This window comes from Chiloscyllium punctatum, chromosome 15, assembly GCF_047496795.1.
Source record: "Chiloscyllium punctatum isolate Juve2018m chromosome 15, sChiPun1.3, whole genome shotgun sequence".
Classification (NCBI taxonomy): Eukaryota; Metazoa; Chordata; class Chondrichthyes; order Orectolobiformes; family Hemiscylliidae; genus Chiloscyllium; species Chiloscyllium punctatum.
In genome coordinates this window covers 7,593,445-7,665,533 of record NC_092753.1, presented here as the reverse complement: position 1 = coordinate 7,665,533, position 72,089 = coordinate 7,593,445, and the positions used below count along the sequence as shown (strand labels likewise).

The following is a 72,089-nucleotide window of genomic DNA, read 5'->3' as shown; positions in this document are numbered from 1 at the left end:
ATCAACCCTGCAGTCTCCATTTTCATTCACATATCTTGCAAGGATATCATAACTGTTGGTCAATTGCAAGGGCTGATGCTCCATGAACAGTACTCCCAGGTCTTCACATTTGCCTCACCTGCAGTCACACTTTTCTTCCCCAATCATATATCAAATTTGAATTTGAATTACCTAGTCTGACAAGTGTGACTGCATCATGGAATGTCCATTTAACATGTCTTTGATGTATGAGTCAGTGTCTACAGCTCCAACTCCACCTCCATAACTCTGATCCTAAATCCCTTAAACTTAAAATACTTATTACATTGATCCCCTTGGTGTACAGCAGCTCCCACATTCTGCAGGAGCAACACCTCAGTCCTGTATTTAATTTAATTTATTTATGAATTACTCTAGTGTTTGCTACTCTTTACCTTAGTTCAATTTTAAAAATAGTTCTTTGAAAGGAAACACCATAACCAATCTTATATTTGTCAAGTTCTTTTTATTCACTTGTGGGACATGGACAGCATTTTTATTGCCCTGAGAAGGCAGCCATAAGCTGCATTATTGACCCAATGGCAGTGAAAGAACGGTGATATATTTTCAAGTCAGGATGGTGAGGGGCTTAGAGAGGAACATGCAGATGGTGGTGCTCCTATGTATCTGCTGCCCTTTTCCTTCTAGATGGAAGTGATCATGAATTTGGAGGGTGCTTTCTAAGGATTTTTTGTGAATTTCTGCAATGCATTTTGTAGATTGTACATATTTAACGGAATAAAAAGATTACAAACTGAAGACCTTCCTGAAAAAACTCCACAGAGGCTGGTATTGCATCACCAAGTCACCCCTTATTTACATGTGGGAAGTCCTTTACACTGTTCCAGCTCCCTCCAAACCAGCTCTCAGACTGTCAGGATATCTGTCCCTGCTGTTCTTACCTAGACAGGCAGGAGGCTGAAAGAACACACCAAGCCAGGCAGCATTGGGAGGTGGAGAGATTGACGTTTCGCATGTAACCCTTCTTCAGGACCCGAAACGTCAACTGACTCGCTTGAAGTCACCACTCACATCAACTGTGTGGTGTAAACACTTTTGGAGCTGCTCTGAGTCACTTCTTAGCTACAGTGATCACCACTTCATTTAGACAAGGCATTTCAGGTGACGACCACAATCAGGGTGCTTTTTTTTAAAATAGGCTATTTTAACTCAAAGGCTACTGTCTGAATTTGACTTTAACTTTAAAATTGAACTGTGAAAACATATACCAGTTGAATTTCCACTTTGATCCATATTTCCAGATATACTCACTCGATGTTATCAGGCTATCAAGTTGCTGCATGTTAGATGCATAGCTAATATTTCAATTGGAGTGATGCTGAGAGCCTCTCCAGAACTACTGAGTGGGGACTATCGCAAGGCTGAACTCGTAGCTGAGGTGACATCAACCCTCTCAAAATCCCCAGGCCAGTTGAGCATCAATGTTGCTAAACCATTGTATTGATATAAGAAAGGAGATTGGACATCTCCTCAAGGATAATCCTGCTCAGGTTCTTGCTGCATTTACTGTGTTTGGTGCCTCAGCCAAACATAAATTTCAAGGGCTTCTTCAATGGAAAAGATCCAGTTAAATCTGGTCACTTGGTTGCTGCATCTTGGCAAAGAAAGCCAGCACGTTCATAGGGGCTATTTTTCTCACAACTTGCTCTATTGTCCAAAATATGGGCCTGCAGAGTGGTGATTGGAATATTTCCAAGAAAAAAAACCCGAAGTACGAGCAGTTTTTGAGAACTCAGTTTCTTTACATATTTTCAAAGAAATTACCAAAGTTATTGGTTCTTATATAAAGTGTTGCACGTCCTTCTAAGTCATGAGGATATAACTGTGAGGAATGTAACCTTTGTACAGAAATCTTCCATGGAGAATATAATTAGAGAAATTCTGCTGTTTTAGGATGTTGTGCTGATGACCTAACTAAGAGCAATCCTTTTGCCCAGGTTTGTTATTGCACTGTAAAATGATGCATTGTGGTAACTTTTCTGTTTTACTTCAATGAAATTTTAAATGAAATAAATATTGATCCTGTTGTAACATTATGGCTCAGATCTTCTGATTACCACCAGAACAGATCCAGTTGACAGCAATCCTATTAAACATTACCCATTTACCTGTCAATGATTTTTCACAGCCAGTATTCCAAGTCTCATTCATTCCAACGCAGCCCAATTAGAAGTCCACTCAGTACAGAATCAGCATTGGATGCCAAGACACACCCCTGTTATATTGCTATCAGTTGCTATCAAATGGAGTTTAAGAGTCCCAAAGGCACTTTGACAAGATATTGAAATGAAGGAAATTATGTACAGTAAATGGATGAGGAAGTAAAGTGGTAGATAATTGGGTGATAAGGTAAGGTAAGTTGAAGGGATAGTATGGTATGCAGGAGGGTGGGTGATGAAGGGTGACAGTTGGACAAGGTTAGCAAGTGGGTGAGGGCATTAAGTCAGTTAGTCAGGGTAATATTGGTCTGGGGATTTGTCATGTTGGTTTGGTTAAGGGAGTGGAGGAGGCAGTCAGGTCAAATCAGGTTGTGGAGATGTTGGGACAATGCGTTAGGTCAGATGCAGTTTGAGTCATATTGGGTGTCTGTGGGAGGAAATTGGGGTCAGACCAGGAGGTCAGTGTTACTAATTAAGCATCCAGTTTTATAGTTACCCAGCAGTTAGAGTAGGTTTTAATCACTTTTTCAGGGTAATTATCAGGTAAGTCAACTTGATCTATCTTAGTTTTCGGCTCTTATTTAGAATTTTATAGAGTACCAGATGTTGGGTAATTACCCATCAAAACATCCAACTCCCCGGGCAATTCCTGCAGTCAGCTGGTGATGCTCAATTCCTGTCTCCATTTCAGCAACAATGGTCTTCCAGTTGGAAAGTCTGGACCATGGGGCTTCCAGTAAACAGATTTGATACTGTACATATGACTATTCAAGAATCGGCTAGGATTGTATTCAGTCTAACTTGTTTGTATTGTGTCACAGAGTCAACATCACAGAAACAGACTCTTTGGTCCAGCTACTCCATGCTGAACATAATCCCAAACTAAACTAGTCTCACCTGCCTGCTCCTGGCCCATATCTATCCAAACCTTTCCTATTCATGTACTTATCCAAATGTCTTTTAAATGTTGTAATTGTGCCTCAACCACCACTTCCTTGGGGAATTCATTCCATACATGAACCACACACTCTATAAAACATTTTTCCCTCATGTCTTTTTTAAATCTCTCTCCTCTCATCTTAAAAATGTGTTCCCAGTCTTAAAATCACCCAACCTGTGGAAAAGACATCGACCATTAACTCTATCTATATCCCTCAAGGTTTTATAAACTTCTATAAGCTCACCTCTCAACCTCCTACCCTCCAGTGGAAAAGTCAGTCTACCCAGCCTTTCTTTATAACTGGTAACATACTGGTAAATCTCTTCTGAGCCCTCTCACTCATTACTCCTATTAGCAGTTTTACATGGAACAACGGAGTTGGGCTGGCATTAAACTGTAGTCTGTTGTTAAATGCAAGCTAGGGTAATCAATGTTAGGCCTCTTGCTGAGATATTTATATCATCATTAGTCAGAGGTGAGGTGCCAGAAGACTGGAGGTTGGCTAACATGGTGCCTCTATTTAAGAAGGGTGGTAAGGACAAGACAGGGAACTATAGAGCAGTGAGCCTGACCTCAGTGGTGGGCAAGTTGTTGGAGGGAATCCTGAGGATTATGTACATATATTTGGAAAGGCAAGGACTGATTAGGGATAATCAACATGGCTTTGTGCGTTGGAAATCATGTCTCACAAACTTGATTGAGTTTTTTGAGGAAGTAACAAAGAGGATTGATTAGGGCAGAGTGCTCGACGTGATCTATGTGGACTTCAATAAGGCGTTCGATAAGGTTCCCCATGGGAGACTGGTTAGCAGGGTTAGATCTAATGAATACAGAGAGAACTAGCCATTTGGATATAGAACTGGCTCAAAGATAGAAGACAGAGGGTGGTGGTGAAGGGTTGTTTTTCAGACTGGAGGCCTGTGACCAGTGGAGTGCCACAAGGATCGATGCTGGGTCCATTACTTTTCATCATTTATATAAATGATTTGGATGTGAGCATAAGAGGTATAGTTAGTAAGTTTGCAGATGACACCAAAATTGGAGGTGTAGTGGACAGCGAAGAAGGTTACCTCAGATTACAACAGGATCTTGATCAAATGGGCCAATGGGCTGAGAATTCACAGATGGAGTTTAATTTAGAATAATGCGAGGTGCTGCATTTTGGGAAAGCAAATCTTAGCAGGACTTATACATTTAAGGTAAGGTCCTGGGGAGTTTTGCTGAACAAAGCGATCTTGGAGTGCAGGTTCATAGCTCCTTGAAAGTGGAGTCGCAGGTCGATAGGATAGTGAAGAAGACATCGGTATGCTTTCCTTTATTGGTCAGATTATTGAGTACAGGAGTTAGGAGGTCATGTTGTGGCTGTACAGGACATTGGTTAGGCTATTTTTGGAATATTGCTTGCAATTCTGGATGTCGTCAAACTTGAAATTGTTCAGAAAAGATTTACAAGGATGTTACCAGGGTTGGAGGATTTGAGCTATAGGGAGAGGTTGAATAGGCTGGGGCTGTTTTCCCTGGAGCATCAGAGGCTGAGGGATGGCCTTATAAAGATTTATAAAATCATGAGGTGCATGGATAGGATAAATAGACAAAGTATTTTCCCTGGAGTGGGGGAGTCCAGAACCAGATGGCATAGGTTTAGGGTGGGAGGGGAAAGATAGAAAAGAGACCTAAGGGGTAACCTTTTCATGCAGAGGGTGTACGTGTATGGAATGAGCTGCCAAAAGAAGTGGTGGAGGCTGGTACAACTGCAATATTTAAAAGGCATCTGGATGGGTATATGAATAGGAAGGGTTTGGAGGGATATGGGGTGGATGCTGGCAGGTGAGACTAAATTGTGTTGGGATATCTGGTCAGCATGGATCAGTTGGACCAAAGGGTCTGCTTCTGTGCTGTACATTTCTATGACTCTATGGCAGGGTCCAAAACTTAAAATTGCCCATGTCAGTATTTGTTACCATGGTTGTAACAACATTTTATTGCAGGTATTTAATTAATAGTACGTTTAACAGTAATGCACAGGATTTGATTAATTGTAGTCACACGTACCTAAAGTAGAGTGAAAAGTTTCTGTTTGCAAGCAGTACAGGCAGATCACAGTAAGCAAGGACATACAGATCATAGGGTGCTTATACAGGGTGAAGCATACATTGCACAGGAGGTTCGCAAAGCAAGGTCAACATTAACAACATTATTTGAAGTTAGAGTCTCTACTCATCAGTCTAATAACTGCAGGGATGAAGCTGTTCTTGAACCTGTCGGTGCATGTGTTCAAGCTTCTGTATCTTCTGACTGAGGTCTGAGGTTGTAGGGGATCATTGCCAGGCTGAGAGGTGCAGACAAACCATTCACATCCACTTCCTTCAACTCCAATATCACCTTCATTTGTGATCTTCCAGAACTGGATGCACTGCATTTTTCTACAATTTGTGACATTAATAGTTTGCTTCCTGCCAGCTGTGAGAAGATATTACTAATCTTATCATCTTACGAATTTCCTTTCTTGAAGCAAAAGTACCTTTCAATAAAAGACTGAAGAATTTGTTTGGTGCTTCTGAGAAAGATGCTTTCAATTCTAGGCAGCTAGATGGAGAGAGAGTGTGAGTGGCACATCAGGGAGGAAACATTGTTCATGTCCACCTCACTCTTGTACTCATGCAAAATGTATTAGTGGATCAGCAAACATCAGAATCTTTCCACCACCCCAACCTCCCCCAGGCAGATCATAACAAGCAAGGACATACAGAATAGTGGTTTAACTCTCAATAACTTGCCTCCTCCCTTATGTGTGGATTCATACCCTACTTTAAGTTAAAGTAATGCATCCAGTTTAATGTGTAGAGTTGGAGGAACTTCCTCCCACAGTTTGATACTGGAAGACAATTCAGCTCTGAAATGTGTGAGGCTATGCAGAAATCAAATATTGTACATTAGGCATAGTCATCAAATGCTTGAGCTTGTTTCTTGGTGCAGACGGTTTTATACATGTATTGGACTCCTTGTACAGGCTCCACGTATGTGTAATCTTTTTAATCTTTGTGAGATATTAACTCACTCACCAGCTTGCTATATTCATTAATACCAGGTTCCTGTTCATCCATTCATAACCCTTTACTGACCCGCTATTTACTGTAACACAGTTTCATTCATTCATTCTTAAAAGTGCAATTTTGTACTATATTTTACTGTCATAGGATAGACCAAATTAAAACAACCCTTTCTAATTAAAACAACTCTTTCAATCATTACTGCTTTTTCACACCTTCAATTCTTCTCAGCCTTTGCTACAAGCAGTGTTTAGGCCTAGCTACCTGTGCATAGCTATCAGTATCAAAAACAACATAATCGCCATCAAGTCTCCATGAAATATTATAATATTAATCAGCCCTTACCAACCATCTCCTGGACCTGAATAGATTACAGAACACTAAACAGCTTCCCCAATTAGTAATTGGGCCCTTATTCCTTTAAATGGAGACTAACTAATGAAACAGCGCTTCCACGAAATTGAGTGAATGAAAGAAACTCACATCGGCAAATAGTAACCAAATCTCACAGCCCAGCCACGGTAATCAGTTTAATACCCTTTATTCTTTTATTAAGTACAGGTACAATTTCTAACTTATTTAGAGCACATAAGCCTAGTATTTTTTACTAACATTTACTAACTTAAAAGACAAAAGGACTAATACCTCTTAATTGCAAACTGACCGGACACTTAATCCCATCAGAAGTAACAGCCAGCACTTCGCACATGTTTTAAACCATCTCCTGTCTCCCAGGACAGAAGCCCCTCAAACTTTTGTGTACTATAGATAAAAATGTAACACCATAGTAATGGAATTATAACGTATGTAAGAACTGTGTATAAAGGGGCTCTTGTAAGGATTGTATTTCAGGATTCTATTGCTGCCTCGAACTTGCACTGTGATTTCTAAATAAAAGAGGCAATTTTCACCACTTACCAATTCTGATTGTTATTTGAACACAATCCCACACCTTTCATTTATAAACATAGCAGGTAATGATTTAATCTTCTTCTTATGGAATAATTCCAACTTGCCTGGATGGGTGCAGCTCCAAGTATACTCAAGAAGTTTGACCCCACTGAGGACAAAGCAGCCCGCTTGATTGTCACCACACCCATAAGCATCCACCATCACCAATGCTTAGTAGTGGCAGTGTGTACTATCTACAAGATGCACTGCAGAAATTCACCAAAAATCCTTAGATAATATCTTCCAAAACCACACTTCCATCTAGAAGGACAAGGGCAGCAGATACATGGAAACACAACAACTTTCAAATTCCCCTCCAAGACAGTCATCGTATTAACTTGGAAGCATATCACTGTTCTTCATTGTCATGGGTCAAAATCCTGGATTTCCCTCTGCAACATCATGTGGGCTGATGGACAGCACGTGGACTGCCAATGGTTCAAGAAGGCAGCTCACCATCACCTTCTCAAGGGCAACTAGGGACGGGAAATAAAAATACTGGCCAGCTAGTGATGCCCATGTTCCACAAATGAACAACAAGAAATGGCAGTTTGGCTGACAATTTAAAGAGGATATTAAATAACTAGCAGACTTTGATGTGGGGTCTTAATAAAAGTTTGTTTTTTACAAGAGGTTAACCACTTGAGACTTGAAAGCTTTGAATGGGAGTATTCATTACTAAGCTGGATGGGAGCTGTAGAGGTTTTTGTTTTGTTATCTCCACATGGCCTCTGAGATAATGACCATGGTGGATATTGGGTAATGGCAATGGAGTTGGCATGGAGAGTATGAGGAGCCATGGCCGGAGGAGGGTTGATGGAAGGTGAGGATGTATTAAGAGTGAGGACCAGGGGGTCTAACAACTTGGACAAAGTCTAAGAGAACGGAAGAAGGTTTTCCAGCCTGCTCAACTTGCCACTTTCTTGCCATCATGGCTGCCTAGCTTCATCTCCTGGGTCTACAAACACATCCTACGCCTGGTCACTTGGAATAGGAGAAGTATTGCTAGATAATGACAACTAATAATTCAATTACATTTCTGGGAAGAATGGCTCTCATTGTATGCCAGATCTGCAGCTTAGTCCTTGTTCCTGAGAAGAGCTCATATCTCTTGTGACCCAGTGATTGGCATGTAACCCATTGTTTGAAATGAAAGTATCAAAAAGGACTTGTTCAGGATAGATGAGTCATTACTGTTTCCAGAATATGCTGCTTAGATCTGCAGGATGTATTGCCCGCAGTCACAAACCAGCTAACAGAATGGAAAACCTTGGTAAATAAAGATGTCACATAGTTCACATGGAGACACAAAGCAATGTCACCTTCCAGCTTGAAAAAAAACTAACAGGAAGGAGCTGAGGCCAAAACAGTGTATGATTTTAAGAAGGAGTTGGATATTAGCACTTGGGGCTAAAAGGATCAAAGGATATGTGGGAAAAAGTATCAAGCCATTGAGTTAATGATAAGTTTTGATCATAATGAATGGTGAAACAGGCTTGAAGGCCTGCACAGCCTAATCTTGTTCTTATTTGCTATACAAAGGTACACTCTGAACTGTGATATGTCACTCATGTTACTTGCTGCAGCCCTAAATGTACCCACAGAGTAACACTAAGGATTGGATAAATGCAAGGTTTTGCATTCTGGTAAAACAAACAAGGGCAGGACTTATACAATTAATGGTAAGTCCCTGGGGTAGTGCTGTAGAAAGAAGAGTCCTTGGGGCTTCAGGTACATAATTCTTAGAACTTTACATCATAGATAATTAGAACTTTACATCACAGATAGTCAGGGTGATTAAGGAGGCATTTAGCACACTTGCCTTAATTGCTCAGATCTTAGAGTATTGGAGCTGGGACATCACGTTGAGGTTGTGTAGGATTTTGATGAGGCCTCTTCTGGAGTACTGTATGCAGTTCTAGCTGCCCCTGTTATAGAGAGGATATTATTAAACTGGAGAAGGTTGAGAAAAGATTTACCACGATGTTTCCAGAAATTATGAGTTTGAATTATACAAATAGGCTGGGACATTTTTTACTGGGGTATAGGAGGTTGAAGGGTGAGCTTATAGCATTTCATAAAATCATGATGGGCATAGTTAAGATGAACAGCAAAAGTTTTTTCTCTAAGGTGGGGCATATTTTTGAGGTGACAGGAAATAGATTTAAAATGGACACAGAGTGTGGTTCATGTGTGGAGTGAACTGCCAAAGGAAGTGGTGGATGCAGGTACAGTTACAACGTTTAAAAGACATTTGGATAAGTACATGAATAGGAAAGGTTTGAAGGGATATGGGCCAATGCAGGCAGGTGGAAATGTGGTAGGTGTGACCTAGTTGGACCAAAGGGTCTGTGCCCATGTTGTATGACTCTGTTAGTCTAAGGCTCTATGGTGGTGGTGACATTGATAGCCTTGGGAATGTTGTCAATTTGCTATTGCAATGTTTGGGTTGTGGCTGCAGCACGTAACCCATGGCCCAATGATAAGCTTCTCAGTGAAGCACAAAAGCCACTAACGTAGCACCTCTTGGATACTGAGGGATGAGAATTGCTTCATAAGATTGGGACTGGGCCTGGCCTCATCCTCTTCTCTTGTTCTCATCTTTTTCTAATCTCTCCTCAATGCTCAGACAGTTCTACCAGAACACTTCTATTGTGAAAGCAATCCTAAACAATGCAATACCAGCAAAACAATATTCTCAACAATCATAAGTAAATTTTCCCAGTCAGAAAACAGGTCAAGGGAAGGTTAACCAGCACTATTAAGTGAAAAACCAGCAACCAGCTTTTCGCAAGCAAGCTGGAATCTTTCCACTACTGAATGGAATGTCTCACAGAAGTACACCAGCGAAATAAAGTTTTCTCATGGTTTCACATTAACCAAACATTAATGGGATAAAATCTCCCAGGATTTTGTAAACATTGCCCATTTTACTCAGGCTCTCACTTGTTGCAGCTGATGACCTCCTTGGTCTATGGGGATCCAACAGAGAGGAGAATCTGAGAGCCTGTTTATTGTGGCTATTGTCATAAAGGAGAAATGTAGATAATTCACTGCCTGACCAAAAATCAGGCCAAACACCTGCCTTATGCATTCATGTGTAGCTGACTGTGAGGATCCAAAATTTGAATTTGAATATGTAGATTTTTATTATAACAAAATGGTTTCTCGATTTAAAATACTACAAAATGGCCTGTGAATCATACTGCTGATTTGCAGAATTAAGTTGCAGTTCAAAGATAAGAGGACAATAGAGTTTTCAGAAGCTGAACACTGACACATTAATTGACCATTTGAACGAACCTTGAACCAGTACATGGCATAACAATTTACATAAATAAGATATCTTTTAGCATAGAATACCATTGGATTAGCCTGTCTTCAATCATGTCACCTTATTACAGTTGATTGGACCTTCCTTGTAATCAAGAACCCTTTCCTAGGAAATATCATTGGATTAACTTGCTGTAAATCATGTCACCTTATTATGTGATTGGTCTTTCTTGTATTTAAGGCTGTACTATTTCTTAAAAAAATATATAACTAATGTGTAATTTTCAAGTGTGATTGCACAACTGCATCACGGAACACAGAAGCTTCAATCTCTGTGTTGCTGGATAGAATTGCGTCAAGGTACCTTAATTCAATAAATTAATGACCCTTCTTTTTAAATAGACTACATTTGTTGATTCTTTTGACTGATCTCGAACCAAGAGGCCCCTCTAGAGTGGACGCAGATCTTCAACTGCAAGACACTTACTATATCTCCAGCCAAAAACCTGGGGGTGGGAATGAACTTCACAGCCACAGGCTGCCAAGATGGAGATTTTCTTCTACAAGGTTATAGATTTCCATAATTACCTGATGTGAAACTTCTGCCAGTAGAAGCATTGCAGTTCTGAGCAGTGTTCTGAACTGTTATATGTATACCCTGCTCATAAGACATTTCATGTTTAAGGACTCCACATGTGCTGTGTCTACGATGTTATGACCCTGCCTGTTAGTTGGTCTGCTACAGAATTGCAGGCTGAACACACAGAAATCGTTTGGTTGCTGCAATATTGGCTTCATAATTTGCCGAGTGGTTTGCTGCTTCAAATAAACTGAATTAACCCACAGAGTTAATTAATCCCAGAAAGATGTTTGATAATTATCATGAGTGGTACAGTGCCAGAACCCAGTTAGAGTCATAGTACAGCACAGAAACAGACCCTTCGGTCCAACTCGTCCATGCCGACCAGATATCCCAACCCTAACTAGTCCCACCTGCCAGCTCTGACCCTATATCTATATCTCTCCGATCCTTCCTCTTCATATATCCATCCAGATGCCTTTTAAATGTTGTTAAATTGTTGTAGTAGCTTCCACGACTTCCTCTGGCAGCTTATTCCATACACATACCACCCTCTGTGTGAAAAGGTTGCCCCTTAAGTCTCTTTTATACCTTTCCCCACTAAACCTACGCCCTCTAGTTCTGGACCCCCCACCCCAGGGAAAAGACCTTGTATATTTATCCTATCCATGCCCCTCATGAAACCCCTATAAGATCACCCCTCAGCCTCCAACGATCCAGGGAAAACAGCTCCAGCCTGTTCAGCCTCTCCCTATAGCTCAAATCCTCCAACCCTGGCAATATCCTTGCAAATCTTTTCTGAACCCTTTCAAGTTTCACAACATCCTTCTGATAGGAAAGAGACCAGAACTACACGCGATGTTTCAGCAGTGGCCCAAACAAAGTCCTGTACAGCCACAACATGACCTCTCAACTCCTGTACTCAGTACTCTGAAAGCATACCAAACGCCTTCTTTACTATCCTAACTACCTGCGACTCCACTTTCAAGGAGCTATGAACCAGCACTCCAAGGTCTCTTTGTTCAGCAACACTCCCTAGGATCTTATCATTAAGTGTATAAGTTCTGCTAAGATTTGCTTTCCCAAAATGCAGCACCTCACGTTTATTTAAATTAAACTTCATCTGCCAGCTCTCAGCCCATTGACCCAGCTGGTCAATATCCTGTTGTAATCTGAGGTAACCTTCTTCACTGTCCACTACACCTCCAATTTTGGTGTCATCTGCAAACTTACTAACTGTACTTCTTATGCTCGCATCCAAATCATTTATGTAAATGACAAAAAGTAGAGGACCCAGCACCGATCCTTGTGGTACTCCAATGGTCACAGGCCTCCAGTGTGAAAAACAACTCTCCACCAGCACCCACTCTATCTTCTACATTTGAGCCAGTTCTGTATCCAAATGGCTAGTTCTCCCTGTATTCCATGAGATCTAACCCTGCTAACCAGTCTCCCATGGGGAACTTTGTTGAACGCCTTACTGAAGTCCATATAGATCACATCTACGGTTCTGCCTTCATCAATCTTCTTTGTTACTTCCTCAAGAAATTTAATCAAGTTTGTGAGACATGATTTCCCACGCACAAAGCCATGTTGACTATCCCTAATCAGTCCTTGTCTTTCCAAATACATGGACATCTTGTCCCTCAGGATTCCCTCCAACAACTTGCCCACCGAGGTCAGGCTCACTGGTCTATAGTTCCCTGGCTTTTCCTTACCAGCATTCTTAAACAGTGGCACCACGTTAGCCAACCTCCAGTCTTCTGGCCTCTCACCTGTGACTATCGATGATACAAATATCTCAGCAAGAGGCCCAGCAATCACTTCTCGAGCTTCCCACAGACTTCTATGGTACATCTGATCAGGTCCTGGGGATTTATCCACCTTTACCCATATCAAGACATCCAGCACTTCCACCTCTGTAATCAGGACATTTTGCAAGATGTCACCATCTATTTCCCTACAGTCTATACCTTCCATATCCTTTTCCACAGTAAATACTAATGCAAAATACTCATTTAGTCTCTCCCCTATTTTCTGCAGCTCCACACAAAGGCTGCCTTGCTGATCTTTGAGGGGCCCTATTCTCTCCCTAGTTACCCTTTTGTCCTTAATGTATTTGTAAAAACTCTTTTATATCTCCTTAATTCTATTTGCCAAATAACTGAGATCTCCTTACAAATTTGTTTCTCAATTTCCCTCTGACTATTAGGGGGTCTAATATACGATCCCATTAAGGTGATCATCCCTTTCTCATTTTTCCATTCCACCCAAATAAGGCTAGCCGTTATTAGAACCCCCTCCTCTCTTGCCTCCCTTTCTCTCTTTCCTGTAACATTTGTATCCTGGAACATTAAGCTGCCAGTCCTGTCAATCCCTGAGCCACATTTCTGTAGTTGCTATGATATCCCAGTCGCATGTTCCTAACCATGCCCTGAGTTCATCTGCCTTCCCTGTTAGGCCCCTTGCATTGAAATAAATGCAGTTTAATTTATCAGTCCTACCTTGTTCTCTGCTTTATCCCTGCCTGCCCTGACTGTTTGACTTGCCTTTGTTCTCAACTGTACTAGTCTAAGATTGATCTCTTTTCTCACTATCTCCCTGGGATCTTCAGCATCTGCAGTCCTCACTTCCTCCTCATTATGTGCCTGTGCAAATATTTAATGTAGACGAGACCGGCTTATTTTGGAAAAGAATGCCTGAAAGGACATACATTTCGAAAGAGGAGAAAACTGCTCCACAGCATTAGGCATCCAAGGATAGGCTAACATTATTGCTTGGTGGTAACGCGTGCAGGGATTGCAAGTTTAAGCTTATGCTTGGGTACCTCTCCCTAAATCCGAGGGCACTAAACCAATCATCAAGGCATCTCTTCTCGTTATTTGGAAGGCAAACATGAAGGCTTGCATAACAAAAGCTCTCCTCAAAGACTAGTTCCTGAACTTTATTGTTCCTGCTGCTGAATATTATTGCTTGGCCAAACAGATTCCTTTCAAAATTCTCCTTGTGCTTGACACGCCCCCAGAGATCCTGGCACTTTAGATGATCTTCACCCCCGTGTAAAGGTCACCTTTTTACCACCCTACACCACATCACCACTTCAGCCAATGGATAAGGGAATCATAGCTCCCTTTAAGGCTTACTATTTACACCAGACGTTCTCACCTCACCATCAAACCAGTAGATAAAGGGGGCACAGTGGTAGTCTGGCGCACTAACCTCTACACCGCTGAAGCCAAATGCCAACTCGAGGACACCTCTTCCTACTGTCCCCTCGACCATGACCCCACCCCCATCACCAAACCATCATCTCCCAGACCATACAGAACCTCATCACCTCAGGAGATCTCCCACCCACAGCTTCCAACCTCATAGTCCGGGAACCCCGCACTGTCCGGTTCTACCTCCTTCCCAAGATCCACAAGCCTGACCACCCTGGCCGACCCATTGTCTCAGCATGCTCCTGCCCCACTGAACTCATCTCTACCTACCTCGACACTGTCCTATCCCCCCAGTCCAGGAACTCCCCACATACGTTCGAGACACCACCCACACCCTCCACCTCCTCCAAGACTTCCGTTTCCCTGGCCCCCAACGCCTCATCTTCACCATGGATATCCAATCCCTCTACACCTCCATCCGCCATGACCAGAGCCTCCAAGCCCTCCATTTTTTCCTCTCCAGACGTCCTCAACAGTACCCTTCCACCGACACTCTCATTCGTTTGGCCGAACTGGTCCTCACCCTTAACAATTTCTCCTTCGAATCCTCCCACTTCTTCCAGACCAAAGGAGTAGCCATTGGCATACATATGGGCCCCAGCTATGCCTATCTCTTTGTTGGCTACACAGAACAGTTGATCTTCCGTAATAACACCGGCACCAATCCCCACCTCTTTGTCCGCGACATTGATGACTGCATTGGTGCCACCTCGTGCTCCCGCGAGGAGGTTGAGCAATTCATCAACTTCACCAACACATTCCACCCTGACCTTAAATTTACCTGGACCATCTCTGACACCTCCCTCCCTTTCCTGGACCTCTCCATCTCCGTTAATGACGACAGACTTGACACTGACATTTTTTACAAACCCACCGACTCCCACAGCTACCTGGATTACACCTCTTCCCACCCTACCTCTTGCAAAAATGCCATCCCGTATTCCCAATTCCTCTGCCTCCACCGTATCTGCTCCCAGGAGGACCAGTTCCACCACAGAACACACCGGATGGCCTCCTTCTTTAGTGACCGCAATTTCCCTTCCCAAGTGGTTAAAGATGCCCTCCAACGCATGTCATCCACATCCCGCATCTCCGCCCTCAGACCCCACCCCTCCACCCGTAACAAGGACAGAATGACCCTGGTGCTCACCTTCCACCCTATCAACCTTTGCATAAACCAAATCATCCGCCAACATTTCCGCCACCACCAAAAAGACCCCACCACCAGGGATATATTTCCCTCCCCACCCCTTTCCGCCTTCCGCAAAGACCGTTCCCTCCATGACTACCTGGTCAAGTCCACGCCCCCCTACAACCCACCCTCCCATCCTGGCACTTTCCCCTGCCACCGCAGGAACTGTAAAACCTGCGTCCACACCTCCTCCCTCACCTCTATCCAAGGCCCTAAAGGAGCCTTCCACATCCATCAAAGTTTTACCTGCATATCCACTAATATCATTTATTGTATCCGTTGCTGCCGATGCAGTCTCCTCTACATTGGGGAGACTGGGCGCCTCCTAGCAGAGCGCTTTAGGGAACATCTCTGGGACACCCGCACCAATCAACCACACCGCCCTGTGGCCCAACATTTCAACTCCCCCTCCCACTCTGCCGAAGACATGGAGGTTCTGGGCCTCTTTTACCGCCGCTCCCTCACCACCCGATGCCTGGAGGAAGAATGCCTCATCTTCTGCCTCGGAACACTTCAACCCCAGGGCATCAATGTGGACTTCAACAGTTTCCTCATTTCCGCCTCCCCCACCTCACCCTAGTTCCAAACTTCCAGCTCAGCACTGTCCCCATGACTTGTCCAGACTTGTCCTACCTGCCTATCTCCTTTTCCACCTATCCACTCCACCCTCTCCTCCCTGACCTATCACCTTCAATCCCCTCTCCCACTCACCTATTGTACTCTATGCTACTTTCTCCCCACCCCCACCCCCACCCCCACCCTCCTCTAGCTTATCTCTCCACACTTCAGGCTTTATTCCTGATGAAGGGCTTTTGCCCGAAACATCAATTTCGCTGCTCCGAGGATGCTGCCTGAACTGCTGTGCTCTTTCAGCACCACTGGCAGTCAGGGCTACCCAAGTTGATGAAATGACCTTAAAGGAATTCTGGAGGAATTACAACATCTACAAGGGCATCAAAAATATTGCAGGTTCATGGGAGAAAGTGAAGAATACCAACATGAAAGGTGTCTGGAACAAGTTGTGTCCCTAATTTACATATGGTTCTACAGAGTTTAGAGTGAGGACTTTGCCGAAGCCAGGAAAGCTGTGGTTGATGTTGGTAACAAGCAACTGCAGTTAAACATCAATGAAGATGTTTGAATTCCATGCCAAAGAATTGACCAATGAGGACCTTATGGAGCTGGAGCAGCAGATGATAGAATTTGAGGAAGAAGGCCCAAACCTAGAAACACCAGAACCTAAGAAGTTTTTGATGAAGGAATTAGCTGAAAGCCTTTCGTCTCATTGAAACAGGGATAGCAAAGTTAGAGGAGCAAGATCCTAATGCAGAGAGGTCCACCAAAGTTTACTGGATCGTTACCAATGGCCTCAGCTGCTACAAGGCCATTTATAATGAGAAAAAAAAAGCTCTGTTCAAGCCACGCTTGATGTTTACTTTAAGAAATTGACTTCAGCACCAGGCCCATCCTCTCCAACACCACACCCATCATCTAATTAATAAAGTCATCTTAATTGTTAATTGTAATTCCAGCATGGAGGACACCAATTGGAATGAAGGTCAGTGTTAATCTTTCAACATTATCTTTTCTTTTCTATCTAAACAGTTTAAGAAATTTTTTTTAATGTTTTAGGTAAAAAAATATAGCATATACTAAGTCAAACATTTGACTAATTGACATTAGATGTGAACCATATGTAACTGTTCCAAATTACATATAAATTTGACTTACAAATAGCCTTAAGAACAGAACTCGCTCATAGACTGGGGACTTCCTTGGTCTTGGATAAATGACTTGGATAAAAGGGGTGACTGTATCATAGACAAATTTGTAAATACTACAAAAACAAATATTAAAGGTAAGTTTTTTGGGGGGCACAAAGAGTTTGCAAAGGTATATACATAGTTAAGTGAGTGGACAAAATTAGACAGGTGGAGTATAATGTGGGAGGCGTGAAGTTTTCCACTTTGGTAGGCAAATACAAAGCCAAATTTTATTTAAAAGGAAGTAAATTGCAAGATGCTGCAGTGTAAAGGGCAAGGAATTCTCCTGCTGAATACCACCCACTGCCTCCTTCAGCTGATGAATCAGGACCCCTTCACTTTGAACAGCAACTGGAAGAAGCATTGGAAGTGGCAATTGCACAGAATTTACTCTGGTTGGTGATTTCAAATTCCATCACCATGAATGGCTGAACAGCACCATTAATGGTCAAGCTGAAAGTCCCATCTTCACATTGAGGATAGTATCTTGCATTGGAAATGTAGTTGTGCTAAATGAGATAGATCTCAAAATGATCTGGCATTGCAAAATTTGGTATCTATGAGGTTGTCAGAAGCAGCAAAATTGAATTGAACCACAATCTGTAACCTCATCGCTTGACATATCCCCCACTGTACCATCACCATCAAGTTAGAGTTTCAATCCTAGTTCAATACACATCTGGAACAGAATCAGGCATATCTAAAAATGAGGTGTCAACCTGGTAAAGCTACAATACACCACTTATATGCTATTGATTTTATAGTGTCTCTCCATTTCCTTCCTACTAAAATGAAACACTTGTTTATTTCTCTGGATGGAACTTCACCTTTCCCCTGTCTATCCATTCCATTAAGCTACCTACATCCTTTTAAACTTACAAATAATCTTCCTCAAAGTTCACAATGCTTTTATGTTTCATGTCAACTGCAAATTTTGAAATTGTGCCCTGTAGATCCAGGTCCCAACACTCACACTCCAGTACAGCTCACCATTCCCAAAAAATGCCCATTAACCATTGCTGCCTGTTTTTTGCCAGTCAACTTGTTTTTGCTATTGGTCCTTTATTCCTCGAGTTTACAGGTCTGTATTGATTGCATTTTGTATGTATACTTAGCACAAATTTACCAACTGATTAATCAAGCATAAGAAACACTGAAACTCTGTAATATTAAAGGACTGTGGGAAATCCTTGAAGACTTTGATTTCCGAGAGGTCAGTCTAGATGCCTGATACATTAGCATTGCCGAAAAAGTTGGTACTGGGTTTACCGAACACACAATTATGAGCACATTATTGTAAGGCCTGCAGGATGCAAGTATTGCAACTCTGCTCTGATCCAATATCATGCTCTAAACTGTTAGAAAGAGGCATGTCGATGTGGCTTCATGCCCTTCCAAATGATGGTATGTTGAAAACTCACAGGCAGTATGGCAGTTCCAAATCTGAGCTGATGGAAGTAATAGCATCAAAGGATGTGGTAAATGTCAACAATAATTTGGATTGGTCTACCAATGGTAACTGTCAGAATCTGTTGTTTGCATTCAGGCTGTTAAAAATCCAACTCCTTGCTAGTTTTGTTAGACTTTCATCCAAAAATGGACCTTCAATTTCTCAGCTTTGTTCAACTGTATAAGGTCCACTATGACGTGAAGTGAACTATGGAGTTACTGCACAGAAACCATGTCTAAGCACCAATGAATGGGTTGTGTTAGTAGTGATATTACTGCCCAGTGTAGCATAGTTTCAATTTCTGGTCTAAATTTTACAAAAGCAAATGAGGAACCTTTTTTGGAGTGGACAAACATAATGGTTTGGTCTTGATGTAATCTGGGTAATCATTTGCAGCTCCACAGATTTTTAATTAGTTTGGAAATTTTAATCCGAGTTTCTCCCATTTGTCCTGGCTGTTTAGCTCTTGGACAAGTTCCAAATGTGAGCATGCTGTCCAGCTTCATAATGTGCACTACTGATCTTGAGTATCAGAAGAGATTCTGTAACGTTTTTTTCATTACATTGAAAAATAGCAGTCAACTGCCCCTTCACCTAAACCCTCAGTTGAATGCTCCAGGACCATGCAGTCTTAAAGTTGATCGCAGGAGAAAATCTGGTTTCAGTCACTGTATCATGTCAGAAAGACATGCTCCAGAGACTAGTATGAAATTTGAGGCAATTCGTCATAAAGATCCTGCTTGGATTTTGCAGCTTCGCCTAAGAAAGGCACTTCATGTTTCATCTACATTCTCTGTTTTCAGGGCACTGATTAACCTAACTGGTCGTCCTTTAAATTTTTGAATGAGTATTAGATGTTTCCTGGTGCAGCATACTGTTTTAAAATGCCCCTGCCTCTTGCAAGAGGCAATGTGCATTAAAGACTAGGCAAGCTTAGGTATTGCATTTGCCTGCCACACTGCAGACATGATAGAGAGGCAGGAGGCTGGAAGAACACAGCAAGCCAGGCAGCATCAGGAGGTGGAGAAGTCGATGTTTCAAGTGTAACTACACCTGAAACATCGGCTTCTCTACCTTCTGATGCTGCCTGGCTTGCTGTGTTCTTCCAGCTTCCTGCCCGTCTATTTTGGATTCCAGATTCTGCAGTTTTTTGTCTCTAACACTGCAGACATGAGGCAATGGTGGTAGCTATGCCTTCTGCCTTCTTGCTGTGAAATGTTGCAAGTACTCTGGGGCACTCCCACCTCCGCATCTAGCTAACACCTGGTATGTGTAAGGAATCAAAATTAGCCAAAATTTAAAAACAGCTCAAAAATGATCCTTCTGATTTTTTACAAAGAAAAGAATTAACAAACTAAGTATTGGTCTAATTGAAAATGATTCTGGGGAATTAATATTCAAAGCTCAAAAGATGCAGATGAATTAAATAAATCATTTTGTTGTACTTGATTAAAAAGGATACAAGTAACATCCTAGAAATAGCTGAAAATCAGGAACTGAAGGAAGGCAGGAACTCCAGAAAATTACAATTACCATGGACACAGCACTGAATAAATTGTCAGAACTGCAAGTTGACATGTCTTTAGGTCTGGTAACATCATTGATGCATTGGTTTCAAATTATCAAAACACTTTGCACTCAGTGACATTTCCTTTAGATTAGAAAATAGCCAATGTAACATCTTTGTTCAAAAAAGAAAGCAAAACACAGAAAATTACAGATCAATTTGCTTAACTTCAGTCACAGGGAAATGCCAGTAGTTATTGTTAAAGTCATTTATAACATTTAAATAGGTTCAATGTGATTAGGCTGATTTTGTTAAAGGGAAATCTTGTTGAACTAACTTACTGAAGTTCTTTGAAGTAATTTGTGCTGTGGTTAACAGAGAACGACTGGGTATGTTGTACTCAGATTTCCAGATGACTTTTGATACATCAAAGGCTATTGTGGAAAATAAAAGCTTGTAGTGTAGGGATATCATTGGTAATGGATAGAAGATTGGTTAGCTAACAAGAATCTAGAGAGTAGGAATAAATGAGTCGTTTTCAGAATATCTCAAGTGGTGCACCATAGGGACCTAAGGCCTCAACTCTTCACAATTTGTATAAATGATTTAGATGAAGGGACCAAAGATATGGTGAATAAATTTGCTGGTGACACAAAGATAGGAAGGAAAATGAATTATAGGGCAGCACAATGGCTCAGTGGTTAGCACTGTGACCTCACAGGGGCGGGTTCAATTCCAGCCTTGGGCGATTGTCTATGTGGAGTTTGCACATTCTCCCATGTCTGCGTGGGTTTCCTCTGGGTGCTCCAGTTTCCTCCCACAATCCAACGATGTGCAAGTCAGGTGAATTGGCCATGCTAAATTGCATGTAGTGTTAGGTTCATTAGTCAGAGGGAAATGGGTCTGGGTGGGTGACTTCAGAGGGTCAGTGTGGACTTTTTGGGCCAAATGGCCTGTTTCCACATTGTAGGGAACCCAATCATGAAGAGAGCATAAGGAGCCTACAAAGGGTTACAGATCAGTTAAGCAAGTGGGAAAGTGTGAATCTGTCTATTTGAGCAGACGGACTAAGAATAAGTATATTATCTAAATAGTGAGAGGTGCAGAGCTGTGAGATGAAGAGAGATCAAGGTGTCACTGTGAATTAATTGCAGAAGGTTATTATGCAGGTACACCAGTAATCAAGAAAGCTAATAGAATGTTATATTTTATTGCAGAGAAATTGAATGAAGAGCAGGGAGGTTATGCTTCAGTTATATTACATTACCCAGGGAGTGGTGAGCCTGTGGAAATCTCTGCTGCAGAAAGTAGTTGAGGTCAAAACATTGAGTGTTTTTGAGAAGATGTTAGATATAATCTTGATTTCTTGATTGTCAAGGGGATCAAGGATTACAGGGAGAAAGTGGGTGAATGGGGTTGAGAAACCTATCAGCCATGACTGAATGGCACAGCAGTCTCAATGGGCTGAATGGCATAAATTCTGCTTCTATATCTTATTGTCTCAGGTCATGGCTCAGCTTCCAGCATGAACTGTGGGACTGATGTGCACTCTACTTTACAGAAACCTGGCTCAACCCATCCATTTACGACTGAGCACTTCAGGCTGATGGCTTTTCTATCCATCGTTTGGACTGTGCAGTGTCCTCAGGTAAGACAAACGGTGGAGGGGTTTGCTTTTTAATCAAAAACTTGTGGTGCATGGACATTGCAACCCTGGGCAGCCATTGCTCCCTAAACCTTAAATTCCTCACCATCAAATGCTGCCCCTTCTATCTACCACGGGAACTTCCACTACTATTCTAACTGCTGTGTACATACTGTCACAAGCAAATGTTGAGGGAAGTTCTGGATGTGCTGTACTCCACCACCAACATCCTGGAGACAGAACACCCCGAGGCCCTGTTTATTATAACTGGTGACTTCAAAATGGCCAATCTAAGGAATGTGTTGCCCAAGTACCACCAGAACATTTCCTGCCCCACCAGGGGCCCGAACATTTTAGACCACTGCTACACAACTATGAAGGATGCCTACCGCTCCATCCCCCGCCCTCATTTCGGGAACTCTGACCTCAATGCCATGTTTCTTCTCCCAACTTACAGGCAAAGGCTCAAGTAGGAGAGCTCCTCACGGATACAGGTCCAGTGCTGGTTGGAGGAGGCAGAAGATCAACTCCGGTGCTGTCTGGAATAGGTTGATTGGGCCTTGTTCAAACAATCCGCAGGTACCTTGGAAGAGTATGCCAACACCATCACAGCAAGCATGTGGAGGACTGCATAACAAGGAAGTCAATCCAGGTGTTCCCCAACAGGAAACCCTGGATGAATCAGGACATACAGAACCTGCTAAAAACCAAGTGTGAGGCTCTCAGATCAGGAGACCCACTCAAATATAAGAAATCCAAGTATGACATTCACAGAGCCATTAAGACAGCCAAGAACCAATACTGATCCAACACTAGAGATCCAGATACCCAGCAACAATGGCAAGGACTGAATGACATCACAGGTTCTAAAAAGAGGCAATGCAAGATAGCAGACGATGACATATCCCTCCCAGATTGTCTCCAGGCCTTTTATGCTTGCTTTAAGCAGAATTTTGGCAGAGAGGCAACACCTATTCCAACAAGCTCTGATGAATCTATTCCAACAGTCACTGCATTAGAGATCAGATCAGTTTTCCTTCATGTGAATCCAAGGAAAGCGATTGGACTAGACGGAGTACCAGGCTATGCACTCAGAGCATGTGCAGATCAACTGGCAGAGGTCTTCTCGGATATTTTCAACCTCACCCTGCAACAGGCCACTGTCCCTGCCTGTTTCAAGAGGGCCATCATCATCCCTGTGCCTAAGGGGGCTCATGCAGCATGTCTCAATGACTACTGTCCAGTGGCCCTAACTTATGTGGTCATGAAGTGCTTTGAAAGGCTGGTCATGGCATTAATCAACTCCAGCCTCCCCAATACTCTTGACCCACTCCAATTTGCCTATCAGACCAACAGATCCACATCAAATGCTGTATCACTTGTCCCTCACTCCTCCCTGGAATATCTTGACACCAAGAACAGCTACGTTAGAATCCCACTCATTGACTACAGTTCAGCCTTCAACACTATTATCCCCGCAAGACTGATTACTAAACTTAGTGATCTTGGACTAAACTCCACTCTCTGCAACTGGATCCTCAGTTTCCTGACCCACAGCCCACAATCAGTCAAGATTGGGGACAATATTTCATCCTCACTAACACTCAACACTGGAGCCCCTCCAGGGGTGTGTACTCAGCCCCCTACTGTACTCACTGTAAACCAATGACTACGTCGCCAAATACCACAATAATGCCATTTACAAGTTCGCTGATGACACCACCATAGTGGGTCGAATCTCAGATGGCGACGATACAGACTACAGATGGGAGGTGGAAGACCTGGAAAAATGGTACACAGAGAACAATCTAGCTCTCAATGCCGGCAAAACCAAGGAACTCATTATTGAATTTTGGCGGGAAGTTACTCATGCCCCCCTACACATTAACAGCACAGAGGTGGAACGAGTGGAGAGTGTCAAGCTCCTGGGAGCGGTCATCCACAACAAGCTTTCTTGGACTCTTCATGTGGACACACTGGTTACAAAGGCCCAACAACGTCTCTTCTTTCTCAGGCAGCTGAGGAAATTTGGCATGACGGTGAATACCCTTGCCAACTTTTATAGGTGTGCCATCGAGAGCATTCTGTCTGGATATATCACTACCTGGTTTGGTAACTGTACCATTCAAGGTCGGAGACTGTTACAGAGGGTGGTGAACTCAGCCCAGACAATCACAAAGGCCAACCTCCCATCTATAGAATGCATCTAACAGGCCCACTGTCAAGGAAAGGCTGCCAGCATTCTCATAGATCCATCCCACCTTGGCAATGTTTTTCTACAACCTCTACCACTGGGGAGAAGGTACAGAAGCCTGAACACATGCACCAGCCGGTTTTGAAACAGTTTCTACCTTACTGTTGTTAGAATACTGAATGGACTCACAAAACAAAGTGAGTCTTTGCCTCTTAACATTCACTGGTATTTGTGTTTTTGTTTTTGCCGCTATTTACCTATTATTTACTTATCTATGCTATTTAACTCTGTGATCTGCCTGTATTGCTCACAAGACAAAGCTTTTCATTGTGCCTTGGTACATGTAACAAATTCAATTCAATTCAATTCTTATGGTCTTGTAATTCTTAAGGCTAAAGGAATCAACGAGTATAGGAGAAAACTGGGACAAGATACAGATTTGGATGACCAACCTTAATCATACTGAATGGCAGAGCAGGCCTAAGGGCTGAATGGCCTTCTTAAGCTGCTATTAACTATGTTTCTATAAAGGCTGCTGGTAAGACTGCATTTGGAGTACTCTGTAGAGTACTGGTCACATACTTACAGAAGGATATTAATGCACTGGAAGCAGCTCAGTTTACTATACTGATACTTGGATGAGCAGATACCCTTATAAGGAAATGCTCAATAGGGTAGGCCTATATCTACTGGAATTTAGAAGAGTCAGATGTGACTCAATTAAAACATATGAGATCTTGAAGGACCTAGATGGAGTATGTTTCAACATATGGCAGAATTTAGAACTAGGGGTCACAGTTTAAAAATGAGGGTTGTCCACTTAAGACAGAGATGAGGAAAAACAGCTCTCTAGGGGGTTGTAAACCTTTTGAATTTGCTTCCACAAAAGGCAGTGGGCGCAGAATTAAAAAAAAAATTTAAGGCAGAGATAGATAGCTTTTTGATTACCACAGGGATGAAAGATTCTTGGGAGCACGCAGACACATATGATCTTATTGAATGACAAGGTGGGCTTGAAGGGCTGAGTGACCTACTCTTTGTTCCTTAAACATATAATCTTATCCGTGCAAACTTTTCTCAATCTTTAAGTCAGAAGTGGGGATGTTTGCTGATGATTGCACAATGTTTGGCACCATTCATGACTCTTCAGATACAGAAGCATTTCATGTTCAAATGCAACAAGGTCAAGACAATATCCAGGCTTGGGATGACAAATGATTAGTAACATTTACATCACACAAATGCCAGACAATAACCATCGCCGACAGGAGACAGTCCAACCACTGTCCCTTGAGATTCAATGATGTTACCATTACAGATTCTCCCACTATCAATATCCTGGGAGTGACCAATGACCTGAAGTTCAACTGGATTCATCAGTGGCTACAACAGCAGGTCAAAGATTAGGAAAGCTGTGGTGAGTAATTCACCTCCTGATTCCCCAAAACATGTCCACCATCTACAATACACAAGTCAGGAGTGTGTTGGAATACCAGGTACGACTCCAGTAACACTCAAGAAGCTTGATATCATCCAGGACAAAGCAGCCCCCAACTGTTGCCATAAGCATCTACTCCCTCCTTCAGTAGCAGCAGTATATACTATTTACAAGATGCACTGCAGAAATTCATCAAATATCCTTAGCCATCACCTTCTAAACCTACAGCTACTTCCATCTAGAAGAACAAGGGCAGCAGATACTTGGAAACACCACACCTGTAAATTCTCCTCCAAGCCACTCATCATTCTGACTTTAAAATAAATTGCTACTCCTTTAGTGCCTTTGGGTCAAAATCCTGGAATTCCCTCCCAAGTGGCATTGTGGGTTTACCTACAGCACGTGGACTGCAGCAGTTCAAGAAGGCAGCTCACCATCATCTTCTTAAGGGGAACTAGGGACAGGCAATAAAAGGTGGCCAACCAGCAATGCCTACATTCCTTAAGTGAATAAATAAAGAGCCTTCCTTCAGAGCCTGAAGTATAAATGGAAGAATTTATTGAATTCTTCATATTCAGTGGTTTCTCCATTAACCACTGGACTTCTTAAACTACGGTCAATGCAGCAACTGCAGGAGTTTGCATGTTTTTTAGAAAGTCTGGAGACAATGCCGTCCTGGTTGAAATGGTGATGCCATTTGATCCAACGCAAAGCTTCATCAGGCCTCTCTCATGGTCATGGGACAGAATAAGGGTTTCTCTATCCCTCCGGGTGTGTTCAACAGTTGTGAGACCCTTTCAGCAAGTTGTCAAGTGATGTATCACTGCAGGCAGTTCCTGAGTATATTCTTTGTTTCTTTGGTTTACTGCCTGCCACAGTATTGGCTGGGAACTTTACAATGTCACCTTTTGTGATATCAGGATTGATGTTTGGGAGCTCTTGAAAATAAAAGTCTGCAGCCATTTTAGTGAAAGTGTGCACTATGTATAGGAATGGCATCTCTAGAACTTCTATATGCAGGTCACAGTACCATGTAATCTGAAATCACTGATGATGTTCTAGCTATTAGCACATAACTATTAAGCCCATGTGCGACACATTCCAGTATTTTAAAAAGGTGCAGTGGTTGTGATTTTCCAAAATTCTCTTGATTGTAAACAGGGTTGTAGGGATTATTAATGTGAAAATACATGCTGTAAGAAAGGAGAGAAAGGGAAAGCAGGGAACTACAGGACAGTTAGTCAAGTATCAGCATAAGTAAAATATTGGAATTAAGTAAGAATCAACAACGCACTTGGAAAATGATAGTATGATCAGACAAAATGAGTATGCTGTTTGACAAAATTATTACAGTTCTTCAAGCTGTATCTTGTATGGCGAGAATAGGAAATTAGAATATGTCAGATTTAGATTTCTAAAAGGTATTTGATAAGGTGTTGTACAAAGGCTAATATCCATATGAGGGACTCAAGGACTAAGGGATCATAGCATGGATAGAGGATTGGGTTATGAACAAAACACACAGAGTATGTTCAAAATGGAGTATTTTGAAATTGGCAGGCTGTAACTTATGGACTGCGTAAATATCAGCTCTGGGGTCTTAGCTATTTACAGTAGTTTGTTCAATATATTGTATCAATTGCTTGACACTATAATCTTCTGCTATAAATTCTGTATCTTATGATCCTGCCCCACTAGCTACCTGATGAAGGAGCAGCTCTCTGAAAGCTAGTACCTCCAAAAAACCTGTTTGACGATAAGCTGGTGTTGTGTGATTTTTAACTTTGTCCACCCCCATCGAACACTGGCACCTCCTCATCATTTACAATCAAGTATACATAGAAAGAAACAAGGAGCAATGTAACTAAGTTTGCTGAAGATAGAAAGCTAATGGCAATGGAAGAAAGGGGGATACAAAGCAGCTGCAAAGAGACGTAGACATTTTAAATGTGGCAGACGAACAATAATGTGTGAAATGTGAACTTATTCACTCTTTTAGTAAGAATAGGAAAGTAATTACTTTGTAAAGGTGTGAAACTTGCAAATGTTGATGATCAGATGGGTTTGGGTTTATCCGTATAAGGAAAATAAAACTTAGTGTTTACGTACAGCAAGCAATTAAGAAGTCCTTTATTGTAAAGGAATTGGAGTATAAGTCAAGTCTTGCTACAGTTGTAGAAGGTTATGGCTACACCTGGAGACAACATCTCGACAATTGTACGCAGCTTGGGTCTCCATATTTAAGTAAGAATGTACAGGTACTTGCAGTGCGGGCAATGCGGTAAACATTCATCAGTTTGGTACTTGTGCTAAGAGGGTTGTCCTTTGATGACAGTCTGAGTAAATTGGCCTATTTTCTGTGCAGCTTAGAATAAGAGGTGATCATATTAAAACATGTACAATTCTGAAGAAGCTTGGTGGGATGAACACCGGCAAGTTGTTTCTCCTAATTGGGGAAATTAGAATACAAGTGCAAACTCAGAATAAGGTGCCAATCAGTTAGGACTGTGCTGAGGAGATATTTCTTCATTCACAAGATTGTGAACCTTTGTAAATCTCTGCCCAGAGAGTTGTGGATACTCCATGGTTGAAATATTTCTGTCAAGATAGATCAATTATTTTTCTCACAGGGAATCAAGGAATGTATGGATCAGATAGGAAAGCAGATAAGATATGATAATATTGACTGGCAGATCAGAATTGATGGACTCTATGATCTGCCCCTTCTCCTTTTTCTTACATTCTTATTGTCCAGTATAAATGAATTGAATGAATTTAATTAGGTTTATCGTCACATGTACTCAGATAATTACTGTGAAAAGTTTTCAGGTCGCCACTTATGATGCCATCTTAGGTACAAAGGTGCCTAGGAACAGATTCTTCAGTCCAAGTTCTTAAGAAAAAAACAAGAAATAGAGAAATAATAAGTTCAGAATGATGGTCCTTCCAAACCAGTCCACACTGGCACCTAGCCACCAGTATGCACCGGGTTTCACCTCAAGGTTCATGAGACTGGGAGACTGCTCTGGAATCACCTTGGGATGGCAAGACCATGCTGAGGCATGCCAGATCAAAAGACTGCCATGGGCTGAGTAGCTAGGCTACTGAGACACTGCCATGCCAGGCTGAGAGGACACCATGTTGGGTCAAGAGGTTGCAACACCAGGCTGAGAGGAAGCTATGACAGGCAGAGGAGCTGCCAAGTTGACATACCAGGCTGAGAAGACACCTTGCCCGGGAGTTCAAGGTGGGAGTCGATAGCCGGGTGTTTGAAGCTGAGAGTCTGAGGTTAGGTGTTCAAGGCCGAGAGTCCAAGGCTAAGTGTCCAAGGCTGAGAGTTCAAGTCCACACTGAGGCAGGCAGGGAGCCCAAGGCTGAGAAGAAAGAGGAAGAAAAAACACAGAAGAGAAAATAAAGAGAAGAAACAAAAAAGAAACAGACGGACAGGATCAGTTTCTAATGAAGCACCCTATTCATCTGCCAATTTGAACTGCTGTAGTCCTAAAATATTTCCTTGCCTAACCCAGTACAAAGTCGATAGTGTTTCTTCACCAAGCCACTGTAGATCTAAATGTAGTTCTTCTTATATCTGAATATAAACTCGAATGCATCTGTGAACTTAACACCAAATTTGTGGTATTTAGTATCAGTTTCTTGTAAAATCTAAGGGCCACGAACCTTCCCATGTACCCTCTATGTCAGTAATGTCCTAGCTGTCCAGTTCAAAGGTGGCTGAATTAGGTAGTTTCACCTGAATTAGGTACTACATCCTTGTATTAACTTCACCTCCATTGCTTAAGTTAGTAAACACCAGTGTTACAAACCTAGTTCTAGGCTCAATAACACCTCAAATTTGTATTCCCTTTTGTGTTTTTATCTTTCTCTTTCTTCTACACTGAGGGTGGCGGATGTAGGTACTGAATTTCATTGTTAGCACCTTTACAAAACAAAAAGAGAATTCTACAATCCAGATTGTGGTGCTGGAAAAGCACAGCAGGTCACAGCATCCGAAGAGCAGGAGAATCGACATTTTGGGCAAGAGTCCTTCATCAGGGATGTTTCCTCAGATGCTGCCTGACCTGCTGTGCTTTTCCAGCATCACACTCTCAACTCTGATCTCCAGCATCTGCAGTCCTCACTTTCTCCAAGAGAATTCTACAGCAAAAAGCTCCTGAAATTTAATAAAAAGAATGCTGTCTTATTGAAGATAGTCTGTTGTGTTTATTCAGTTAATTTATTCAATTAATTTATTCAGCTTCCAGCTATTGAATGAGTCAGAAGCAATTGATGAAGTCATTTCCACTGTGAGTTTAAGTTAGTTCATCTTAGCTGAACAGTGCCATTTCAGTGAGATTCACCATCACATTGCACACTGAAAGAAATTTGGTCAGGTAATACTGTAGCTCTTTACTTAATTGAAGAGAATTGTCAAATATTAAAGTCTTGAAGCTTGTTTATTTTTTGATTTTTCTGCATCAGTTAATACAAGATTAATTTGTTTTAGATATTTTCTAACAGACCTCTGGAGTAGGTGAGACTTGATCCTGGACTTCTAGGTCAAAGGTAGGGACATTTCAAATGTGTTATTAGAACCATTGCTAGGTTACATTAAAGTTATTTATATGAACCAAACTTGTTGAAAGGATGTTGGTTTTATGTGTACATTGTAGATATCTTTAGCTTAACTCTTTTGCTGAATAGAGCTGCAAATGTGCAAGTTAATGGAACTCAAGGTGGTATTGCGCTTGGAACTTGGTTTGTAACATTGTTGTTTTATAACTTCAGCAATGGAAGTGAGTTAATTCAAGGATGCAGTTAATTAATGTCAGCACCACCGGAACAAATAAACAATGTTAGTTTATCTCCTCATGCCACAGAGTTTCCGTGTAAAGTCCACTTGGGACCCTCAACACACTTTGTCATTTGTAAAGTCTGAATGCAGTACACAGTAAACATGTGAAGTGTTCTGAGACAACATCCTCGGGGTTCTTGCGCCACTTAATTTAATGAATTTAATTTAGTAAGCTTGAGAACCTGACCAGATTGCTCTTGGCTGTTAAGGCAAATCCTGTCTACCTTGGCAGTATGCTGCAGGTTTCCCATTTCAAGCATGAGTCTGAAATTAAGTAAAATATGTTTATTTTAGAAGAAACAAAATGTGTATTTTCTGATCTTTACAGTGTCAGATAATTTTATTCTTTAAAATTAGGGATTAAAAATATCCTTAAATTCTATTTAATGTTTCCCCTTTATATGCTGGTAGCACACCATACACATTCAGATCTCTTTGTTTTACTCTTTTCTAATAGCTTTTTTTTTCCCTGTGGATGTATTACAGAGAACCTTTCTTCCAAGTTTCAATGTTTACTAAAATGTAATTCAGAAACTGGAAGGATCAGAAGGAATGTGATGCAAATTAGACTTGAGTGGATTTAAACTGTATAGAAGTAAATCAGCAAATTTTTAAATAAAGACAAATAGGATGGTGAACTCCAGTTGCTTATATATATTGCCACATAGACAACATGATACCAGTTTATAGTCCAACAGGTTTATTTAACAATACAAGCTTTCGGAGCATTGTTCCTTCATCAGGTAGCGAGTGGGACAGGATACATAGAACACAACATTTATAAGCAAAAGTGTGATACAACTGGTGCAATGTATGAGATAAACCTAGATGGCTGTTAAGTCTTTAATCACTTAGAATCTAGATACAGGTTTAGATTGATTAATATGTAAATCCCAAATAATTTAAGATTTTATCAGTATATTTAAAAAAAAGGTGATAACTCAGTTCAAACAATGCATTAAAGGTGTGAGGTTATAGTATGCCTGTGCCCCATTCCAGAGTCAGACTGGTTTTATTTGCAAAGTAGGTATTTATAGAATGTCACATTGACTGACTGCCCATATAGTGTACTTTTTGAACAAAATAGATTGTATCTGCAAATACAAATTTGCCCCATAGACGTATGTGTGTGTGTGTGTGTGTGTGTGTGAGAGAGAGAGAGAGAGAGAGTGTGAGAGTGAGAGTGCATGTTGTGAGAAAGAGAGTGAGAGAGTGAGAGTATGTGTGTGTGAGTGTGTGTGTATGTGTGTAGGCAAATGTGTGTTTGTTGAAGAGAGCAAATGCGCAAGTGTGATGGAATGAGGACGGCCTCAACCAGGACCTTGGGTTCATCTCATGTGACAGGTGACCTCACCACATTATACACACACACACACACACACACACACACACACACACACACACTTGTACACTCTCATGCACAGTTTCTCGCAGGCTACATTCCGGCACACTCACGCACATGTTCTCTCAAGCGTGCACATACACACACATGCACTCTCTCTCACAAATACACATACATACACAAACACACACAGGGTGAATTTGCATTTGCAGATACAATCTATTTTATTCAACAAGCACACAATTTGTAGGCAGTCAGTCAATGTGACATTTTATAAATACCTATTTTGGAAATAAAACCAGTCTGACTCTAGAATGGGACACAGGCAGACCCTAACCTCATACCTTTAATGCATTGTCTGAGCTGAGGTATCACCTTTTCTTTCGATATACTGAGAAAACCTTAAATTATCTGAGGTAGCGACTTGAAAGAAATTTGTGGATTTACACATTAATCAATTGAAACCGAGTTAAAAATAACACAACACCAGGTGATAGTCCAACAGGTTTATTTGGAGGTACAAGCTTTCCGAGCGCTGCTCTTTCGTTAGGTGACTAAACCTGTTCGAATATAACCTGGTGTAGTGTAATTTTAAACTTTGTCCACCCAGGTCCAACACTGGCACCTCCACATTAATTGAAGCCAATGGAGATAGTGAGGAAAGAGATCAATCTGAGACTGGTATAGTTGAGAACTGAAACGAGTCAAACAGTCAGGGCAGGCAAAGACAAGGTAGGACTAATAAATTAACTGCATTTATTTCAATGCAAGAGGCCTAACAGGGAAGGCGGATGAACTCAGGGCATGGTTAGGCACATGGGACTGGGATATCATAGCAATTACAGAAACATGGCTCAGGGATGGGTAGGACTGGCAGCTTAATGTTCCAGGATACAAATGCTACAGGAAGGATAGAAAAGGAGGCAAGAGAGGAGGGGGAGTGCCGTTTTTGATTAGGGATAGCATTACAGCTGTGCTGAGGGAGGATATTCCTGGAAATACATCCAGGGAAGTTTTTGGGTGGAACAGAGAAATACAAAAGGGATGATCACCTTATTGGGATTGTATTATAGACTCCCTTATAGTCAGGGGGAAATTGAGAAACAAACTTGTAAGGAGATCTCAGCTGTCTGTAAGAATAATAGGGTGGTTATGGTAGGGGATTTTAACTTTCCAAATATAGACTGGGACTGCCATAGTGTTAAGGGTTAGATGGAGTGGAATTTGTTAAGTGTGTACAAGACAATTTTTTGATTCAGTATGTGGATGTACCTACTAGAGAAGGTGCAAAACTTGACCTATTCTTGGGAAATAAGGCAGGACAGGTGACTGAGGTGTCAGTGGGGGAGCACTTTGGGGCCAGCGACCATAATTTTATTAGATTTAAAATAGTGATGGAAAAGGATAGACCAGATATAAAAGTTGAAGTTCTAAATTGGAGAAAGGCCAATTTTGATGGTATTAGGTATTTGATGGAACTTTCAAAACTAAAAATGTGTTGCTGGAAAAGCGCAGCACATCAGGCAGCATCCAAGGAGCAGGAGAATCGACGTATCGGGCATGAGCCCTTCTTCAGGCTCATGCCCGAAACGTCGATTCTCCTGCTCCTTGGATGCTGCCTGACCTGCTGCACTTTTCCAGCAACACATTTTCAGCTCTGATCTCCAGCATCTGCAGTCCTCACTTTCTCCTAGAAGAACTTTCAAAAGCTGACTGGGGGCAGATGTTCGCAGGTAAAGGGACAGCTGGGAAATGGGACGCCTTCAGAAATGAGATAATGAAAATCCAGAGAAAGCATATTCCTGCTAGGGTGAAAGGAATGGCTGGTAATTATAGGGAATGCTGGATGACTAAAGAAATTGAGGGTTTGGTTAAGAAAAAGAAGGAAGCATATGTTAGGTATAGACAGGAGAGATCGAAAAAGGCAGTAGGAGTATATTTAAGAGGGATATCAGAAGGGCAAAAAGGGGACATGAGATAGCTTTGGCAAATGGAATTAAGGAGAATCCAAATACATTAAGGACAAAAGGGTAACTGGGGAGAGAATAGGGCCCCCCAAAGATCAGCAAGGCGGTCTTTGTGTAGAGCCGCAGAAAAATGGGGGAGATACTAAACGGATATTTTGCATCAGTATTTACTGTGGAAAAGGAAATGGAAGATATAAAATGTAGGGAAATCGATGGTGACATCTTGAAAAATGTCCAGATTACAGAGGAGGAAGTGCTCGATGTCTTGAAATGCATAAAGGTGGATAAACCCCCAGGATCTGATCAGGTGTACCCTAGATATCTATGGGAAGCTAGAGAAGTGATTGCTGGGCCTTTTGCTGAGATATTTGTATCATCAATAGTCACAGATGAGGTGCTGGAAGACTGGAGGTTGGCTAACTTGGTGCCACTGTTTAAGAAGGGTGGTAAGGACAAGTCAGGGAACGATAGACCAGTGAGCCTGGCATCGGTAGTGGGCAAGTTGTTGGAGGGAATCCTGAGGCTCAGGATGTATCTGTATTTGGAAAGGCAAGGGCTGATTAGGGATAGTCAACATGGCTTTGTGCGTGGGAAATCATGTCTCATAAACTTGATTAAGTTTTTTGAAGAAGTAACAAAGAGGATTGATGAGGGCAGAGCAGTAGATATGATCTATATGGACTTCAGTAAGGCGTTCGACAAGGTTCCCCATGAGAGACTGATTAGCAAGGTTAGATCTTACGGAATACAGAGAGAACTAGCCATTTGGACACAGAACTGGCTCAAAGGTAGAAGACAGAGGGTGGTGGTGGATGGTTGTTTTTCAGACTAGAGGCCTGTGACCAGTGGAGTGCTACAAGGATCGCCGATGGGTCCAATACTTTTCATGATTTATATAAATGATTTGGATGTGAGCAGAAGAGGTATAGTCAATAAGTTTGCAGATGACACCAAAATTGGAGGTGTAGTGGACAGCGAAGAAGGTTACCTCGATTACAACAGGATCTTGTTCAGATGGGCCAATGGGTGGGAACTGGTAGATGGAGTTTAATTCAGGTAAATGCGAGGTGCTGCAATTTGGGAAAGCAAATCTTAGCAGGACTTATACACTTAATGGTAAGGTCCTGGGGAGTGTTGCTGAACAAAGAGACCTTGGAGTGCAGATTCATAGCTTCTTGAAAATGGTAAATAGGATAGTGAAGAAGGTGTTTGATATGCTTTCCTTTATTAGTCAGAGTACTGAGTACAGAAGTTGGGAGGTCATGTTGCAGCTGTACAAGACATTGGTTGGGCTACTGTTGGAATATTGCGTGCAATTTTGGTCTCCTTCCTATCGGGAAGATTTGTGAAACTTGAAAGGGTTCAGAAAAGATTTACAAGGATGTGACCAGGATTGGTGGATTTGAGCTATAGGGAAAGGCTGAACAGGCTGGGACTGTTTTCCCTGGAGCATCGGAGGCTGAGGGGTGACCTTATAGAGGTTTACAAAATTATGAGGGGCATGGATAGGATAAATAGACAAAGTCTTTTCCCTGGGGTTGGGGAGTCCAGAACTAGAGGGCATAGGTTTAGGGTGAGAGGGGAAAGATATAAAAACGATCTACATGGCAACCTTTTCACACAGAGGGTGGTACATGTGTGGAATGAGTTGCCAGAGGAAGTGGTGGAGGCTGGTACAATTGCAACATTTAAAAGGCATTTGGATGAGTATATGAATAGGAAGGGTTTGGAGGGATATAGGCCGGGTGCTTGTAGGTGGGAGTACATTGGATTGGGATATCTGGTCAGCATGGATGGGTTGGACCGAAGGGTCTGTTTCCATGCTGTACATCTCTATGACTCTATGACTCTATTTGTCTAATATATTGCATCAGCTATATGACAATTTTACTATCTTTTACTATGTGTCTCACTAGCTACCTGATGAAGGAGTAGTGCTCCAAAAGCTTGTACTTTCAAATAAACCTTTTGGACGAAAACCTGGTGTTGTGTGATTTTTAACTTTGTCCACTCCAGTCCAACACTGGCACCTCCACACCATAGAATTATGTTATTGTGGCAATACCAAAAATTAGGCTCAATCAAGGCCAGGAGTTCAGAGTAAAGATTCAGGGCGGCCACTGGTTAATCTGCCACCTTCTTGAGTGAACAAGAAAATGATGAGAGGTATGCAATAAGGTTTGGGTTTATTTGACATGTATGTGAATTGTACAGGAAGTAACAAGTAATGCTGTTGATAGACACAAAGTTGTAGTGATAATGGGGACCTGGTTCAGAAAAAGGTAGGATTAGGTGTTGACCTGTTTCTAAGGTGTCAGGGAACAAAAGAGAGGAGGAAAGGTGGCAGTTTTGCTTAAGGATCATATAACAGTGAAGGATAATATAACAGTATTGGACAGAGAGATAGCAAGGATAGAATCTATTTGATTTGAATTAAGAAACAACTGAGATACTATTACAATATTGGGTGTACTGTAGAGGCCACCAAGAGGAATAAAGTTGCAAACAATTACAGAGACTTTAAAACATTTTGTTGTAATTGAAAACATTAGTTACCCTAATATTAATTGGCATATAATCCACATAGAGCAGAGAGAGGGAGCAATTTCTAGATATGTAAAGTAGAATGTTCTATAGTATGTTTCTGGTTGAAGAGAAAGGACATATTGCTGAATTGCTTTCTGGTGAATGAAATAAGACAAATGGATCATTTAGGGGAGCATTTAGGGGATAGTGAGTGTAATATCATAAGGTCTAGGTTGGCTGTGGAATAAAACAAGGAAAAATCTAGAATAAAAACAATTAATTGGAGGGCACCTAATTTCAGTATGGCAAGGAACAGACCTGCTGTGTTTTTCCAACGCCACACTTTTCGACTCTGACTCTCCAGCATCTGTGTCCTCACTTTCTCTCAAGGACAGATCTGACATAGGTAAATTGGAATCAAAGATTAGCAGACAAAACATTGTATGAAAATAGATTGACAGCCAATTTAAAAGAGAATGCAAGAATTTTCTACAGGCTTATAAATATAAGAAGGGTAATAAAGGTGTATAATTACCATTAAGGAACTGATAGGGGAATTGATTCTTGAACATTGAGGTCATAGCTGCAACACTCGATCAATGCTTTGCGTCTGCTTTTACAAAGGAAGAAGATGTTGCTGAAGTAGTAGTGAAAGAGGAGATGGTTGATATACTGGAGGATTAAAAATTGAAACGTCAAAGAATCACAGCCTCAGAGACCCGGGTTCAATTCCCACTTCAGGCGACTGACTGTGTGGAGTTTGCACGTTCTCTCCATGTCTGCGTGGGTTTCCTCCGGGTGCTCCGGTTTCCTCCCACAGTCCAAAAATGTGCAGGTTAGGTGAGTTGGCCATGCTAAATTGCCCGTAGTGTTAGGTGAAGGGGTAAATGTAGGGGAATGGGTCTGGATGGGTTGTGCTTCGGCGGGTCAGTGTGGACTTGTTGGGCCGAAGGGCCTGTTTCCACACTGTAAGTAATCTAATCTAATCTAAATCATTGAGATCTACAGCATAGAAAATGATCCCTCAGCCCATCAGATTTGCAGTGGTCAAAAGCAACCACAGAACTACTCTAATTCAATTTTTTAGCACTTGCCTGTAGCATTGTATGCCTTGGCATTGCAATGTACATCCAATACGTCTTAATGTTATCAGGGTTTTTTCCTCTACCACTATGATAATCCCTACAAGGTGCTTGGGCAATCACTAATTAATCTCCTTATGGAGGTCACTGAGTATGAGTTCCCTTGGACTGCCCCATTGGAACTCATCACCTTAGCCCTTTAAAACTTTGGAAGGGGCCTTTTCATGGTACAGAGGTAGAGCCCTACCCCAGGACCAGGAGAACAAGGTTCAGGTTCCACCGCTCCAGAGGCATGTAACAACATTTCTGAACAGGATTAATTAGGAAAAATGCTTCCAGGGGACCCTCTTGTGGCACAGGGGTACAGTCCCTGCTCCAGAGCGGAGGGCCTTGGTTCAAGTGCCACCTGTTCCAGAGTTGTGTAATTTTCCAATCCTTCTTTGATACAGGTATGTTGTCAGTGGACTGGAGAAGTGCAAATGTTATATACTTCTTCAAAATATGTTGTGAAGCTAAATTAAGTAACTACAGGCCAGTTGGTTTAAGCTCAATGATGGAAATGCTTAGAAATGATAATCCGGAAAAAAATTACAAACTGCTTGGACAGTTTGTAAGGAATGATTAGAAAAGGCAGTAGAGATGTGTTAAGGGGTAGTCACATTTAAGGAATTTGATTGAATTTTTCAAAAAGCAAATAGAAAGGATGCTGATGGTAATCTGGCTGCAAAAAGCTATTGATGAAGGGTCATGGAACAGATGTTTCAGTAAAGTTGAAACACATAACATAAAAGATACATCGGCAGTGTGAAATTGGCTGAGTGACAACAATGAATAGTGGCAAACTTGTTTTTCTGACTAGAGAAATGTATCAGTAGTTGTCCTCAAAGACTGTATTATGATCATTGCCTGTCTTGCTCCGAAACAATGAGCTAAACGTGAACATACAGGGAACAATTTCAAAGCTAAATTGGAAAGTATTATGACCAGTGAGGAAATTAGTGGCAGATCTCAAAATATTAGGTGGGAGGGACAGACAAATAGACAATGAAACTGTGACCTGATATATTTCTATAGGAAGAATGAGGAAAGACAATATTTCTATAATTCTAAAGGAAGCTATCCAGTCTAAACAACTGGCTGATTAGAACTGTACAATGATTAAATGATAATGGGATGTAACAAGTAAGTCGCTGATATTATCTTTTATTTTTACTTTTTATATAAGATTTATTACTATATACTAATAAGACCTATCATTACTTAGTAGGACTTATCAAAATTGGTAATATTTATTTATAGTAGTAAGGTTTATTAGTATTGATAATGTTATTAGCAGTAGCAACAGTAACGAATAAATAAAATAATAGCAGGACTGTTCCAACCACAACAATGCACATCCTGTGAGAACACCAGAACAAGAGTAACTATTTCTGCAGGAAGTCTTACCAATTATAGCAATGTGATATTGGGAGTTTGGGAACGTGAGCTGCAGATGGCAATACTGTAGTGCATCCATGAAGTTGTAGTGGATAGTACATGTACAGATGTGATCAACAGCTTAAAAGTACGTAGAAGGAGAGAGAGAATGGGTGACCATCAGGCAGGCAAACAAAAATAGGCAGATAGTGCAGGCGCCCTCTGAATGCATTCCATTCTTTTAATAGTATTCAATCGAAATATTGTTGAAAGTGATGTTTAATCACAGATGGGCAGCTGAAGCTAAGTCCATGGGATCATGTGTAGCTCAGGTGTGGATTTCAAAGAAGACTGGAAAAATAGTGATTTGACAATGTGGGGAAATAAACAGGCATCAATGTGACACAGATGCAAAACAAAGATCTTGTGTTGCCAAATTCTACCCCCAATGATCCTTGATACCCCTACCTAACACAAGTCTCTCTGCATGTGCCTTGAAAATATTCAATAACCTCGCATCCACTGTCTTCTGAGGCAGAGAATTTCAAAATTTAACAACTCACAAGAAGAAAAAAATTCTTGTCGTCTCTGTCCTTAGGTGGCAACCCCTAATTTCAGAACAGTGACCATAGTTCTGATCTGACTGACCCACAAGAAGAAACATCTGCCACCTTCCCACCCATTCCAGCCATGACCTTATTGAATGGTGGAGCAGGCCTGAGTGACAAAATGGTCTACTTCTGCCCCTATTTTGTATGTTCATGTTCTGCTGAATTTCAAGACAGAGAAGTGTGAATTAATTCAGTTAGGTAGGAAGAACATGAAGAGACAATCCAAAATAAAGAGCAAACACTAAATGGGATACAGGTGCAGAGGGACGTGGGTATTGGCATATGTGCTTTAGTCATTGAAGATGGTAGGACTGTTGACAAACCAATTAATAAAGAATACAATATCCAAGATTCATTACTGGAGTATAGAGTACAACAAGAGCAAGGAGGATGCACTCTACTTGTAAAACACTTGAATATTGCAACTATTTCACAAATGCTTCACATTTTAGGAAGGATATGAAGGCATTGGAGACAGTGCAGATAAGTTTCACCAAAATAGTTATAAGTTTGAGGAATTTCATTATGTAGATTGTTTGGAGAAGTTAAAATTGTTTTCCTTGTAGAGAAAAAGACTAAGAGGCCATCTGATTGTGGTGCTGAAACTCATGAGGGATCTGGACAGTGTAGTTAAGGAGAAACTGTCTCCACGGTTGAAAGGATCAAGAATGAGAAGTAATTAGATAGAGCAGTCAAAACAATGTGAGAAAATTCTTTGCGGCACAATGAATAGTTAAAATCTGGAATGCTGTATCTGAGTCTATGGTAGTGGTAGATTCAACTGAAACATTCAAAAGGGAATTAGATTGATACATGAAAGGGAAGAATATATAAGGTTATTGGGTTAGAAAAGGTGGGAGAGTGGCACTACATGAATTGTTCATTCAGAGAACTGGTGACGACATGATGGGTAAAATGGTCTCCTGTATTATAATAATTCGGTGATTCCATGTAAATGTGCAAAAATCATTGACAATGGCAAGTCATATTAAACAATCAGTTCTAAAACACACAGGATCCTAGACTTTATCAACAAAAGCATACAGTTAAAGAAAGCAAATAAATTATGAGAAATCTTTATGAAACAGTTACCCTTAATAGAAGAGTTCTCTTTGATTTTAAGTAGCGCAGTCCATTAAGAATGCAATGGCATTGGAGAGGTAGCAGAAAAGGTTTTAACATCTCTGAAGATGATAGACTTCAGTTTTGTGGATAATTTGATGAAAATGGGCCTACTTTCCTTGGAAAGAGAAGACTGAAAGGAAATTACATATAAAGGATCAAAATCATCAAATATCTGAAAGAGTAAATTGCAAAAATTTTCATTGCCTTAGGGGTTGAGAACCAGAGGGCAATGATTTAATTTAATTGACAAATGAAACATGTATGTGATAAGGAAAAGTGTTTTTAATCAGTAATTATTTAGGATATGACAGACACTGATTCACAGTATAGTGGTGGTAGATTCACTCATGCATTTCAGTAAGTAATTGGATAATTATCTGAGGAGGAAAAACTTGCAGGCTACTGCAAAAGTTGGAGAAAGTGGGGCTAATTGAGATGTTGTTACAACGATTAGCATGGACACAACAGGCTAAATGGACTCCTGTGCTGTAGATTTCGTGATTCTAGAAGGCATTTAATGCCCAAACTCTGTTTGGCACTAGCACCACCTCTCAGTGTTTTCCTGCACTTATGTTTCCAAATTTGTGTTGTGCTTTTTCTAACCAAACATCTTCACTGTAAAGTTATGTTTAAAAATACAAACTTAGAATACATGTAAATATTGTAAAATGATAAATAACAATCAAACTCAGCTTTAATAATAATCTGATAATTTTAAAGATTATTTTGTATCTATTTCACTGCCAGTTTCCAAACAAGTAATTTTCCATTGTTATAATTGTCCCATTTTATGTGAGGAAGCAACTGCCATTTGTATAATAATGGCCATTCAAATAATGTTAATTAAAGGAAGTTTATTTGCTGGAAATCATCCCAATACATTATTTCAATTTCTTTTGAGCAGAAGCAGAAAGTTGAACATTGAATTTTTTTTTCAAATTGAAGACTAATCAACAGTCTATAAATAGCTATGCTGTGAAAATTCTCAGGCAATATGAGATTTGATGCAGGAAAGGAAGTTTTTGTTTAAATAAATGTTTGAATACAGAACTTAAATAAATTTGATGAAAACCTTCAACCTCTTTTCTCCTTTTAGCAATGTTAAAGACTTGTTAAAAAATGTTTATTTAGATTTGAATTTTGCTGGCATCCCTAATTGCCCTTGAGAAGGTAATGGTGAAAAGTAAAGAAAAAGCACTAATGGCTTTGTCCACTCCAATTGTGTCAAATTCCTCAAGTATCTATTTGTGCAAAAGCAATTAACTATATCTCTGTTTGCAGAACATTAACTAAACAATCTTTGCAGGTATATGTAATAGCTTTTATCAGCCATTCATTAAATGGAGCTGATAAATGTGAAATAAAAATCAAGTAATCTATTTCATGACATGTTTTGATGTCTGTCAGATAATGTTAAGTCACACCCCCGTTTGCATTTTGCAGGGATCGTTCCGTCTGGGACACCCTAATCCATTCTGCAACCACCAACACCATCCCCGTCCCTACGGCACCTTCCCATGTAACGGTAGAAGGTGTAATACCTGCTCATTCACCACCTCCCTGCTCACCATCTGAGGACCTAAACAGTCTTTCCAGATGAAGCGTCATTTCACCTGTACCTCCTCCAATCTTGTGTATTGCATTTGCAGCACCCAATGTGGCCTACTCTACATTGGAGAAACTAAACACAGACTGGATGACCACTTTGCGGAACGCCTCTGGTCTGTGTGCAAGCACGACCCCAACCTTTCCATGGCCAGTCATTTTAACACAGAGTCCTGCTCACATGCCCACATGTCTGTCCTTGGCATGCTGCAGTGTTCCAGTGAATCACAGTGCAAACTGGAGGAATGACATCTCATCTTCAGACTAGGCACTTTACAGCCTTCTGGACTTAATATTGAGTTCAACACCTTCAAATTGTTAACCAACTCTCACTTCTTCCCTTATCTTTTAGCTTGTTACATGCTATCATATCCTCTCGCCCCTCCTCCCATCCCAGTGGGACTGTCATCTAGACTCGAATCATTAGTTTGTTCTCTACCCATGGATGCTGTCTGATCCGCTGTGATCGCCAGCAATTTTGTTTTAAGTCGGTAATGTAGCCCGCATTTTCATTCAAATGCACCATTTCCTTCTCAGCAGCAAGGGATTATATTTTTATAAACATAATTTATTGTAATCATAGCTTTTAATGAGCTTAATTTACATGTCCAGCTGTTCGCATTGTTTGGTATGCAGAAAAAGAATTTGAATGAATGGAAAATTAGTTTTGGTCACTGCGAATTTCACATTGCATATCCTCATCTTTACTTCCCTGTCATTATTGTGGTCACAGACAAATTATTATATAATAGCAAAGTTTTATAAGTTCCAAAATTTGTGATTATATTTGTACTATCTATGAGGCATTTAATGTTGAGGTCTTTGATGTAATATCTCAAAAGTAAATTGTAAAAATTATAACCTCATATATGATAAAGTAGCGAGAAAAAGCAAGGTTTTGTGGTGTAGTGAGTAGTGTGTCCTCGCCTCGAAGCTCGAAGCTGTGCACTCAAGTCCCACTCCAGCACCCAACGGCCACAGAAGGTGCAACATGACATGGCAAAACAGGTTTATAACTGAATTTAAAATCTTTTCAATAAGCTTATGGCTGGTACCAAAAAAGAGTCTCCTGGTCACCCATTGATATGGAATGATGCCTCCCAAGTTGTAACTTCAGGTGAAAGCCTAGCAACCAATCCAGGGAAATACAGCTATGGAAAAAAAATGATGTAATCAAGTGTTTTGCCTGCATCATACAACATAAAGTGTGAGAAATGACTATCCCTGTTTTGTTGTCATATAATTGGGGGTTTTTAAATATGTTAATCAATACTACGAACTGTTCCTGATAATGATATATTGGAAATTGTCAGTTTTGTATTGTTTTATATTAATTATGTGCTTACAAGAGACCAATCCATGTCTCTTGGTTTCATCTGTGCCCAGACTTCTGAATACTGACTTGGATTATAAGGTAAAATAATTGGAAACAAGAGTGGACTGACAACAGTGTGAGATGTATGACACACAGAGAAAAGTAAAAACTTACAGATAGGAAGTTACAGAAGAGAACAAAACAGCATGAAAAGACCAGAGAAAGATTAATAAAGAGGAATACAAAGAAAAACATAATAAAGGGAGGGAGACAAATAAACGATAATGATGAACACCAACAATAATGAGGTACCAACAAGGGACAATTGAAACTTCTTCGGTAGTGAAAAAAAATTAGTGGACTGTGAATCACTTGCATTGGTCAGAAGTATGGGCTCTGAAAATTCACTACAACCCCATGGAAATATAATTGGACCAGGCATATAAATACTGCAGCTAGAAAAGCAGACCAAAGGCTGGGATTTCTGTGGCGTTGTAACTCACTTGCTGAGTCCTTAAAACCAGCCCACCATCTACAAGGCAGAAGTGATGAATATGATAGAATAAATTCTGTAGGTGTCCCTCAATAATATTGACTGAAGCATGTGTTCTTGAACTTCATTCCAAGTTTAAAGAATAATGCTTAGGAGCCCTGCCTTAAACAGCTCTGACAAAATGAAAAATAAGCAATTGCTTATGAAATAATACGAGCAAAGTACTGTGGATGCTGGAGATTTGAAGTAAAAATAAACAGCTGAAGAAACACAGCATGTCTGGTGGTATCTATGGAGACAGACACTGTTAATGCTTTGGGTCCAGTATGACTCTTCTTCAGGCCTTTGAACTCACATAAATAGATAGATGGAGTGAGGTGGTAGACAGATTGTAACGTTTGTCCTGGAGGAGCGGAGAAGGTGATTGACCTCGTGGCATTGCTGTGCATTCCTCTGCACTGCACTGCACTGACTCAGGTGGCATCCTCAGAGCAGCCTGGCTAGGTCTGCTGTCATGGTATCCTTTGCCACTTCTGAGGGGAGGGGGCATCTCTCTAACACCACCAGGACTTCTAGAATCCCAAACGCAGGGTGCCAAATTTCTTGTCTGCCACATCCAAGTCAAATAAAATGAACTGAGAAGGGCAACTCCAGACTGCTTTTTGAAATATTGTGCTGGTGCCAGGGGTCTCAGGATGTCTCAGCAGTGGCAAAAACTTCTATCGATGGCAAGGAGAAGAATATAATGAACAGGGTCGCATTGGAGTATGATTAGATTAGGTTCCCTGTGGTATGGAAACAGGCCCTATGGCCCAACAAGTCCACACCAACCTTCAGATGAGTAAATCACCCAGGCCCATTTCCCTACCCTATATTTACCCCTGACTAATGCACCTAACACTATAGACAATTTAGCATGGCCAATTGTGATTGCACATCTTTGTGATTGTGGGAGGAAACCGGAGCATCTAGAGGAAACCCATGCAGACACGGGGAGAATATACAAACTCCACACAGATAGTCACCCGAGGCAGGAATTGAACCCAGGTCCCTGGCACTGTAAGGCAGCAGTGCTAACCACAGAGCCGCTGTGCCACCTGCAATGCATAGGTATGATGCATAGGTAATGAGGCAATTTGGAATAACTGCATGAGAAAACTTGTTAAGCATCACAGCGAGAACGCCACCATTAACCTGTGAAAAAATGGCCAGTTTCTTAGGCAAGATACACCTCCTAAGTTTTTTACCTCTGAGTGTTAATGGAAATGACTTATGTTGTAAAGCAAATAAATTATTAATAAGTCAATATAAGTTTATTACACATAGATGTCAAAATAAAATAAACATTTTCTTTCAAACTTTGCCAGAGACAGCATTGCAAAGAAGAAATTGTTGCCAGGATTGGAGGGTTTGAGCTTTAGGGAGAGGATGAATAGGCTGGGGTTGTTTTCCCTAGGTGAGAGGCTGAGGGGTGACGTTATAGAGGTTTATAAAATCATGAGGGGCATGGATAAGATAAATAGACAAAGTCTCTTCCCTGGGGTGGGGGAGTCCAGAAATAGAAGGCATAGGTTTAGGGTGAGAGGAGAAAGATATAAAAGGGACCTAAGGGGCAACGTTTTCACACAGAGGATGGTGTGTATGTGAGATTAGATGCCAGAGGAAATGGTGAAGACTGGCACAATTGCAGCATTTAAAAGGCATCTGGATGGGTATATGAATATGAACCTAGAGTTTAGAGGGATATGGACCAAGTGCTGGCAAATGGGACTAGATTAGGTTAAGATATGTCGTCCGCATGAACCAGTTGGATTGTTTCCGTGATGTACATCTCTATGACTCTATGACTCTGAATGATATCCTTGGCGACACTCAAGTAACTATGAATATAATTAATGTTAGCATCAAATGAAAACAATTTGTAAAAATGCTTAACCTTTCATCTATTTGCCATCATTATAATTAATGGTTTCTTTCTACAGAAACGTCTGATCGTACCGATTTTCTCAAAGCAAAGAATGGTGAACGACAACAATAACCTGAACAATGATTCATGCGGCAACATTACTAACTTCAAAGCTAATATTTATATACAAACGTATATCATCGTATTTATCTTTGGATTCATTGAAAATGCCTTCTGTTTGTACATATTACTGAAGTTATACAAGAGGAACACTACATTCAGCATCGTCATGGTGAACCTAGCAATATCGGATCTGCTCTTTGTCTGCACGTTGCCCTGGCGGGTCCATTATTATTGGAATAACAACAAATGGGACTTTCCATTTTCTTTCTGCATGTTCCTGACTTATGCTCTGTACCTCAACATGTACTGCAGCATCTACTTTCTGACTCTGATGAGCGTGTTGCGCTACTTCGCTGTAGTGCATCCAATGAAAGCTTTAAAGTACAGATCTGTTAGATCTGTGCAAATCATTTGTGTCGCAATATGGGTGTTTGTGGGAGTCTCAACTATTCCTTTTGTGATTAAAAAGAATGAACAAAACGATTCGAACACAACAAAATGCTTTGAACTCAACAATGGGATTAGTAATGAAAATAGTACTATATCTAATGAATCTACTATGAATTTCTTTTCCCTGGTGGTAGGTTGCTTTATTCCCTTCTTAACTACCTCTGTCTGCTACATATTTGTTGTTAAGACTTTGCTAACTTCAGAAATACAGTGCCACCAGCAAAAGCGCTCCCGCAAAACAGCGATTGCAATGATTATTATCGTAATGATTATATTTCTGACCTGTTTTCTGCCCTACCACATTCTACGAACCGTCTATCTTGTCACAAGGCAGAATTCACCCTCGGTCAGCTGTACTCACAAAGCATTGGTGGTTACCCTGTGTGCAGTGGCAATCAATCCCTGTTTGGACCCCCTTTTATATTACTTTGCAGCAGAAACCTTCCGAGGCAAGGTGAGAAGCACAATCAGGACCACATTCAGAGGCTCTCTTGCCTTGATGCGTAAAACCTGAACCCCCACACAATTCACCTTCATGTCTCATTATTATTACAGGAGTAATTGGAGAGCAGGATTTCTCTTGCGTATGATGTCAAAGGTCAAAGTTAAAGGGATATATTGTAATTATTTTCTACCACAAAATAATTTGACTAACAGGCATAGCAGTTTTTATTTGAAGAAAATAATACTCCTCATGCAACATTCTTCTGCTGTATACAACACCAGATTTAAGGACTGATTAATTCATTTTTGTCTTTGGATAATAGTGTTTATCTTCTATGTTGTCCAATTGCAATGTCATGTTTCCTAGAATTGCATTTAGAATGAACTGGTCTTTGTTTTCCTTTAAACCTGTTGTTGAATCCTCTCATTCACAATCTTTTGAGATTCCTTGCCTACTACGCATTGTCAATTTTAATCACTTCAGCTGCTTAGGTACTAACCTCAGCAATTCCCTCCTTAACGTCTCCACCTTACTGCCTCTCTATCACCTTTAAAACATATTTAAAATGTCCTTTTTAACCAAGTTTTTGCTCATCTGCCCTAATGTCTCATTATGTGTCTTTATGTGCTGTTAAAAGTGCTATATAAATGTAAGATATCATCTTTGATCACAATATAATACCATATTTCAATTATTTTCAATTCCAACACTAATAATTTATCCGTTCTTCCAACTTTGATATCTATTTCGCAGTTGTAAACATTGTTTTCTATCAATTCCTCAGACCTACCTCAATGTCATACCTTCCTAACTGTCTGAGAAAAATTCTACCCAAGCAGTAAGTAGTAAACATGATCAATTTTGAAATGAGTCAATAATCTAAGTTTTTAGCATTCTGATCTTTGCTTAAATTCTTCAGAAAGTGATCAAGATTTACAAATATATTCTTTTTTAAAACCAGGTATTAAAAGCCATTCTTGGAAAGTCCAAAATCCTTCAACAATAATTTTATAGAACACAAGTGTCAGATTTGTAACTCTGAACTGTGGTGTATTACATTGGACCATAACCATGATGAAATACATGATTAGTTTCTGCACAGTGAGTTAGTAAATCGCAGTCAGCAAACTGATGGCTAGATTAAACTTTTTTTAGAAAGTAGGAGGAAAGTTTGTATAGGTGTCATGGAGTTATGACAGTACAGAAGAAAACCATTTGGCCCATGGAGTCTATGCAGGTTCTTTGTGGAGCAATCTAACATCACCTACAAGATCATTTCCCTCACGTCTATGCAAATTCCTTAACGCAGAATCACAAAATCATAGGACTCTTACAATGCAGAAGGAGGCTATTCAGTCTATCATGTGTGCACCAGCTCTCCAAATGAATATATTACTTGGTGCAATACTCATGCCTTCTCTCTGAAAACCTGCATATTATTCTTTTCCAGATAACCATCTATTTCTGTTTTGAATATGCTGATTGAATCTGCCTGCACCATACTCTCTGGCAACACATTCCCCTAACTACACTTTGTGTGAAAAAATCTTTCTCATATCACTTTTGTTTCTTTTACAGATTATTTTGAATCTGTACTCTCCCGTGGTCAATCCTTTCACAAATGGGAAAACATGCCTCTGTTTTTTATTCTGTCCAGATCGCTCACAAATTTTAATATCTACAAGATCTCAGCTTAACCGTTCCAAGTTCTCTAATGTACATAATAAAAATTCTTCATCCATGGAACTAATCTTGGAAACCTTCTCTACATTATCTCCAATGGCTTCAGGTCCTTTCTGAAATGTGATGCCCAGAACTGAAAGCAATAATCGACTTGACGTCGTATTAGTATCTTATACAAGTTCAAATGAAACTTCTTGCTTTTGTACTCTGTGTCTATATGAATAAAGTTTTTTTGAATAACGGCAAAATGTTTCCAATTCTTCAGTCACTGATACCATTCCTGACTCTGAGAAAGACTGGAAAATTATGACCAATGCCTCCGCAGCTTTTATTCTCACTTCCCTCAGTTTCTTTGGATACATTTAATTTGGTCCTGATACCTTGTTAACTTTATATACAGACCAATTATCCAATGCCTCCTCTATCAATTTTAAACCACTATAATGACTAAATTTCCAGTTTCATCAAGCCCTGGGTATAACATTCTTCCTTGGTAAAGACAGATGCAGAGTATTCATTTAATACCTCAATCAAGTTGTCTGCCTCCTTTTGTAAGTCTATTTTTGATCCTTAAAAGTGCTCACTCCTCCTTTTACCAGCTTCTTACTATTAAATGCCTTTTATATTAGCTGCCAATGTTATGACTAAGGTTCGAATAGCGCATTATATTTCTAGCCCAACCACTCCACTTGTCACAACATAAATATAAATAGAGTCTTAGGTCACAGAAATGTACAGCATTGTAACAGATCCTTCAGTCCAACTTGTCCATGCCAACAAAATATCCTAAATAAATCTAGTGCCATTTGCCAGCATTTGGCCATATCCTTCTAAACCCTTCCTATTCATGTACCCATCCAGATGCCTTTTAAATATTGGAATTTTACCAGTCTTCACCATTTCCCTGGCAGCTCATTCCATACACGCATCACTCTCTGCGTGAAAATGTTGCCCGAGGGCCCTTTTAAATCTTTCCCCTCTCACCCTAAACCTATGCCTTCTAGTTCTAGAATCTCTCACCCCAGGGAAAGGACCTTGTCTATTTACCCTAGCCATGCCCCTAAAGATTTTATAAACCTCTCTAAAGTCACCCCTCATTCTCCGACATTCCAGGGCAAACAGCCCCAGCATATACAGCCCCTCCCTTTTCTCAAACCATCCAACCCTGGCAACATCCTTATAAATCTTTTCTGAACGCTTTCAAATTTCACAGCATCCTTCCGATAGCGGGTAGACCAGAACTGCACACAATATTCCAAATGTGGCCTAATCAATGTCCTGTACAGCTGCAACATGATCTCCCAACTCCCAAACTCTGTGCACTGACCAATAAAGGCAAGCATACCAAATGCCTTCTTCACTATCCTATCTACCTGTGACTCCACTTTCAAGGAATTATGAAACTGCACTCCAAACTCTCTTTGTTCAGCAACGCTCTCCAGGACCTTACCATTAAGTATATAAGTCCTGCCCTGATTTGCCTTTCCAAATACAACACCTCACATTTATCTAAATTAAACTCCATCTTTCACTCCTCAGCCCATTGGTCCATCAGATCAAGGTGCCATTGTACTCTGAGGTAACCTTCTTTGTTTATCTGCATAAGACTAAATAAATTGTATAATTTATCCATAGCATGTTCAGCTTGAAAGGATCCATCAAGCTGATTTCGTTAATACACAAAATGATGATTTATTATAATAATGCAAGTTATTCAACAAATAGGCAAAACGAACACAGATTTAAATATCTACATATAAACATTATTTATTTACTCATCTAAATTTTGCTCCCCCACACACAGTTTCAAAAAAATGAAATTTTCTTGGCAGTGATTAACTTTGTTATCAAACAGTTTGGCCAAATTGTTTTTCTTAATTCTCAGAGAAAAAGAAAAGAATGAATCTTCTTAGCAGAAGTGAGAAGAATATCCCAGAGCGCTTCCAGTCTAGTGTCATTGAACCAGTAGATGGGTCACTTGACACCAGCATCAGTCACTAGATGCACATTGTTATCCCATTGGGACCACTTCAGATGCAATTCATTCAGGATGTCTAGAGGAAACTTAGAGAAGCCTTTCATGTTTTGCTATTTTGACTATTCAGCTCTCACGTAGGCTCCTCAAAAAGGTTTCTCAAGAAGTGGCAAAAACTAAGCTGGTAGCCTTTTCTTCCAGCTACTCTTCACCAAGTTAAAATTTACTCTCTAACTGAACTCCAAAACACTTTCAAATTGCCACACTCTTGACAGCTATAAACTTAAACATGTGACATGTGACTTGCAGTAAGTACTTCTAAAGGTATGTAAAGAGGAAGATGTTGGCAAAGACCAATATGATTCCATTCCAGGCAGACACAGAAGAATTTATAATGGAAAATCGAGAAATAGCACAAAGCTAATTAATTTATCTTCATAAGAAAGACACAAGAGTTTCCTTGAAAAAAAATCCCAATAATCTAACAAGACTGGAACTGAAAGAAATTATGTTAGGCAAAATAAAGTACTGGATAAATTAATGGAAATGAAAGCTAAAAGTCCCTGGTACCAATGATATTTACCCAAAAGTATTAAAAGATGCAACAGAGGTATTGGATGCATTGGTGATTATCTTTCCAAATTCTATTAACTCTGCAATGTTGCCTGCAGATTGGAAGGTCACAAATGTAAACCAATTTCTGTTTAACAAAAGAAGGAGAGATAAAACAAGGAACCACAGACCTGCTAGCCTGATATCAGTAGGAAGAAAAATACTAGAATCCAAATAAAGGATGTAATTGCTGGATATTTAAATAATTTCTGTCTATTTGGGCAGAGTCTACATGGATTCAGGAAGGGGAAATCCTGTTTGCCAAACCTGAGAGGTTTTGAGGGTGTTACTACCAGAGTTGATATAGGTGAAACCTTGGACTTTTTAAAATTCATTCATGGGATGTGGCATCATTGGCTTGGCCAGCACTTAGAGTCATAGAGTCATAGAGATGTACAGCTTGGTAACAGACCTTTGGTTCAACTTGTCCATGCCGACCAGATATCCCAACCCAATCTAGTGCCAATTGCCAGCACCCACACAATATCCCTCCAAACCCTTCCTATTCATATACCCATCTATATGCCTCTTAAATGTTGCAATTGTACTAGCCTCCACCACTTCCTCTGGCAACTCATCCCACACACATACCACCCTCTGTGTGAAAACATTGCCCTGGAGGTCGCTTTTATATCTTTCCCCTCTCACCCTAAATCTATGCCCTCTAGTTCTGGACACCCTGACCCCAGGGAAAAGACTTTGCCTATTTACCCTATCCATGCCCTTCATAATTTTGTAAACCTCTATAAGGTCACCCCTCAGCCTCTGACGCTCCAGGGAAAACAGCCCCAGCCTGTTCAGCCTCTCCCTTTGCTCAAATCCTCCAACCCTGGTAACATCCATGTAAATCATTTCTGAACCCTTTCAAGTTTCACAACATCCTTCTGATAGGAAGGAGATCAGAATTGCACGCAATATTTCAACAGTGGCCTAACCAATGTCCTGTACAGCCGCAACATGACCTCCCAACTCCTGTACTCAATACTCTGAACAATAAAGGAAAGCATACCAAACACCTTCTTCACTATCCTATCTACCTGCGACTCCACTTTCAAGGAGCTATGAACCTGCACTCCAAGGTCTCTTTGTTCAGCAACACTCCCCAGGACCTTACCACTAAGTGTATAAGTCCTGCTAAGATTTGCTTTCACAAAGTGCAACACCTCGCATTTATCTGAATTAAACTCCATCTGCCACTTCTCAGCCCATTGGCCCATCTGGCCAAGATCTTGTTGTAATCTGAGGTAACCCCCTTCACTGTCCACTACACCTCCAATTTTGGTGTCATCTGCAAACTTACTAAGTTTACCTCTTATGCTTGCATCCAAATCATTTATGTAAATGACAAAAAGTAGAGGACCCAGCACCGATCCTTGTGGCACTCCAATGGCCACAGGCCTCCAGTCTGAAAGACAACCCTCCACCACCACCCTCTGTCTTCTACCTTTGAGCCAGTTCTGTATCCAAATGGCTAGTTGTCCCTGTATTCCATGAGATCTAACCTTGCTAATCAGTCCCCCATGGGGAACCTTGTTGTCTGCCTTACTGAAGTCCATATAGATCACATCTACTGCTCTACCCTCATCAATCCTCTTTGTTACTTCTTCAAAAAAGTCAATCAAGTTTGTGAGACATGATTTCCCACACACAAAGCCATGTTGACTATCCCTAATTAGTCCTTGCCTTTCCAAATACATGTACATCCTGTCTCTCAGGATTCCCTCCAACAACTTTCCCACCACAGTTCCCTGGCTTGTCCTTACCACCCTTCCTAAACATTAGCCAACCTCCAGTCTTCTGGCACCTCACCTGTGACTATTGATGATACAAATTTCTCAGAAAGAGGCCCAGCAATCACTTCTCTAGCTTCCCACAAAGTTCTATAGTACACCTGATCAGGTCCTGGGGATTTATCCACCTTTACTCGTTTCAAGACATCCAGCACTTCCTCCTCTATAATATGGATATTTTGCAAGATGTCACCATCTATTTCACTACAGCCTATATCTTCCATATCCTTTTCCACAGTAAATACTGATGCAAAATACTTATTTAGTATCTCCCCCATGTTCTGCGGCTCCACACAAGGGCCCCTTGCTGATCTCTGAGGGGCCCTATTCTCTCCCTAGCTAGCATTTTGTCCTTAATGTATTTGTAAAAACTCTTTGGATTCTCCTTAATTTTATTTGCCAAAGCTAACTCATGTCCCCTTTTTGCCCTCCTGATTTCCCTCTTAAGTATACTCCTACTTCCTTTATACTCTTCTAAGGATTCACTTGATCTATCCTGTCTATACCTTACATATGCTTCCTTCTTTTTCTTAACCAAACGCTCAATGTCTTTAATCATCCAGCATTCCCTAGATCTATCAGCCCTTCCTTTCACCCTAACAGGAATATACTGTCTCTGGATTCTCGTTATCTCATTTCGGAAGGCTTCCCATTTTCCAGCTGTACTTTTACCTGCGAACATCTGCTCCCAATCAGCTTCTGAAAGTTCTTGCCTAATACCATCAAAATTGACCTTTCTCCAATTTAGAACTTCAATTTTTAGATCTGGTCTATCCTTTTCCATCATTACTCATCCTTAATTTTCTGGACGGCAGTTAAAAGACAACCATATTGCTGCACATTTAAAGTTGCACGGAGGTCAGATCTAAGGTTGCACAGAAGCCAGACCAGAAAAGGATGACAGAATCAAAAACAGAAATTGCTGGAGAAACTTGGCAGGTCTCTCAGAAAAAAATGATACGAATATGAATTGTGACAAGAATGCAAACAAGCTTCGAGAGATTTAGACTGGCTGAGTGAGTTGGCAAAAGAGGGTTTCTCAAAATGTGGCAAAGGTTGAGTGGTTGTCTTTCTTCCAGCTATACACTATCATTTCTGGCACCTCCAGCGGGATGCTACCACCAGGCGCATATTCACCTCCACTTCCTTGTTAGCCTTCCCAAAGGACCATTCCTTCCTTCACTACCAACACGTGCCCACAATGGCACCTTCCCCTGTAACTGCTATGGTGTATCACCTTCCCATCTACTTCCTCCCACCTCACTATCCAAGGCCCTAACACATCACTTAATCTAGCCTACTGTTTTCACTGCTCACAATGTGGTCTCCTCTACATGGGGGAGTGAAGTGCAGATTGGGTGACAACTTTGAGAAAGTGAAGACTGCAGATGCTGGAGATCAGATTCAAACCATGTAATACTGGAAAAGCACAGCAGGTCAGGCAGCATCCAAGGAGCAGGAGAGTCAACGTTTCAGGTATAACCCTTTATCATTCCTGATGTCCTGCTCCTCAGATGCTGCCTGGCCTGCTGTGCTCTTCCAGCACCACACCTTTTGACTGTGGGTGAAAGCTTTGCAGTTGTGTCTGCAGAAAAAAAAGACCCTGAATTTCCAATTTCCTGTAATTTCAATACACCATTGTATTCTCTGGCCAACATCTCTGTCTCGGGTTTGCTGCAGTACTCCATCAAAGCTCAGCGCAAGCTGGAAGAAATGCACTTCATTTGCTCCTTGGTAACCCTGAAGCCTTCAGGACTTAATATTCAGTTAATCAATTTTAGGACTTGAGCACCTTTCTTCATCTTTTCCCTTACCCCCACACACCAGGATTTGTCATCACCTGGCCTGCTACCACAAATTACTGTGAAGATGCTGCTTTTTTGACAATGTTATTCTGTCCTTTTTTTTGAGAGGGATCATAAATGCAGAGGTTCTGATGTGTCTGGTTTGTCTGGGCTTTGGGGCCAAATTGATTATACCTAACGGATACTGCTTCAAGCAAAAGTCTTTCATGTTTAATAAAAAACACATGTACAATGAAAGGGGAGTGGCCAATTCTCCCAGCACAACGTTTCTCTGGTTTGTTTTAGTTTTAGCACGCTGGCTGTTTTGCAGCTGCTAGTAAATTTTAGCTGAAGACTCAGAAAAGCTGCTGGGCCCAAATAAACAGTTCCATGCTGATCCTCTCTCTCTCTCTGACAAATCTCCTGTAAGAACATGTGTTTGATTTTACCTTTTTTGCCAAGGGGGTGTTTATGGGGATATTGCAAGTATTTGGAACAGGATCACTAAGTTGTGATAGAATCAATTGGGTTTGTAGATATGATATGTCACTCTATATTTGATTTTTTGGCTTGTTTGTGTATAATTACATTTTGTTTTGTGTAAAACTGAATAGTTGGACTAGCTACATCATGCCTACTACATACACTTTTCACCTGCTTAAAACAACTAGAAAAGTTAGGGTCTGGGCTACCTTCTTGAAATGTTTTGAGGGGGCCTGGTCTGGTCTATAACACTACCCATATTGACCATTAATCACTCCTTTATTTGTCAAACTCTTTTTCTCTCTCTTTGCGCTCTATCTCCTCCTATCATTTATACTCGCCACTCCCCCCGCCCCATAAAACCAGCCTTTTTCTCGCTACCATCAGGTCTAAAGAAGAGACATTGGGCCTGAAATGTTAACTCTGATTTGTCTCCACAAATGCTGTCAGACCTGTTGACATTTTACAACAATTCCTGTTTTTGTTTCAGATTTTCAGTGTCTGCTGTTCTTTCAGTTTTTTGAGTTGTCAAGAGCATGGCAGATGGAATGGTTTCTCAGGTGTTCTGAGTCTCCATTGCAGTTTGTGTTTTTATTTTAGACCTTCAGCATCCACAGTTCTCTGTTTTAGTTAAGATTGACAGAATTCCTTCTCCAAAGGTTACTAATAAAGATTAATGATCAACAGTGGTTAAAAGGGTGCCTTAAGAACAGCTTTTTTAATTCCAGGTTGTTTTAAAAGTTTAGTTCTGATTTCACCAGCTGGATTACAAATCCAGTGAAGTTACCAATGCACCACCCATTCACCTCATGAGGAATTGGATTTTGAGAAGACTTTGATGGAGTCCATATATGAAGTTGGTAAAGAAAACTAAAGTCTATGAGATTTGGGGTAATGCACTAGCATGAATTGAGGATTAGTTTGCAGGCAGAAAGCAGAGAATAGGGATAAATGGGTCATTCTCAAGTTGGCAAACTGCGACTAGTGCTTGTTCCCAGGTTATCACAATCCATATCAATAATTTTGACTTAATGACCAATTGCAATATTTCCAAACTTGCAAATGATACAAAATTGATGAGAATATGAATTGTGAGGAGAATACAAAAAGTCTCCCATGGATTTAAATATATTATGAATTGGCAACAAGATGGCAGATGTGGATAAGTCCATTTTGGTAGAAGAATGGTGAGAGGTTGGACAGTGTTGTTGTCCAAAGGGACTTAGATATCCTTCTCCATGAATCACTGAAAGTTAGAATGCAGGTGCATTTGCAACTTGGAAGGCAAGAGGATTTCAATAAAGTAGTAGAGAGGTTTTGCTTCAAATGTATAGAACACTGGTTAGACCTAGAGTATTGTGTGCAGTTCTGAATCCCCTGCCTAAGGAGGCAGTGCAGTGACTGTTCACCAGACTGATCCTGAGATGGTGGGATTGTTCTATGAGGAATTATGGAGGAGGCAAGGCTAGAGACATTGTCTAGAGTTTAGAGACAAAAGGTGTATATGCAAAAAGTGTATATGCAATGCTTCCCATGACTGTAGAGGTCTCCAACCACATGACATGTCTCAGAATAAATGGCAAGCCATTTAGGATTCCGATTATGAGGAACCTCTTCACTCAGTGTGGTGAATCTTTGGAATCTGCTAGCCCAAAGGACCAAAGACATTCAGTCATTAGGTAAGTTCAAGACAAATCTCGAGTTTCTAATGACATCAAGGGATATGGGGGTTAGCACAGGCATATGCCAATGTGGTAGATAATCAGTTATGATATAGAATGGTGGAGCAGGTTCAATGGCTGAATGGCCTATTCCTAATCTATGTCCCTCAATTGCAAACAGTTAGCTGAGGTAATGTAACTTCCAGTAAACAAGTTAAAGGAGTTAGCTTAAGTCATGTGACTTCTGTCCTTTCCGTGACAAAAAATAGAGATAAAGAAAAGTCCTGGTATCTGATTTACATCTCAAATGAACCAATTTCCTCAACCCTTCAGACATGAATCCACAAATATCAATAAAGAGGCATCTTTATAACATCAGTCTCTTTATATTCCTTCTTTGCTTCTCTGATTTTGTTTCTTATTAATTTTCTGAACCTACTTTATTTAACCTGGTTTTAAATATATTTTCTACTTAACATCGGTCATAAGCATACTTTTTCATCTTTACCATAAAATGTTCTCTCTTCTGTCATTGAGGATGTTGTAAATTTATTTGCCTCACATTTCCTTTTCGAGGCAATATATCAAGACTATATCTGAACCATCACTTTGACGGTTGCCCAATGTTCTGTCACAATATTTCCTGCCAACCTCTGAATCTGACTTAACCTGACCAAGATCTTCTCGTACCCCAGTGAAGATGGCTGCACATAACACAAAGCAATGTAATTGTATCTTTTTTGCTCCTTGGCTATAGTCAAATCGATTCTATCCTTGACTGTTCTGGGATTCTATCCTTGACTGTTCTGGTTATGTCCTCTTCCTCCAGCATTGCAATACTGTCCCTAACCAGTACTCCCACCCCTTCCTCTTTCATCCTTTCTTATTTTCCTTGACACCTTCTATCAAGGGTTATCCTTGCACCCCCACAACATCTTATTTCAATATGTCACTAACGCCTAAAATCTTATTTACCACTGTCTGTGAATGCACAGTCACCTTTATGTAGATTTAGAGGCTAACTAAAACACTTAAAGTCGCCAAGGAAAGACTACTCTTGGCTCTGTTGGAAATTTGCCAGAGCATGCCTGGTAGTTTTACAAGGGGTCCTGCATTAAGTACAAGTGGGACCTGTGTTGTCCCAACAAAATAAGCACTTTGGTAGCTGAAAAGAAAGTTAACTATGCTGTTGAAATGTTATATTAGCATAACTAATCTAATTGTGGTTGGGTTAAGAACATATTATACAAAGGAAACAGATTTACTTTATTTGGGTTCAGAGTTGACTAATGAAGTTAGAATCTTTCAAAACAACAAGAAATTCAAGCCACTGCACAGACAATGGAACATCTCTGGACAGCATACAAAACAATACTTTTCACTGTATCTTGGCACATGTGACAATAGTAAATCAATTCAAATCTTTTGAAGTGCAATCACTAGTCTAATACAGAGGAACCTCAATTTTCTGAATCTCAATTATCTGAAGAAGACTTCAAGGTCCCGCAAAAACGTTACATCAAAGAGGTAAGTGTATTCAATTTACCTGTACTGAAGGACATGTGAAAACGCTGGCAAAAACAAAGAAACACAAGCAGTTCAAGCATCAGCGACTGGATATTTTTTAGGTAAGGGTTATTACACAGCTCTTTGCAGAAGTAAGTGCTTTACAGTAATCCCGGCACTTGACTGGGCCATTCATTTTAAAAAAAGGCTGAGAACGTAAATGCATGTGCGATGGGGCTTCCATTGTGAGGCTGAGTTCCTGGAAACTGATATGTGTTGGTCTTGCAATCGTAGAAGCTGTTAGGGACCTTGTTTAATGCTGGGATTTCATGGTAATGGTTTCATTCTTCTCATTTTAACCTGTAATTTGCAGACTGCAAAGATTAGTTTGTTTAAATGGTAGACTCATAGATTTAAACAAATTCTCTGGTAGAGCACAGAGTTAGATCAGTATGGCTTCACCAGTTTAAGCTAAAATCAATTATCCGAATAATCAATTATCCGAACAAAATAGTGGCCGCCCACCTTGTTCGGATAATCGAGGTTCCTCTGTATTGGATAATGCAACAGCTAATTTCTGCATCGAAATATTCCTCCAGCAACTAGCTCAATGATCTTTACAAAAGATCTCCTTAGCTGTCATTATTTGATTAAGGGAACATATTAGCAAGTCAACTCCTTTATCCCTCTTTAAAGTATGGCATGGGACATTTGACATCTTCTAGGGGCAAATGTTGCTTCAATTTAACAGCTCAACCAAAATATAACAGCACCGAAATGTTAACCTAAATTGCATGCTTGTCTCTAGAATGGACCTATGGTTCTGATGGAGAAGTACTATCACTGTATGAGTCTAACAAATTTGCTCCATATGCATTTGTCACTATACACCTAGGACATTGCAAACCTGTCCATCAAGCCCACTTGCCCAACTTTGTTAGATCAGGCCTGTTACATGTTGATTTTGGCCTATAATCATATTTTGCTTAGAAACAAGGTTAAAAGACCAAATTAGTTCAAGCACCAGTCACCTTTAACTCCCTGTAATTCAATCTTGCCCTTTTTAATGTAATATTGGAGAATTTCAAAATGGGATTGAGATAAATTGGAGTGGTTCAATATTTAGACCATTAGCATAAATATGACAATCAAACCAAACCTGAGAAAGGTGTGTTGTAACAAAGTTAGAGGGAGCTCTGGGCTAATTTCAGGTCAAGTGTGAAGGATGAAAGAATGAATTCAGATCATGGCCAAGCCATATTGATAGCACCTCAGTGGTGCATACAAAGGAAATGCATTAAATTCAAAATAGATGGATTGACTGAACTGAAATATTAGTCAAGTATTTTATGGTTGTAGTTATTGGAGGTCAATCATCTCAGTACCAGGACATCTCTCAGGAGTACTTCAGGATAGTTTCCAAGGCCCAATTATCTTCAGCTGCTTTGACAATGACCTTCCCTCCAATATCAGGTCAGAATTGGGGATGTCCGCTGATGAATGCATAATGTTAAGCACCATTCACGCCTCCACAGATACTGAAACAGTCCGTGTTCAAGTGCAACAAGATCTGGACAATATCCAGGCCTGATAAGTGGCAACTAACATTCATGCCACACAAATGCCAGATTATGTCCACCACCAATAAGAGTCAATCTAACCACCGCACCTTGACATTCAATGGTGTTACCATCACTGAATCCCGCCCCCCGCCATCAACAACCTGGGGGTTACCATTGACCAGAAACTCAACTGGACTAGCCATATAACTGAGCTAGTGGCCACAAGAGTAGATCAGAGGCTAGGAATACTGTGGTAAGTAACTCGCCTCTTGACTCACCAAACCTGTCCATCATCTACAAGGAACAAGTCAAGAGTGTGATGGAATACTTTCCACCTACCTGAATGGGGGCAGCTCCAACAACACTCAAGGAGCTTGATACCACCCAGGACAAAGCTGCCTGCTTAATTGGTACTACATCCACACACATCCACTCCCTCCACCACTGACACTCAATAGCAGCAGTAGGTATTATCTACAAGATGCACTGCAGAAATTCACCAAAGATCCTTAGGTAGACCTTCCAAAAACATAAATACCTCCATCTAGAAGGACAAAGACAGCAGATACATGGGAACACCAACTGCAAGTTCCCCTCTAAGCCATTGATGAAACTGACTTAGAAATATATCACCGTTCCTTTATAGTCACTGGGTCAAAATTCTGAAATTCTTTCCCTGCTGGCATTTTGGGTCAACTCACAATAGATGGACTGCAGCAGTTCAAGAAGACAGTTCATCAGCTTCTTCTTAAAGGCAACTAGGGATGGGCTATAAAAATGCTGGCCAGCCAGCGGCGCCTACATCCAACAAATGAACAATAAAATAAAATCCCACATGTTTTATTATGCATTGACTTCTTTGGAGCATAGCAAATTATAATGGAATGTTATCTTTAAAAGTGCCAGTTAAATGCCTTAGATTAGACCATACTGATTCATCATCTCTCACCTCACTGATCTCGGATGATTCTGTACACCAATGAAATGAATTCAAATCAAAAGTTTTACAGATACTTCCAAGGACTTATTTCATCTTAATGTTACAAACTACATTAGGCCTTGTGATCATAATCTCCTTGAGTCTTGTGTCCTATTCTACATTCTAAGCTCTCTAATACACTTCTACACAAACCCATGTCCCCACTCAAATAGCTCTCCACAGTTATGATTTAGGTTTCAATTGTTCCAGAGTTTTATGCTAACCTTACTCAACTCTTCTGTGCCTTCAGGTATTTTTCTAAGTCTTTCACTGCTTGGTCTCTCTCCAAATATAGCATGCAGAAGTATCTTACTGCTTTCATTTCTTAATAGTGCCATGCTGATGAAAGCTTTTACAGTAGCTGAACCACCAATTGGTTTAATTAGATCACCAAGTAATCCCTTGGTGATTATCTTGACTAGCTTTTTTCTCTCCTTTTACAATAACACACGCCATTACAAGTCAGGTAAGGAAGCTGATTCCAGATATCTTCTTATGCTACTCTGTAGCTGCCTTATGGAATTTTATTCATCTCAGGGGATAAAAATGTTACCTAATACTTTGTGCTTCTCTCCACCGTTTTAACTGAGTCAAGCAGACATCAGATGCAAATTCTATGCATGAATCTATTTCTTAGGCTACATTATTCTGGATTAGAGATTTGCTGATCCCAGCTCAAATCAAGGTGTTTTCCAGCATTTGCAGTCCTCACTTTCTCCTGTTCCAATAATTGTTTGGATCTACATTAGATTTATCTTGTTCCAGTTACTGCTGTGTTGCTCAAATATTAATAAACTGAGTGATATATTTTATCTCATAAAAGTGATTTTAGATTAGATTCCCTACAGTGTGGAAACAGGCCCTTCGGCCCAACAAGTCCACACCAATCCTCTGAAGAGTAACCCAGCCAAACCCATTGCCCACTGACAAATGCACCTAACACTGTGGATAATTTAGAATAGCCAATTCACCTGACCTGCACATCCTTGGACTGTGGAACAAAACCAGAGCACCCAGAGAAAATGCACACAGACACAAGGAGAATGTGCAAACTCCACACAGGCAGTCGCCCAAGGCTGGAATCAAACCTGGGTCCCTGGTGCTGTGAGGCAGCAATGCTAACCACTGAGCTACCGTGCCACCCCTACATAATTTTCTTTTCCCACTTTAGTATAATTTAGTCTATACAGTACCAAATAATGTATTTCAATATTTGAAACAGTTTGATGTATGGATGTAAAATATAGCATTTTACTCCATAAATTTACATTTTTCTACCTTTTCCCCAAAATGCCACAATGTTTTATTGCTATTCTAAATTTGATTTTTAACTTTTATACTGTGTGCAAAGTTATCAATTCATTAAAGAAATTTTTAAAAGTCAAGTTTTTATTTCACAACTTTTATCTTTTGAATTAAATTCTCTTCCCCTGCTCTTTACATTTAGTATTGAATTTTGACCAAACACCCACCATAGAAGAGACGTGACTGGATTGGGTGGTGGGGTGGGTGGGGGGGAGGGTTGGGGGGGATGCAAAAGAAATTCATTGGGATGTTGCCTGGGATGGAGCATTGCAACTATGAAGAGAATCTGCATAAATGTGGGCTGTTTTTGTTGGAGCAGAGAGGATTGAGGAGAGACCTGATAGAGGTGCATAAGATTGAGAAGGTTTAGACAAGGTGACTAGAAAGTAGCTGTTTTCCTTACTAGAAGGATCAATAATAGGGGGACATAATTTTAAGGTGAAAGGCAAGAGATTTAGAGGGGATTTGAAGAAAAATATTTTCTCCAAGATGGCAGACAGGAAACATTTCTGGCGGTAAGAGCGGCTCCTTGTTTTGAGGTATTTTAGGTGCTGGAGGTGATTTCCTTGAATTCCAGGAGCAGCAATTACTGTTTTATATGCTGTTGCATTGTTTTTGAACTTTGGGAAAAATAAGTCAAAACACCAGCAGTTTAAAAGGGAGAAGAACAGACAAAGGAAGCACATAGTGAAGACAGAGCTGAAAATGTGTTGCTGGAAAAGCGCAGCAGGTCAGGCAGCTTCCAAGGAGCAGGAGAATCGACGTTTCGGGCATGATCCCTTCTTCAGGAATGAGGACAGTGTGCCAAGCAGGCTAAGATAAAAGGTAGGGAGGAGGGACTTGGGGGGAGGGGCGTTGGCCGTGTTAATTCGGTCATCCGAGATAGAAATGGAGGGTCTAGGAAGGGGAGGGAGGAGTCTGAGACGGTCCAGGTAAATTTGAGGTCGGGGTGGAAGGTGTTGGTAAAGTGGAACTGCTTAGGAGGATTTAAACTAGTAAGGTGAGGGTGGGGGGGGGGGGGGGGGGGGTGGGATTCAGGGAGATAGTGAGGAAAGACATCAATCTGAGACTGATACAGTTGAGAACAGAAGTGAGTCAAACAGGGCAGGCAGGGGCAAGGTAGGACTAATAAATTATACTGCATTTATTTCAATGCAAGGGGCCTAACAGGGAAGGCAGATGAACTCAGGGCATGGTTAGGAACATGGGACTGGGATATCATAGCAATTACAGAAACATGGCTCAGGGATGGGCAGGACTGGCAGCTTAATGTTCCAGGATACAAATGCTACAGGAAGGATGGAAAGGGAGGCAAGAGAGGAGGGGGAGTGGCATTTTTGATAAGGGATAGCATTACAGCTGTGCTGAGGAAGGATATTCCTAGAAATATATCCAGGGAAGTTATTTGGGTGGAACTGAGAAATAAGAAAGGGATGATCACCTTATAGACCTGTAAGGAGATCTCAACTATCTGTAAGAATAATAGGGTAGTCATTGTGGGGGATTTTAACTTTCCAAACATCAACTGGGACTGCCACAGTGTTAAAGGTTCAGATGGAGAGGAATTTCTGATTCAGTACGTGGATGTACCTACTAGAGAAGGTGCAAAGTTTGATCTACTGTTGGGAAATAAGGCAGGGCACGTGACTGAGGTGTCAGTGGGGGAGCACTTTGCGGCCAATGATCATAATTCTATTTGTTTTAAAATAGGGATGGAAAAGGATAGACCAGATCTAAAAGTTGAAGTTCTAAATTGGAGAAAAGGCCAATTTTGACGGTATCAGGCAAGAACTTTCGGAAGCTGATTGAAGGAAGATGTTCACAGGTAAAGGGACGGCTGGGAAATGGGAAGCCTTCAGAAATGAGATAACAAGAATCCAGAGAAAGTATATTCCTATCAGGGAGAAAGGGAAGGCTGGTAGGCATAGGGAATGCTGGATGATGAAAGAAATTGAGAGTTTGGTTAAGAAAAAGAAGGAGCATGTGTCAGGTATAGACAGGAAAGATCGAGTGAATCCTTAGAAGAGTATAAAGGAAGTAGGAGTATACTTAAGAGGGAAATCAGGAGGGCAAAAAGGGGACATGAGATAGCTTTGGCAAACAGAATTAAGGGGAATCCAAAAGGTTTTTACAAATATATTAAGGAAAAAAGGGTAACTAGGGAGAGAATAGGGCCCCTCAGAGATCAACAACGCGGCCTTTGTGTGGAGCCACAGAAAATGGGGGAGATACTAAATGAATATTTTGCATCAGTATTTACTGTAGAAAAGGATATGGAAGATTTGGACTGGAGGGAAATAGATGGTGACATCTTGCAAAATGTCCAGATTACAGAGGAGGAAGTGCTGGATGTCTTGAAACGGTTAAAAGTGGATAAATCCCCAGGATCTGATCAGGTGTACCCAAGAACTCTGTGGGAAGCTAGAGAAGTGATTGCTGGGCCTCTTGCTGAGATATTTGTATCATCGATAGTCACAGGTAGGTGCCGGAAGACTGGAGGTTGGCAAACGTGGTGCCACTGTTTAAGAAAGGCGGTAAAGACAAGCCAGGGAACTATAGACCAGTGAGCCTGACCTTAGTGGTAGGCAAGTTGTTGGAGGGAATCCTGAGGGACAGGATGTACATGTATTTGGAAAGGTAAGGACTGATTCAGAATAGTCAACATGGCTTTATGCATGGGAAATCATGTCTCATAAACTTGATTGAGTTTATTGAAGAAGTAACAAAGATGATTGATGAGGGCAGAGTAGCAGATGTGATCTATATGGACTTCAGTAAGGCATTCAACAAGGTTCCCCATGGAAGACCGATTAGCAAGGTTAGATCTCATAGAATACAGAGAGAACTAGCCATTTGGATACAGAACTGGCTCAAAGGTAGAAGACAGAGGGTGGTGGTGGAGGGTTGTTTTTCAGACTAGAGGCCTGTGACCAGTGGAGTGCCACAAAGATTGGTGCTGGGTCCTCGACTTTTTGACATTTACATTAATGATTTGGATGCAAGCATAAGAGGTAAACTTAGTAAGTTTGCAGATGACACCAAAATTGGAGGTGTAGTGGACAGCAAAGAGGGTTACCTCAGAATACAACAGGATCTTGACCAGATGGGCCAATGGGCTGAGAAGTGGCAGATGGAGTTTAATTCAGATAAATGCGAGGTGCTGCACTTTGTGAAAGCAAATCTTAGCAGGACTTATACAATTAATGAAAAGGTCCTGAGGAGAATTGTTGAACAAAGAGACCTTGGAGTGCAGGTTCATAGTTCCTTGAAAGTGGAGTCGCAGAAAGATAGGATAGTGAAAAAGGCATTTGGTATGCGTTCCTTTATTGGTCAGAGTATTGAGTACAGGAGTTGAGAGGTCATGTTGCAGCTGTACAGGACATTGGTTAGGAATACTGTTGGAATATTGCGTGCAATTCTGGTCTCCTTCCTATCGGAAAGATGTTATGAAACTTGAAAGAGTTAAGAAAAGATTTACATGGATGTTGCCAGGGTTGGAAGATTTGAGCTATTGGGAGAGGCTGAACAGGCTGGGACTGTTTTCTCTGGAGCGTCGGAGGCTGAGGGGTGACCTTATAAAGGTTTACAAAATTATGAGGGGCATGGATAGGATAAATAGGCAAAGTCTTTTCCCTGGGGTCGGGGAGTCCAGAACTAGACGGCATAGGTTTAGGGTGAGAGGGGAAAGATATAAAAGAGACCTAAGGGGCAACTTTTTCACACAGAGGGTAGTATGTGTATGGAATGAGCTGCCAGAGGAAGTGGTGGAGGCTGGTACAATTGCAACATTTAAAAGGCATTTGGATGGGTATATGAATAGGAAGGGTTTGGAGGGATATGGGCTGGGTGCTGACAGGTGGGACTAGATTAGGTTGAGATATCTGGTCGGCATGGACGGGTTGGACCGAAGGGTCTGTTTCCATGCGGTACATCTCTATGACTCTATGACCCAGAGGGTTGTGGGGCCTGGAATGCACTGCCTGGGATAGTACTTGAGACATGTAATCCTTAAAAAGTACTTGGATGAGAACTTGAAATGTATTAACATTCAAAGCTATGGACATTGTGCAGAGAAGTGAAATGAGTGCAGCTCATAACATATTTTAGGTCATAGAGACTCAATGTACTGTATGATTCTATTATTTTAAGTGGGAAGAGGAATTTACCAAGCTATATGCTCTCCCATTATATGTGGTTCAAGTGTCATACTATAACACATTTGTAGCGCTAAACATTGGTAGGATTCTGACCGAAGAAGTACCCTGATAATCCACAAAACTCCACAACTGTACATGTTCATGATTTATTTAAGCAAAGATATAGTAAAATTTGATTATCTTTGTAGCAAATTCATTTTTAAACAATCTGTTCAGAAATGTTATTGCACACCTCTGGAATAGGTGGGACTTGAACCTAGGCCTTTTGGCTCAGGGATAGGGATTTTTATACCACTATCCAGAAAAAAAAGACCACCACACTTTTGTAATTAAGTAATTAAACTAACTAAAATAGCGAATTTATGAGAAACAAACTTATTCATACAATAAGTGGGATAACTGGTTAATTATTGAGCAGAATTAAACTATATCTCCTTAATCTCAAATACACACGTTCACATGGCAGACAAGACAATACAAATGATTAGAGATCTGTACAGAGAAAATAAAATGAGCAAGAACGTGCAGAGTAAGGTGTACCAACCTGTATGGGACTCCAGAATTCCTGTGTCCTCTGCTGACCTCATAAATTAGCTTCTCATGGCAGCAACATACATGTTTTCCAAGGATGCCTGGATATTCTTGTTATGTTCAACTCCAAGTACTCTCAATTTTATTCCTTCCATTCAATCAGATATCGATTTGGACCAGGAACTTCCATAAATCCCAATCTGTTAAATCTGTGATTGTGTGCAATTAGGGAAAGTTCAATCTAGCCATGCTAGGGATATTCTATCCTTGTGAAGCAGTGACATATATGAGGAAAAAGACATTAATCAGTTTGCACTTCTCAATAAGATCCTCGTAGAAAATCTGATGAGGAATGGTTGACAGCTGTGCTTCTGTGGAGAACGTAGGGACTGCAGATGCTGAAGATCAGAGTCGAGAGTGTGGTGCTAGAAAAGCACAGCAGGTCAGGCAGCATCTGAGGAGCAGGAATTCCTGATGAAAGGCTTATGCCTGAAATGTTGATTCGCCTGCTCCTTGAATGCTGCCAGCTCTGCTTCTATGTCAATTAGGTGCAATGATTCTACCTTGCCAATCTTCATGTTCATCACAGGGCTAGTCTCTATTGCTGTACATAAGATACCAAGCCTGTGTCTGAAGGAACCATTTCCCCTTCCCCTAACTTTCAATCAGTACACAACAAGTTCAAAGCCTGATGGGAAGGAACGCCCTTGCACTAGATGGGGTCACTGTGCCTTTTGGCAGTGGTGCCATTGTTGTTGGGGACAATTCATTTGAAATACCCAGCCCTGCCACAATTCTAGCACCAATTAACGGTATTCCTTGGGTGGAATCAACTGCAAGACTTACCATGGAGATAGGTCAGCAAGGACTGAATCTGCACTGGCTGTGCCGCTCTGTCCCATCTGCTTTTTCAGTTGAGGTCTACATTCATATCCATACTGACAATCACCTCCCTGATGGTAGCTTCTTTCCTGGTGTTATGAGTCAGTCTTTCCCCATGATCTAGATGATGTGGTGCCATGTTTCAAACATAACTGGTGTTTGTCACTCTTATGCCTCCTCATGTCCCCATAGTTAACTTCCTCTCCCAGGTGGCCATTCACTATCCTATCCCTGGTCAATCAGAAGGTGGAATCCAGGAGGTCAATGCAATTGAAGAACTTCATCAGTTCCAGGGTTATAGGGACTAGTTCCTCCCATTTAGCTTGCTTGTACTCAAAATCTCAACTGTAACAGTGTCAGTACCTAAAAGATGCCTTCAGACCTCTTCGAACGACTGCAACTCTTCCCAATATTTATCTATGGGCTTGCGCACACAGATGCTCCATCACAAGTGGTACTTGCTCAGTCACATGGAAGCCCCTGGATGTCAAAGCAGCTTTCTGTCCTCAATCCAGTTTTCAATTACCAGATCTTCCGGTGTTTCAGTCTTTCACTGAATCTTTGCGCTTCCAACATATCAGCAAGTACAATGTATGCCTACAAGTACTGTTTCCTTACTCCACAGAGTCAAAGGAAAACAAATGCAAAGCATCTGTTTGGATTTGGCCTTAAAGCTCCTGGGTCAATACTTGAGCCTCCAATGAGCTTGGAGCAGTTTCAGTCTCACTCACAGACACTGAATGGATGATGAAGGATTTGAATTTGGCAATTTTCACCAGATGTCTTTCAGCCTCATTGGCCTGTGTTGTGGAATCCTGCTGAGTACAAAGAAAATACAATATGAGATTTAAATACATGGGCAGTGTAAAGATTTGATTCACACAACACCAGGTTATAGTCTAAAAAGTTTATTTGGAAGCACTAGCTTTCGGAGCGCTGCTCCTTCATCAGGTGAAGGAGCAATGCTCCAAAAGCTAGTGCTTCCAAATAAACTTGTTGGACTATAGCCTAGTGTTGTGTGATTTTTAATTTTGGCTCCTCCACATTATAAAAATTTTGAAGCACAGATATTTTATTCTTTTGACATTACAAACAGAAGGTAAATTTAAGTTGAATGAGGAACTATTTACAACACTTACATGGAAGAAAGTATCCTCTCAGCCCTTCTTCCACATATTCACCCCCTTTATCCAGCAAGAGTCTGTTTTTTCACCCTCAGCACCTGCTGATAAAGCTCCTGGAAACAGTTCATTTCATTTGCCACTGGACTTCCCATTACATTGAACATACTACTTTAAACCTGCAATGACCAATGACATGCTCCCTGGTGAGCCTGACATCGGTGGTGGGCAAGTTGTTGGAAGGTATACTGAGGGACACAATTTACATGTATTTGTGATAGTCAACATGGCTTTGTTCATGGGAACTCATGTCTCACAAACTTGACTGAGCTTTTTTGAAGAAGTAACAAAGAGGATTGGTGGAGGCAGAGCGGTGAACATGATCTATATGGACTTCAGTAAGGCGTTCGACAAGGATCCTCATTGGAGACTGGTTAGCAAGGTTAGATCTCATGGAATACAGATTTTGGATATAGAACTGGCTCAAAAGTAGAAGACAGAGGATGGTGGTGAAGGGCTGCTTTTCAGACTGGAGGCCTGTGACCAGTGGTGTACCACAAGGATCGGTGCTGGGTCCATTACTTTTCGTCATTTTCATAAATGGTTTGGATGTGAACATAGGAGGTATGGTTAGTAAGTTTGCAGAAAATGACATCAAAATTGGAGGTGTAGTGGACAGTGAAGAAGGTTACCTCAGAGTACAACAGGACCATGATCAGATGGGCCAATGGGCTGAGGAGCGATGGATGTAGTTTCATTTAGATAAATGAGAGGTGCTGCATTTTGGAAAAGCAAATCTTAGCAGGACTTATACACTTAATGGTAAGGTCCTGGGGAGTGTTGCTGAACAGAGAGATCTTGGAGTGCAGGTTCATTGTTCTTTGCAAGTGGAGTTGCATTGTGAAGATTGTGAAGATAGGATAGTGAAGAAGGCGTTTGGTATGCTTCCTTTATTGGTCAGAGTATTAAGTATAGGAGTTGGGAGGACATGTTGCAGCTGTACAGGACATTTATCAGGCCACCTTTGGAATATTGCATGCAATTCTGGTCTCCTTCCTATTGGGAGGTTGTTGTAAAACTTGAAAGGGTTCAGAAAAGATTTTCAAGGATGTTCATAGAGTCATAGTCATAGAGAAGGATGACCTTATAGAGGTTTATAAAATCATGAGGGGCATGGATAGGATAAATAGACAAGATTTTTTTTCCCTGGGTGGGGGAATCCAGAACTAGAGGGCATAAGTTTAGGGTGTAAGGAGAAAGATCTAAAAGGGACCTAAGGGGCAATCTTTGCACACAGAGGATGGTGCATGTATGGAATGAGCTGCCAGAAGAAGTGGTGGAGGCTGTTATAATTACAGCATTTAAAGGGCATCTGGGTGCGTATATGAATAGGAAGGGTTTAGAGGGATATGGACCAAGTGCTGGCAAATGGGACTAGATTAAGTTAGGATGTGTGATCAGCGTGGGTGAGTTTGACTGAAGGGTCTGTTTCCGTGTTGTACCTCTCTGACTCTATAATTAAGACTGCTTGTGACCAGCATTAGTATGCTACAGCTTGGACACTGTGGCACTTCTCATGCATAATGGCATGATTACAAAGGATTTCATCTTGTACTCTGCAAGTGCATGATTATACTATTATTACAGCTTTTGAAGAGCATCCTGTCTCTCAAGTAGAGCCCATATTTAAAAACAGAAGAAAAACTCCATCTCTGCCTACTTCAGCTGTGGTTCACAGTAGTTTTCCATTCATAGGCTATGATTAGGAATCAAAAGATTATGGAAGGCAATGCAGATTGCATTTATCACCTATGAGTTATCATTATCACCAACTCAGCCTGGTCATCAGGGACACTCACACAAATCTCCATGTTCCTTTCTCCCTGGACAGCCCATTATGACTAATTCCCCATATGTTCTCATTCCTACCTGCAATTACAACTGCAACTTTCATCCTTATCCCGGGGCGCTATCTCTAGTTTAATCCTGCCTACCATTGTTGCGCACACTCCACTCTGGTTGAGCCCACAGTGGTGGTAACCATCTACAAATCCCACCCCTCCACAAAATCCCAAAAACTGTCACTTGGCAAACTACAAATCTCCGCCCTTCACTGTCCTTGTCCCCTCTTCATCCCAGCACACCGCCTCTAGTGTCCAGTTCTCCACTACCTTATCAGAATAGTGAGCAGAAGGTGCCCTTAACTGACTGTACTGGGACCCCCTCACTGACTGCAGTCCCCCTGACCTGACTGAAGATTAATATCTTTCAATTTTGAGACATAGCCATTTGGTTGACACACATCTGGATTGTTTGCTACATATACTGCTGGCATGTGCTGTAGGTATGAAATTGACAAAGTAGTGTGTCATGCAAAAAAAAATGTCAATTCCCTTAACTGATGAATGCTGACAGGCATGACAAGCTGCATAGTCTTGTGTCTGTGCAAAGCAGCATGGAAAGAGAAGTACTATGAGCATTTAAGGTCCGGATGAGCAAAAGGCAAGACAAAGCAGGGATACTATGAGGATTCAAGTAAGCACAAAGTCAGTGAATGCTGTGAAAGTGAATAAGCATCCTTGAAGTGCTGTCTGGTGCAATCTGTAGGCTGGATTCCCATCTCTGCACACATAGTTTACAAGAGCATTGTAACAAAACTTCTGGTGTGCATCAAACTCCAAAAACATACAGAGATGAGATATGATGATGCAGAGATGTTGATACGTGCTGGATGACACCGTCTATGGTCATGAATGCCTGTGTAGTGTGCCCTGGTACTGGATATTTAAAGATGGAGGTCTGGAGAACCAAGTGATGAGCTGGGGTCTCCAGGTCCCTGCTCTGACTGTTATGTTGGGAATTTGCAGTATCTAGCTTCAATGCAGTGGTAGAATTAGAGAGTGCAAATTAATGAGGCATAATTGAGTAATAGTAAGGGTAATAATGAAAAATCATCTACACTAAGATGTTTCTCACTTCTACATCCAACATACCAGTTGGAAAATGCTACTTTTTAGTCTTGCTACATTAAGAAAGGCCTCATGAGGTACCTCACCTGATTGTCCCAAATTTCTTGCCATTATGCATAGAATTCAGGAGCTAGGAAGATTCTACCTCAAGTGTTCTTTGCCCCCATTTGAGCAGAAGTGTTCATCCTTTCTAAAAATCACTTTTAAAATGTTAGTGAAATCCAGGACATACCCTGAAGAGAATACAGAACATGTAAATCTAAAACCATGTATTTACAATGAGTAAGTTTGGCAGTGTGACACCAGTGGTTGCCAATACCTTGAAGTTTAGGTTGCAGTTTGAGACTGTTAGTTGTACACAGCCATCAGATAAGTATCTATGAGGCAGGTGCAATACTTGGACTTCATAATCTTCATTTGGGAGATGAT

At 40.9% G+C, this 72,089-nt stretch overlaps 1 protein-coding gene across 1 annotated transcript; it reads left to right on the top strand.

The window, feature by feature from the left end:
- Nucleotides 1-29,904: 29,904 nt before the first annotated feature.
- Nucleotides 29,905-46,860, top strand: LOC140486020 (cysteinyl leukotriene receptor 2-like). The gene is made up of 2 exons (XM_072584557.1): nucleotides 29,905-29,965; nucleotides 45,719-46,860. Exon 2 carries the CDS (start codon nucleotides 45,755-45,757, stop codon nucleotides 46,727-46,729), a length of 975 nt encoding a protein of 324 aa, XP_072440658.1. The 5' UTR covers nucleotides 29,905-29,965; nucleotides 45,719-45,754; the 3' UTR covers nucleotides 46,730-46,860.
- The last annotated feature ends 25,229 nt before the right edge of the window (nucleotides 46,861-72,089 follow it).

Excerpts from the sequence above, each read along its gene's own strand:
- LOC140486020 (XM_072584557.1), top strand. The coding sequence starts at position 45,755 with ATGGTGAACGACAACAATAACCTGAACAATGATTCATGCGGCAACATT.